The following is a 72089-nucleotide window of genomic DNA, read 5'->3' as shown; positions in this document are numbered from 1 at the left end:
TCTACCAGTCTCATGTATCAAGTTTAATAGAGTCTTTGAAAAACTAACACAAAGCTAAAATTTTATGAGCCTATAAGAAAACAATAAAAGGAGGGTATTTTCTCTTTCCTTTTAAGTGGGGAGGGAGATTTTTAGAAGTTAAGAGAATAAAAGAAAAAATTCTTAACAACCCAATCAATAAGTGAGCTGAAGACCTAAATGGACATTTCTCCAAAGAAGGCATATAGAATGCCAAGAAACATATGAAAAGATGCTCTGCATCAATAATTATTAGAGAAATACAAATCAAAACTGCAGTGGTGTATTACCTCACACTAGTCTGAATGGCCATCATTAAAAAAGTGTGCAAACAATAAATGCTGGAGAGGATGTGGAGAAAAGGGAACCCTCCTACACTGTTGGTGTGAATGCAAATTGGTACAGCCTCTATGGAAAATAGTATGGAGGTTCCTTAAAAGCTAAAAATAGAGCTACCCTATGACCCAGCAATCCCACTCCTGGGCCTTTATCAGGAGAAATACATATTTCACCAAGATATATGCACTCCAATGTTCACTGCAGCTCTATGTCCCGCATAAAGCAACTTAAATGTCCAGGAACAAAGGAATGGATAAAGAAGATGTTGTACATATATACAATGAAATTTTAGTCAGCCATAAAATGGAATGAAATAGTGCCATTTGCAGAGACTTGAGTAGACCTCTTAGAGATTGTCATACAGAATGAAATGAGTCAGAAAGAGAAAAACAAATATTGTGTATTAATGCACAGATGTGGAATCTAGAAAAGTGGTATAGATGATCTTATTTGCAAAGCAAAAATAGAGACACAGACATAGCGAACAAACATGAATACCAATAGGGAAAGGAGGGTGGAATGCATTGGCAGGTTGGGATTGACATATATATGCTATGTGCACGTATGCTCAGTCATGTCCAATGGCAGCCCACTAGGCTCCTCTCTCCATGGGATCTTCTCAGCGAAGATTATTGGAGTGGGTTGCCATGCCCTCCTCCAGGGGATCTTCCCGACATAGGGATGGAAACTGCATCTCCTGCATCTCTGCATTGCAGGTGGATTCTTTACCACTGAGCCACCGGGGAAGCCTTATATATGCTATAAAATAGTATAAAATAGATAATTAATTAAAATCTACTGTATAGCACAGGGAACTCTATTCAGTGCTTTGTGGTGACCTAATGAGAATGAAATCCCCCAAACTGGGGATGTATGTATACATACATACATACATTTTCCAGTGGTCATGTATGGATGTGAGAGTTGGACTGTGAAGAAAGTTGAGCGCTGAAGAATTGATGCTTTTGAACTGTGGTGTTGGAGAAGACTCTTGAGAGTCCCTTGGACTGCAAGGAGGTCCAACCAGTCCATCCTGAAGGATATCAGTCCTGGGTGTTCATTGGAAGGACTGATGCTGAGGCTGAAACTCCAGTACTTTGGCCACCTCATGTGAAGAGTTGACTCATTGGAAAAGACCCTGATGCTGGGAGGGATTGGGGGCGAGAGGAGAAGGGTACGACAGAGGATGAGATGGCTGGATGGCATCACCAACTCGATGCACACGAGTTTGGGTGAACTCCGGGAGTTGGTGGTGAACAGGGAGGCCTGGCGTGCTGTGATTCATGGGGTTGCAAAGAGTCAGACACGACTGAGCAACTGAACTGAACTGAACTGATGTATACATATAACTGATTCACTTTGCTGAACAATAGACCCTAACACAACATTGTAAAGAAACTATACCAACTCAGTGGACATGAGTTTGAGCAAAATCCATGCAAAGCCTGGCTTCCTGTCGCACATGACTTAGCAACTGAACAATTACAACAAAAACTCCAATCAAAACTAATAAATTCTTTTTGTATATTTCCCATGATTACAGAAAAGTAAAGTATTATACACTTATCAATATTACTATTTCTCCTCATAACAAGTATAGGTTTTATTAGTGAACATTGTGATATTACACTGTAATTCTTGCAGAGATTGGGACTTGGCCTGGCTTCAAGGAGGATGAATGCACCAGACCAACAAGTGAAGTAGGGTTCTTGCAGGAAAATCTCAATTCCATTGTAGGTGGTAGAGGTGATGAATAGACTGTGATATTTGCTGTCAACAGATGTTGTTTATAAAGCCTTTTTGATGCACATTTTAATAATTCACAGTTGTAAATATAAAGCTGTGTGCTCTGCTGATCATGCCTAGGGGACAGTAAAAAAACTTTGTTTTGCTACTCTGGTGTCTCCATTTAGAAAGGCCTCCAAAATTTGCAAAATGAGTGAAAGAATGATTGACACATTAGCTTATCTGGTGGTGCTCTGGTACCACATGAGTTGTAGGGGGTAGAATTTCTTCCCATTTGGATGTAATATTCTGTTTGCCTATAGAATTATGATTCTCTTTTCATTCTCATTCTCTTCTCAGATCTAGATAACTCTTTGGTAACCAAACTTTGACTTGGAACATGGACTTGAGTACCATTTTGCTACATATCAAAATCTCAGACATAATGTCTGCTAGTAAACATGCCTTGCAATTTATGGTTCATTGCTGAACTTTTAATTGAAATTACATACAAAAGGGAAACTTTATGTTCATTTTTCATTATTTTCATTATTAGTAACATTAATTTGTTTTACAATAACTACTATGAGTTTGTTAGTAGTCTTATTTGTTAGTCTATATTGTATTGAATCTTCCTAGATTTGAATTTATTTTAGAGCTTTATCTTTCACCTGATTCTTATGGAGAGATTTCTTGTCTGTACTTGGATTTAGTTGGAGATATTTTGACTGAAGGGATATCTAAACACTAGCATGTAGCATTTATTCTGAGTTTTTAGATGTTGGTATAAAAACTGAGCAGTGCCATTTCAACTAGTGACAATCAGGACGCTCTCCCGTTAGTAAATTGCCATTTTTCTAGAATTTTGGTTTTTCAGTGCTCTTATCTAAAGCTATTGTTTTCTTTATGGCATACATTTCCAAATATTGCTTCTATATTATTCTTGGAGGAACATCTGTCATAAGTGCTACTGTCCTGGCAGAATTAGACTCTTACAGAGGAAAACAAAGAGGAGTCATGGGAGGTTTTGTAAATGCTGAGTAAGAGCTCATGTGAATGTCACTTACGTTAATGAGTGTTAGTTGAATGTTTACTATGTGCAGGAAACTGGAATGAAAAAGGCACAGACGGAGCTCTTAAGGAATTCACAAAATAGTAAATATTGTGTAATATTTAGAAATGGGAAATATTTAGAAAAAGAAATTCCAAGCCATGGAACCTATACAAGCGATCCTGAATCCTTTGATTGGTACACTGTAGGCACAAATAAAAACCTATTTCCATATTCTTTAGAGTCAATCCACTGACCTTCCAGAGACACAAAGTACAAAGTCATTCCTCATTTATTATTACTGAATTATTTACTTTTCCTAAATATTATCTCTTTTGTCCAGAATTGTAGGATTATTATTACTGCCAAATATGATGGGAGATTCATAAACTTTCCTCCAGTGGGTAATATAAACACTTTTTTTTTTTCTAAATCTGGAAAAGAGATAAAGATTTATTTACTTTAAAAAAAAAGCTGTAGCATTTACACAATTTATAAATAGAGATTTGGGAAGATTTTCTACTCTACACAGCTTCTTAAGGCTTTTTTTTTTTTTTCCTCTTCTGTACCTCAAGTACCCAAAGCAGTTAAAGTTAATACTTAATGCAACCCAGTTGAAGAGATAGGCATTTCTTGCAGTCAGGTCTCAATTAAGAGATAAAAGACAAAAAGTGCAAAGCGCTTGATAAAGCTAAGAATACAAGGCCAGCCATGGATGTGCTTGAAGCTGTCCATAGCGATAACTGGATAGTCAGCTGGAATCTTCTTGAATTGAAGTGGGTGCTCTAACTTATCAAATTCCACATATGGGGAAATTATTGGTGCCCACAGTGGTGATTAACACTAACCCACTGGGTCAGAAACAAGCTGGGATAAAGGTGAAAACTGTATCTGACTATCAACACCAAATACATCCATTTAGAGAAAGATAGCAGAGGGTTTTTTTCTTTTTTTATATCTTCAGTTGTGCAGGTTGTCAGGCTGGTCACACAGTTAACGCTGCATATAGAGTGCTCTCTATAATGTGCAAATTGCAATGCACATTAAAATGTAATCTACTTTAATAAGTCACATGAAGATTACATTTTAAGATAATTATTTGCGTGTTTATGCTACACACCAAAAATATTTTCCTGCTTTGTTTACAGTATTTTCCGTTTGCCTTTAAACATAATGATTACAACTATTAGCACTAAATGACTCCCTCTCTTAAATGGTTGGGGACAAAGTTATGGAAATTCAAATTTTGGATTCCTGGACCCATGGCTCATAATATGATGTTCAAACTACTTGATCTTATTGAATTTCCCAAAGTTAAACTTGTTATGATGTTATTATCATCAAATCTTCACAGGGCACCAATAATTAGAACACTTGACTTGAATTATGCAGACAGTTTTATAAAGTTGTCCATTTTCCAATCCTGTGTAGACAAAAATATTTGAGAGATGACAATTTTTGAATTATTTATAATGAACATTATAACCTGGGCTTTCTGACAAATCTATTCACTTGGAATATGGTCAATTATCAATGATTTATTAGAATAGGTGAAAGGAAATTAGAAGAAAATGGAAATGACAAATAATCTCCAAATTTCACATTGTTCATTCATTTATAAAACTGCATTTCGACTCAGCCACCAGTAAAATCATTTACAAGTGATGACATTTAACTGAAAAGATTTTCATCTCTTTTTTTCCCCTTCTTATCCATCTTGTAAAGGAAGTACCAATGAATACTAAAATAACCGGTTAGGGTCAAGAGGCAAAATAAGTCCTTATTAGTCTATGTACATATTGTACACCCAGCAAGAAGCAAAATGACTGGCCTAGAGTTGATTCTCAACAAATATTTCTAAGAATGAATAAACAAAGAATTGAAAATATAACTGAATTATGAACTGACTCAACTATGCATTTTTAAAATCTGGAAATTATTATAATTTTCAAAACTTGCTGCAATACATTGGTTTGCTTTATAGAGAGACTATCTTTGAAGAACAAGCATCTGGTTTAATCATATATGACCATTTATTTAATTGTATTAATGTCACTAATATACATCATTTTACCCAGAAACATTGTAGGTAATAGTCTTCCTCTGGAGCCATGAGATACTTGAAGTACTTGTTTTCTCAACAATCTTTTTAGATTAACAGGTAAAATTTCTGATCTAACTTTCTGTTAAAATAATTTAGTAATCTTTGTTTTTATCTGCTTGACTATTATGACAAGAGATTCTGACATCCTGGAAAAGTAACGGGAAATATATTGAGAGAAGTATTCCAGTTCCATGTGATATAAAACTCAACTGGAATAGACTGCAGAAAAACATAATAGTTTATATACACTAATATAACTGAAAATTTGGTAGGAGATCTTCAGACATAGCTAGATACAGGAGCTCAAAATAACTGCATCAGAATTCAGATTTGATCTTTGGCTATGATTTCCTCTGTGTTGGTTTCCTACTCAAGTAGCTCTTCCCACAGGAAGATTAAATGGCCCTCACAACTCAAAGCTTCCTTATTACTAAACTCAATCTAATGGAAAGAGAATCTTCATTCCAATACTCACCCAAAGTTCTGGAGTTGAAGTTTCCTTGACTTGCTTGGGTCTTGTGCCTATTCATGACCCAAACACTTTGACCAGAAAAATGGAATATATATTTGTAATGTCCAGATCACATGCCTTTTGTTAATTCATGTTGCCAGTGGGATGTGAAGTCTTGGGTCCTATGTCTAATGCTTGGAGTCAGGAGTAGGATTAATATAAACTGAATCACAAGAATTGAGTGGAAAAAAAGATGGCTCTCTAGGAAACTAAATTATATTGCTAGAAGAAAAAAATGGCTCTTGGGGTGACAGGAATAATAGATGACATTGTAAGAAGTGCAGACAAAAACAGAAGAATAAAGAGAATTACAAAGAATGAAAACCTAGGAAAGCTCTGAAATCATATCTATTAAATAACTGAAGTTTTTCTCAAAGGCTATATCCAGTTATTGTACCATAAACTGTAGAGTGTTACTAAAGATCTAGGTGTACCAAAATATTTTAGAATATATTTCATCCTGTAGTTGAGAAATGTGGTTAATACTTTATTTTTGATGCTGGTCAGACTAGGAGAGGAACCAGCATATACAGGCTTTCATATTTTTAATTACATCTGGACTTTGGTTTTGAAGGAACAGAGAGTCAAAGCTGGGGATGAGCGGGAGCAGCACATTTTCTCTACAGAAGAGATGTTTTAGCTGGGGGCATATGCTTATTGCTCACACCACATTGAGTCCCTCTACCCCCAGAGGACATTATTTTTAACATGAGGAATAAGATTACATTATTGAGTGAAAATGGAAAATGGAGAAAACTGATTACATAGACGAGGTTCAGTAGGCTAGCTAAAATAATAGTCAAGTATAAGATCTCATCAGTAACATCAAGCAGTATTTATTTTAGACTCTTAACATGACTTAATGAATATAAAAGATAACTTCTGAAAAATTTGACATCTAGAATAAATTCATTTACATTTAACATAATTTGTGAATAAAATCTTTTGTTTTATACTTTTGTTTAGAAATTTTGCTTAAATTTTGTTTAAATTTGCTTTGTCTTTTGGAACCTACTACTGAAAGAAGAAATTATTCTTTATATTTATATTCTGGGCTTCCCTTGTGGCTCAGCTGGTAAAAAATTTATATTCCATTGTTTTTAACAAAAATAAGATAGTCTTCCATTACAATTTTAAGCACTATTTTACCAGAATTTCAAAATTCTAGATTTTGGGACAACAGTTAAGTCCCTGTGATCTTGGTATGATTGAATATACTCAGAATTATAAATCTGGGTTTTAAATGATTCTCCTTAATTCCTTCTTGATCTACTATTACAAATATATAGCATTTCTCTTTAGCAAGTCATTGGGTTTTTCTAAATTGTGCCAAATCTGGTACTGTACTGCATTTTTAAATTTTCTAAATTATCTCAGGTCAAAATTTATTTGCATTTGGAATATCTTATACATGGAATTAAGATGATATTATAAGATTAGTGTTGAGTTTTAGATAAGGTATTATATTTCAGCTTATTGTGAATTGTTTTCACATTTCCCAGGCAGTTTAATCTCGACTGACTTTATGAGCAGATGTCTGTGCGCCATAGTTGAGGGGCAGCCAAAAGGCCCTCTGGACCTACTAAAACTTCCTTTATCACAGAGTCTCCTGAAACAAGTACCATAATTCCCATCAAGTGAGCCACCTTATCATTAACTCATTATTCCTAGAAGGCCCTGTGAGGATAACATATATGGTCATTAACAGAGGCATTAACATTTGAAGTCAGCAAAGGTATGGGGGCTGGGGAGAAAATTGGTGAAGGACAGGGTCTTAAGCCCTGTGGTATGCAGAGGAAGAACCTGTTTAATTGCTGAAAAAAGAAATAACTTCACAGTTTTGCCTTCTTAATCATTTTGTGGAGATTAGACACAAGGTGAGATATTATTAATAAGTTGGCTTGAGATTTAAAGATTTTACACAATACTTAATACATAGAATTTTGCAAGATATGGTTCTTTGCTTCAAAGAATTTGTTTGCTCATATGTTTATTCTTTCATTTAACAAAAGCTGTTTTTTACGTTTATTGTATGCCAGATATTGTCCTAATTATGTTACATGTATTAATATTATCTCACTTAAGTCTTCTAAACTACCCTTGGAGACAAGTACTATTTTTATTCACATTTTACAGAATAAAGAGACTAGCATAGACATTAAATCAGCAAGGTCATATAGCTAGTAAATGATGTGGGTAGAAGTTGAGGAGGGTTGAAGCACAGTTAAGAAGTACATGAAAAACTGGTACATGTTTAAAAAATCAACATAGGTGATGTGACTGAGCGGTGGGTTTTGGCTACAGGAGGGTAGAGATTATAATGTGTCAATCAGGTTGTTAGGGAAGGATTTGGGAGGAGGTGACATTTAAGAGAAGACCTGTAGGATGAGTATCAATGAGCTATGCAAACACTAGTGCAAACTTCCTAAAGCAGAAATAAGCTTAGTATGTTTGATGAAAATAAAAGGGAACTCCTGTTAGCCACGTCTCAAGAGCTGTCCTTCAGCTGCAAAAGTCTAGTCTAGTTAGAGATCTAGCAAGATCAGAGGAAGAACAAATAGTTGGTTTTTAAGTTCTATTCTTGTTGTTCATTCTCTCTGGAATCAGCATGTCTTGGGTACCAGAGTGTTTTTTCTTTCTTGGATTTCACATGGAATTTCTCTTTCTTGCTCAAGGTTCCTATGCAAATGCACACTGGTATACACACACACATTTGACTGAGAAGCAACTTCTTTCTATATTCAGTCTTTATTAAGATTGGAATCTGAACTTGATTAAGAAAAGACATGGTTCTTTAATTCACTCAAACACTAATTGAGGGCTTACTATATATAATTAGGATAATACCAAAATTAACTTGTCATGGACAGTATCCTTAAGAAGTTTAAAGTCCAATATAAAAATATTTTTAAAATATACATTATTTTTTTAAATATACCTTATTTATTTTATTATATCCCATCAATCATTTTGGACTGTGATTCCACCATTCCCAGAGCCCATGGACCACTCAGAAAAAATAAAGAAGCTATTCAGGCTTAAGTTTCAAAAGTGACTTTAAGTTAAAGAGACAAGAATATTAAAAACCAAGCTTTTTGAGAAAGAAAATGACATCCAAAGATCCAAAAGTTTGCCTTAATAGAGAGCTTGATTTTTCATTTATTATGGTTATACTAGTAATATTAAAAGTTGATATTATAAAAAATAGCTTTGTAATACACTCTGTCCTCATTTTTTAGGAAGAAAGCACATAACCACACCATTTCTGAGGTCCTGGGCCATGTACAACTAGGTTAGAGTTATTTTACTTATTTGTTCTGTATTTCATTTGGGGAGGAAGATGAAAGAGAAAGATATTTTCACAGCATACTAAGAGGAGTTAGGCAATGAGGAAAATCAGCAGGAAAGGAACTTATTTGTTTCATAAATTATTTTCATGGAGGCTGAACTGGGAAGGACAATATTCCTTTATCTTCCACAGAATCTGGACATCAGCTCCTTTCACCTCAACTTGCTAGAGGAAAGATTACATGGGCCAAAAGCACAGTGTAGGAAGATTCAGAAACTTGTCAGACCTCAGAGGGAATAAAGTGCAAGGAAATTTTGGAGTATTGGACAGGAGAGCTCAGAGAGAAATTGTCTCTTAATGTTCATAGGAAACAGACTCAAGATGACTGATAGGCAACTGCTGGCACAATTAAATATTTTCCATCAGTTCTTGGACACTTTGCTTGCTTCTCCAATAGTAATGCTTTTGTATACTGGACTGCGTTTTTATTCTTTCTAATATTAAGGGTGTAACTTAATATTTTGTGGGCATTTCATTTTCCTAAGGTGAAAAGTTTGAGAACTTGTTATAATTTTATTTTCCTACCAGCACCTAATGTAGTATCTGACACATTCTCAGTAAATGAACAAATTAGAGTAGGTAAAATTCCAAAATTACATATTTGTCTTTTATGATTCTGAACATCAGATTTTCATTTGGTTATTGGCCAGTTGATTCCTCTAGGGGATTTTAAGATTCAGGGTGTTCAAGATGATCAAAATGTAATTGTAATTTGATGTGTATCTTTTTTAATAGCAATCTCCAAATACTGCATGAGGTTTTCAAATTACAAAGGAAAAGAAACTTTAAAAAACTACAAGTGACTTAGTTCATTACAGAACAAAAATCAAATGAACTATTGTGTTTACAGTAGGTTTTTGAAGGGCTGGTAAAATTTTTTGAACTTTTTCTCATCAGAGATAACCTTTTAAATAGTAATATATAGGGCTTCCAGGTGTTGCTAGTGGTAAAGAACCTGCCTGCCAATGCAGGAAACATGAGACACGGTTTTGATCCCTGGATCAGGAAGATCCCCTGAGGGAGGTTATGGCAACCCACTCCAGTTCTCTTGCCTGGAAAATCCCCTGGACAGGAGAGGGGCCTGACGGGCTACAGTCCACAGGTTTGCAAAGAGTTGGACATGACTGAAGCAACTTAGCACACATGCACATATTGATGTAAGATCATTTTAGCTTCCTTTCCTTTGGAATACTTTTGGCCAATTAATTTATTAATTTCACAAATAATGTACCTCTACTATGTGAAAGTCACTATTAGCTATGCTAGATGTTGAGTAGTGAACAAAATGCTTTCCCACCCTGGTGACTCTTACATTCTAGTGGGAAGCACGGACAATAAACAGAATAAATAAGTAAATTACAAAATAGAGTATGTTATATCTACCCCAAACTATGTACAAGCATTAACTCAAAATGGATCAAAGAACTAAAATGTGAGAGTTGAAATTGTAAAACTTAGAAGAAATCACAACATTAAGTTTCAGAATCTTGGTGTAGGCAAGCTGCTGCTGCAAAGTCGCTTCAGTCGTGTCCGACTCTGTGCGACCCCATAGACGGAAGCCCACCAGGCTCCCCCATCCCTGGGATTCTCCAGTCAAGAACACTGGAGTGGGTTGCCATTTCCTTCTCCATATATGACACCAAAAGCACAAGTGATAAAAGAAAATTAGATACATTGGATTTCATAAAAATTAAAACTTTTCACACATCAAAGGACACTGTCAGGAAAGTGAAAAGACAGTCAAAAGAATGGGAGAAATATTTGTAAATCATGTATCTGATAAAGGTCGAGTATGCAAAGTATAATAAAAAATTGTAATTTAACAACAAAAACATCAACATCTCAGTCAAAAAATGGCAAAGCACTTCAGTAAACATTTTTTCAGAGAAGATACACAGATGACCAAGAAGCATATGAAAAGATGCTAAACATAATTAGTCATTCATTTCAGTTCAGTTCAGTTGCTCAGTCGTGTCCTACTCTTTGTGACCCCATGAATCGCAGGACACCCAGCCTCCCTGTCCATCACCAACTCCCGGAGTTCACTCACACTCATGTGCATCGAGTCGGTGACGCCATCCAGCCATCTCATCCTCTGTCGTCCCTTTCTCCTCCTGCCAGTGAGTCAACTCTTCACATGAGGTGGCCAAAGTATTGGAGTTTCAGCTTTAGCATCAGTCCTTCCAATGAACACCCAGGATTGGTCTCCTTTAGGATGGATGGTTTGATCTCCTTGCAGTCCAAGGGACTCTCAAGAGTCTTCTCCAGCACCACAGTTCAAAAGCATCAATTCTTCAGCGCTCAGCTTTCTTCACAGTCCAATTCTCACATCCATGCAAATAAAACCCATAAGGAGATATCACTTCATACCCACTCAGTTCAGTTCAGTTCAGTCGCTCAGTCATGTCTGACTCTTTGTGACCCCATGAAGTGCAGCACCCCAGGCCTCCCTGTCCATCACCAACTCCTAGACTTCACTCAAACTCACGTCCATCAAGTCGGTGATGCCATCCAGCCATCTCATCCTCTACTAGGGATGGTTAAAAGATAAAACAAAACCCCCCAAATAACAAACTTTGGCCAGGACGTGAATAAACTGATACTCTTGTGTGTATTGCTGATGTGCTAAGTCACTTCAGTCGTGTCCAACTCTTTGTAATCCCACAGGCTATAGCCCATTAGGCTCCTCTGTCCATGGGATTCTCCAGGCAAGAATACTGGAGTGGTTTGCCATTCCCTTCTCCAGGGTATCTTGCAGACCCAGGGACTGACCCTGTGTCTCTAATGTCTCCTGCATTGCAGGTGGGTTCTCTACCACTAGTGCCACCCATGAATGTAAAATTGTGAAGCCACTGTGGAGAACTGGCAGTTCCTTAAAACATTAAATATAGAATTACTGTATGATCCAGCAACTCTCTTCCTAGGTATATATGCAAAAGAATTGAAAACAGGTATTCAAACTATGCTTGTCCATGGATGTTCATTGCATGACTACTTACAATAGCCAAAAGGTTGAAGTAAAACAAATGTCCCTTAATGGGTAAATGGATAAAGAAAATGTGGTGTATCTAAATGGAATGAAATAGCAATACATGCTAATATGGAAAAACTATGAAAACTATTATACTAAATAAAAGAAACAGCACAAAAGACCATATATTGTATATTTCAATTTATAGCAACATCCAGAATAGGCTATAGCATAGGCAATAGACCTGATGATGGGTTATGTATTCTATCTTAAGAAAGAAGAGTGAGGAATGATTCAAAATTTTTGGTCTGAAAAACTGGAAAAATGAAGCTGGTATTTGCTGAGATAAGGTTTGTAAGAGGAGGAGTTAGTTTTGTCACTTGAGAAGCTATGTCTTCTAGTAACAACAGCTTGAATTTCTCTTGGGGGAGCATTTATCCCATATTCTTCTCCAGATGATCTGGGTGGTATTGAGGGCATTCATCTTGTTAACAGAGATGGTTACAGATTCCAGGCCTCCGAAACAGCCCCTTAAATGCTTCAGGGATGAACAGGCAACACAAACTTGGCAGGTGAATCACTTTGTATCACTTGCCTCACTTTACTTTTCATTACAGCCGTTAGCATAATAATTTTACATGTTTTTATCTGTATGTCTAATGTATATTTTCCCCTACTCAAATATGAGCTGCATGAGGACAGAAGCTTCGTCTATTTTGTTCATTAGTCAAGCCCTTAAACCTGAAATACTGCCTAATATTTAGTATGCACTTAATATTCATTAAATGACTGAATAAATCAGTGACACTGGCCTATAAAAACTTACAGGGAAAATTGCCTAGCTCTCGGTTTGATAATCTGGTAGAATACAAACTGAAACTATTAGTGGTTATTTTACTAACACATCAGAGAGCCTGCCTGAGTCAATCCTGAATCAAGGGGAGCTAAGAATTAGCCAGAGACAGATTTCTATCAGCATGGTTTGAATATCTGGATCCAGCTGGGTCTGGACTTACTAATGTTTGCAAAATTTGCAGTTTGTGAAGCAATATAGTCTTCCTTTCCCAAAGCCATTTGCCCCTCTTAGGCCAGTTTTTATCATTTGCAATGGTGAGTATCAGTGTTGAGAGTGTATTGTATCATTTACAATACATGGCTTTTATCATATTTTAATCTGTACAGTACATCATAGATTTGGAAAATTTTAATCTGTTGTACTGTATGCTAACTGAGGATAGCGACTGTACATTATACTCATGTTTACATTTCACATGGTATTAATCCACTGATTTCCTGTAGTCCATTAGTAAAACATTTGATAAACAGTTGCTGAATTAAAATGAAACTGCATGTTCTATTTGAAAGTCAGAAATAGAATTTCTTACATGATATTTTGAAGAAAGATATGATATACCTGAACAAAATGTTTTCAGTTAAGTCCACTTTTTAGTGTTCTTTAAAAGGACAAAGTTCAACTATTTCAAAACATATTTTGACTAACATTTTATACTATAATCTATTAATAATATATTAATTACACTAGAATTTTGAATAAGAGTCTGTTAAGGAGTATGGTAAAATTTGACTCCTTTGCATAAGGCTGGGAAAGATTATTGAAATATCTCTACTTGAATTTATAACTTTGAGTTTTTCTTTGGTGTATATTAATGAAAAAATAGAGGGTGGTTCTATTACTTGAACTGAAATGCTGTATTTTTAGATTTGTAGATTAATGTAATTCTAATGATTTTCTATCAGTATCCTTATATTTTGGCTTGTATTTCTGCCTGGGAAATTCAGCCTAAATGAAAGATTTTGGCTGTGCCTAAGCTCATTCCTTCTCTCTCACTCAGTCTTGCTGGTATCAGGAGTACCTACAGGTCTGCTGGCCAGAGTTAGAAAACAAGTGACCTTGCTGGGCAAGAAATCATCAGTTTTGATCACCAAAGCTCAGGGTTTTAAATTAATTGAAATGAGCAGCCAAAAATATAAGGTAGTCTATTCCGATTCATTGGTATTTCAGGGGGAAGAAAACAAACCCACCAATTTCCCTCTGTATTTTTTGACAGAAACATAAATTGTAACATGCCGACAGGCCAGAGCCTTGCAGGTAATTCTCTGCATACTTTTCATTTGACCATCAAGGCACAAATTCCTGAAATTATATTCCAGCCAAGATGTCAGAAAAATGTTTGACCCAGAAGTAGTTTAGAAATCACTGGGTGCAGAGCACAGAGCTGGGTGCAGGAAACATCCTAGCTCTAGGAAGAAGCCTGAGGAATGGGACAGCGCCTTCCTTATATGCTCACACAAACAGTGTCTGACACGTAGCAGAGGCTCAACAATTGCTATTTTGATTGATAAATGAAGAAACAGAGTCCAGCCACCATCCTTGGGGCAGAATTACAAGCTATGAAACTCAGAAAATTGATTTTCGGTTTTGTTCTTTGAGACATCCTAAGCAGATTTAGTACCATTCACTGATTAACAACCCTTAGAGTCAAGATTTTTGGAATTGCATTTCAGCTGATACATCTAATGTTACCTGTCAAGATTATTTTTTCTTTAGGCCAGTGCTCTATAGAGTCAGAGAACAGCTGCTCAACACCTTCTTCATAATTTCATTAATGTAAAAACCTTTCAGACTTTTTTTCCCCTCTAGGTTAAGTAGCCTTAACTTCTCAGAAAACTCCCAGCATTAATTTTTTTTTCTCTCTAATTACCTTTCTCTGGATAATCTCCAGTTCCTCCAAGGGCCTCTTTTAAGGGTGTAAAAATTCATTACTGCAGGCTTTCATGAACAATAACAATTCTGTTCCCAACTCTTTGGTTGATGGTAACATAAACAATGTTATGGAAATATGAGGACTGAGGAAATTGAAAGTTGTTTTTTTTCACCCTTATTCAGTTTGAATATTATCCACATTTCCAAGTTTACTATGTTGTGGTCTCACATCAACTAAGAAAATTCTTACATGGAAGCAAAAGTTTTTTAACATTGTCATTGTAATATGAGAGGCAATTTCCCAATTTTTGCAAATACATCTGTAGGCTGGTGCTTCAACATCAAGTGCCACAGGTCAAATTCATTTAAACCTGTGAAGCTGGTCAACTCCCAAGCACCTGTTCTAAGCATTCCATATGGTTTTCCTCATAGAAGGAATGGTCAATCTGAAGTAGTTATCAGTCAGTCAGTCAGTTCAGTAGCTCAGTCATGTTCGACTCTTTGTGACCCCATGAATCACAGCATGCCAGGCCTCCCTGTCCATCACCAGCACCCAGAGTTCACTCAAACTCACGTCCATCGAGTCAGTGATGCCATGCAGCCCTCTCATCCTCTGTCGTCCCTTTCTCCACCTGCCTCCAATCCCTCCTAGCATCAGAGTCTTTTCCAATGAGTCAATGCTTCACATGAGGTGGCCAAAGGACTGGAGTTTCAGCTTCAGCATCATTCCTTCCAAAGAACACCCAGGACTGATCTCCTTTAGAATGGACTGGTTGGATCTCCTTGCAGTCCAAGGGACTCTCAAGAGTCTTCTCCATCACCACAGTTGAAAAGCATCAATTCTTTGGTGCTCAGCTTTCTTCACAGTCCAACTCTCACATCCATACATGACCATTGGAAAAACCGTAGCCTTGACTAGATGGAACTTTATTGGCAAAGTAATGTCTCTGCTTTTGAATATGCTATCTAGGTTGGTCATAACTTTCCTTCCAAGGAGTAAGTGTCTTTTAATTTCATGGCTGCAGTCACCATCTGCAGTGATTTTGGAGCCCAAAAAAATAAAGTCTGACACTGTTTCCCCATCTATTTCCCATGAAGTGATGGGACCGTATGCCATGATCTTCATTTTCTGAATGTTGAGCTTTAAGCCAACTTTTTCACTCTCCTCTTTCACTTTCATCAAGAGGCTTTTTAGTTCCTCTTCACTTTCTGCCATAAGGGTAGTGTCATCTGCATATCTGAAGTTATTGATATTTCTCCCGGCAATCTTGATTCCAGCTTGTGCTTCTTCCAGTCCAGCATTTCTCATGATGTACTCTGCATATAAGTTAAATAAGCAGGGTGACAGTATACAGCCTTGACGTACTCCTTTTGCTATTTGGAACCAGTCTGTTGTTCCATGTCCAGTTCTAACTGTTGCTTCCCGACCTGCATATAGGTTTCCCAAGAGGCAGGTCAGGCGGTCTGGTATTCCCATCTCTTTCAGAACTTTCCACAGTTTATTGTGATCCACACAGTCAAAGGCTTTGGCATAGTCAATAAAGCAAAAATAGATGTTTTTCTGGAACTCTCTTGCATTTCGATGATCCAGCGGATGTTGGCAATTTGATCTCTGGTTCCTCTGCCTTTTCTAAAACCAGCTTGAACATTATTAGAGAAATGCAAATAGAAATTAATATAATGAGGTATCACCTCACACCCATCAAAAAATCCACAAAAAATATACACTGGAGAGGGTGTAGAGAGAAGGGGACACTCCTACATTGTTGGTGGGAATGTAAACTGGTACAGCCACTGTGAAGAACAGTATGGAGGTTCCTTGAAGACTAAAAATAGTGGTACCATATGATTCAGCAATCCCACTCCTGGGCATATATCCTGAGAAAAACATGGTCTGAAAGTGTCCAAGTACCTCAGTGTTAATTGTAGCACTACTTATAGTAGCTAAGATGTGGAAGCAGCCTAAATGTCCATTGACAGAAGAATGGATAAAGAATATGTGGTACATATATACAATAGAATATTACTCAGCCATTAAAAAGAATGAACTAATGTCATTTGCAGCAACATCATGGACCTAGAGATTGTTATTCTGAGTGAAATAAGTGAGACACAGAAGGAGAAATATCATATGATATTCCTTATATGCAGATTATAAAAAGAAATGATACAAATCAACTTATCTACAAAAGAGAAACAGACTCACCCACTTCAAAAACAAGTTTATGGTTGTCAAGGGAGAAGAATGTGGAGAAAGGATAGTTAGGGAGTTTGGAATCAACATGTACACACTGCTATATTTAAAACAGATAACCAACGAGGTTGTAATGTATAGCACAGGAACTGTTCAATGTTATGTGGCAGCCCAGATGGGAGAAGGGTTTAGGGGAGAATGGATTCGTGTATATGTATGACTGAGTCCCTTTGTTGTCAGTCTGAAACTATTACAACATTGTTAATTGACTATACTGCAATATAAAATATAAAAATATTGTAATAATAGAATAGAAATATAATAATATGTAATAATAGATGTATATTATAATAAATATAATAATAGAAAATATAAAAAATTGTAATAATCACTGCTGCTGTTGCTAAGTCGCCTCAGTCATGTCCGACTCTGTGCAACCCAATGGACGGCAGCCCACCAGGCTCCCCCGTCCCTGGGATTCTCCAGGCAAGAACACTGGAGTGGGTTGCCATTTTCTTCTCCAATGCATGAAAGTGAAAAGCGAAAGTGAAGTCGCTCAGTTGTGTCCGACTCTCAGCGACCCCATGGACTACAGCCTTCCAGGGTCCCCCGTCCATGGGATTTTCCAGGCAAGAGTACTTGAAACAATGTGTGGTAGATAATTGAAAACTCTTCTTATTCCTGTATGCATATTCATCTGAAATGTGACTTTGCTGGTCATCTTAAGCAGTGAACTTTATTTCTTCACCCATTGTATCTGGGCTTGCCCATGTAACTTGCTTTGGTCAATGATGCTGCTGCGCTGCTAAGTCGCTTCAGTCCTGTCCGACTCTGTGCGACCCCACAGACGACAGCCCACCAAACTCCGCCATCCCTGGGATTCTCCAGGCAAGAACACTGGAGTGGGTTGCCATTTCCTTCTCCAGTGCATGAAAGTGAAAAGTGGAAGTGAAGTCGCTTAGTTGTGTCTGACTCTTCGTGACCCATGGACTGTAGCCTACCAGGCTCCTCCATTCAAGGGATTTTCCAGGCAAGAGTACTGGAGTGGGTTGCCATTGCCTTCTCCATTGGTCAATGGAACATTAGCAAACAATTCAAGCAGAGGCTTGAAAAGTCTTTGTACACTGGTGCCAGTGATGGTTAATTTTATGTGTAATTTGAGAAGACCCTGATGCTGGGAAAGATTGAGGGCAGGAGGAGAAGGGGACGACAGAGGAGGAGATGGTTGGATGGCATCACTGACTCAATGGACATTGGTTTTGGTGGACTCCAGGAGTTGGTGATGGACAGGAAGGCCTGGCGTGCTGCGGTTCATGGGGTTGCAAAGAGTCAGACACGACAGAAACTGAACTGAACTTACTGGGCTAAGGGATGCCCAGTGTGCAATGTGCTCAGTTGTGTCTGACTCTGTGACCCCATGAACTGTAGCCTGCCAGGCCTCTCTGTCCATGGAATTTTCCAGACAAGAATACTGGAGTGGGTTGATCAGATAGCTAGAAAAACATTATTTCTGGGTGTGTCCACAAGGGATTAGCATTTGAATTGGTGAGAGGAAACTGATGCCACCCCAATGTGGGTTGGCATCACCAATACCTTAAAGGACCAAATAGAAGAAAAAGGGGGAATAAGGGCAAATTTCCCGTCTTTTTCTCTGCTTGGGTTGAGACACCCATCTTCTACTTCTGGCTTTCAGGCGAATTGGAAATTACATCAACTCTTTCTCCATCTCCCTTCTCGGGCCTTTTCACGCCAACTGACTTACAGTGTTAGCTGTCCTAATTTTACATCTTGCCGGGGGCAGATTGTGGGACTTCTCAGCCTCCATAACCTCATGTCAATTTCTATAATAAATTTTCTTTATGTAAATCTATGTATATATATCCTATTGGTTCTTTTTCTCTGGAGAATCCTGACTTAATATTGAGGCTTATTCTCTCTTTTTGCTAAGAACCCTTAGAGCATCAAGTGAAAAGCATAGGCTAGCTTCTAGGACAGAAACCAGAGGGAGAGGCTCAAATGTTCTATTCTCCCTACCAAAACAGTGTTTAGAGAGAAGCACAAACATTCCAGCCATCCATGCTCCAGTTCCAGCCACTGGGGTAAAGCCAAACTAGATCACCCAGTCCTCAGTGTAACCACCCCAGACCGGAAGTGCTAACCTCGCACAGAAAAGTGAGAAACAATAAATTGTTTTTGTTTTAAGTCACTAGCAAAGGCTGGTTGATATGCAATGAACTAATGTTTGCATAATTAAAATTCAACTATAAAATGTGATGTGTGACATAATGACTAGAGAAATTATACAAGGATGAGACCAGGATGGAAAAGCCTCAAAAGTCAATGAGGTTTGGTGATTTTTGAAGATTATTTTGCAAGGGTCTTTTTCTGTTTCATTTTAATCACAAAACTATCTGCAAATCCTGGTTACTTTAGATTCCTGCAAACATCATTTTCCATTATCTTCCATTTCATCTGTTATCCAAATAAGTAGGCTTAGAGTCAGTTGAATTATATATAAATACTTTGAGAAATGAAACTATACTCAGTATCAAGACTTTTTGATTGTTCAAATAAAGTATTTCACCTTGAAAGCTGAATATATAAGATGGTGGTTTTAGAATATGTTTATAAAATCTCTGACTCCCCCTCTTCCTTTAAAAGGTAGAAGCCATGTTCTAACTAACTAGTTCTAAATAATTAGTCTGTTTATTAGACCTCTATATGAAGTACTATATGCTTTCTGTTCAACTGAAAAATTCCAGACTTAATGATTTGTTTCTATGATTAGATGGTAGTGGAAGGGATGACAAGTGACTTCTGAAGCTAGACCATTGAAAGTATAGAATTTCTACTTGGTTCTCTCTCTCTTGGATCATTCATTCTGAAGATCAACAAACATGAGGACAATTAAGCAGTCCTATGGATAACAACAGTTAGAACTGGACATGGAACAACAGACTGGTTCCAAATAGGAAAAGGAGTATGTCAAGGCTGCATATTGTCACCCTGCTTATTTAACTTATATGCAGAGTACATCATGAGAAACACTGGGCTGAAAGAAGCACAAACTGGAATCAAGATTGCTGGGAGAAATATCAATAACCTCAGATATGCAGATGACACCGCCCTTATGGCAGAAAGTGAAGAGGAATTAGAAAGTGCAAGTGGAGAGTGAAAAAGTTGGCTTAAAGCTCAACATTCAGAAAACGAAGATCATGGCATCCGGTCCCACCACTTCATGGGAAAAAGATGGGGAAACAGTGGAAACAGTGTCAGACTTTATTTTTCTGGGCTCCAAAATCACTGCAGATGGTGACTGCAGCCATGAAATTACAAGACGCTTACTCCTTGGAAGAAAAGTTATGACCGACTTAGATAGCATATTGAAAAGCAGAGACATTACTTTGCAAACAAAGGTCCCTTTAGTCAAGGCTATGGTTTTTCCAGTGGTCATGTACGGATGTGAGAGTTGGACTGTGAAGAAAGCTGAGCGCCAAAGAATTGATGCTTTTGAACTGTAGTGTTGGAGAAGGCTCTTGAGAGTCCCTTGGACTGCAAGGAGATCCAACCAGTCCATTCTGAAGGAGATCAGCCCTGGGATTTCTTTGGAAGGAATGATGCTAAAGCTGAAACTCTAGTACTTTGGCCACCTCATGCGAAGAGTTGACTCATTGGAAAAGACTGATACTGGGAGGGATTGGGGGCAGGAGGAGAAGGGGACGACAGAGGATGAGATGGCTGGATGGCATCACAGACTCGATGGACGTGAGTCTCAGTGAACTCCGGGAGCTGGTGATGGACAGGGAGGCCTGGCGTGCTGCGATTCATGGAGTCGCAAAGAGTTGGACACGACTGAGCGACTGAACTGAACTGACTAATGGATAGGCCCACCTGCCCAGTAACTGTTTCACACCATCAACCAGCACCAAATTATCAGCCACATGAGTGAGTTACTTCGGAAGAGGATTCTCCAGCCCAAGTCCAAGGCCACATCCGAAGTCAACATCTTGACTGCAATAATGAGGTTCCCAGCTCAGCTGCTTTTGAATTTTTAACCTTGAGAAAATTCAAGATTTAAAAATAAATGACCCAATCAAAAAATGGGCCAAAGAACTAAACAGACATTTCTCCAAAGAAGACATACAGATGACTAACAAACACATGAAAAGATGCTCAACATCACTCATTATCAGAGAAATGCAAATCAGAACCACAATGAGGTACCATTTCATGCCAGTCAGAATGGCTGCAATCCGTAAGTCTACAAGCAATAAATGCTGGAGAGGGTGTTGGTGGGAATGCAAAATAGTGCAGCCACTATGAAGAACAGTGTGGAGATTCCTTAAAAAACTGGAAATAGAACTGCCTTATGACCCAGCAATCCCACTACTGGGCATACACACTGAGGAAACCAAAACTGAAAGAGACACGTGTACCCCAATGTTCATCGCAGCACTGTTTATAATAGCCAGGACATGGAAGCAATCTAGATGTCCATCAGCAGATGAATGGATAAGAAAGCTGTGGTACATATGCACAATGGAGTATTACTCAGCCATTAAAAAGAATACATTTGAATCAGTTCTAATGCGGTGGATGAAACTGGAGCCTATTAAACATTGTGAAGTAAGCCAGAAAGAAAAACACCAATACAGTATACTAATGCATATATATGGAATTTAGAAAGATGGTAACGATAACCCTGTGTACGAGACAGCAAAAGAGACACAGATGTATAGAACAGTCTTTTGGACTCTGTGGGAGAGGGAGAGGGTGGGATGATTTGGGAAAATGGCATTGAAACATGTATAATATCATATATGAAACGAATCACCAGTCCAGGTTCAATGCAGGATACAGGATGCTTGGGGCTGGTGCACTGGGATGACCCAGAGGGATCGTACGGGGAGGGAGGTAGAGGAGGTTCAGGATGGGGATCACGTGTATACCCGTGGTGGATTCATGTTGATCTACGGCAAAACCAATATAATATTGTAAAGTAATTAGCCTACAATTAAAATAAATAAATTTATATTAAAAATAAAATAAGAATTAAGCCTTAAAAAATAAAATATTTCTTGTCTTAAGCTACTTATTTTGGAATAATTTTTTTCACAGCTGTAGATAACTATTACACATAATTTAAAAAAAGGTAAAATTTACATTTGTTGTTGTTGTTTACTCACTTAGTCATGTCCAACTCTTTTGTGACACTATGGACTACAGCCCACCAGGCTCCTCTGTTCGTGGGATTTCCCAGGCACAAATAATGGAGGGGGTTGCCATTTGCTTCTCCAGGAGATCTTCCTGACCCAGGGATCAAACCCTTGTCTCCTGGATTGACAGGTGGGTGCTTTACCACTGAAGCACCAGAGAAGCCCAAAATTTACATAATATTTCTTAAAATAAAACTTATAAATAAATCCATCAAATTTTGGTACAGCAGATGCTCAAAGGAAGTTAGTTCCAACTTCTTACTTAGGAGTACAAATGTAGACCCACACATTTAAAATATTTCACATGACATAATACTATCATCTAATCAGTAGACCTTATTAAAATTATGGCAAATGTTGTGATATCTCCTTTAAAGAAGGACATTGATTCCACACTAGCTAAGTATCATATCTCTTTAATAACCTTTAATTTTCAACATTTATGAAAACTTTCTACAAAATCTTTTCAAGATTTACAAAATCTATTTGAAATTAAAAAATACTTTAATGTTCAACTATTTAAAACATTCTTAATATGCAAAAATTATACCTCTTTCAGTTCAGTTCAGTTCAGTTGCTCAGTCGTGTCCGACTCTTTGCGACCCCATGAATTGCAGCACGCCAGGCCTCCCTGTCCATCACCAACTCCTGGAGTTCACTCAAACTCACGTCCATCGAGTTGGTGATGCCATCCAGCCATCTCATCCTCTGTCGTCCCCTTCTCCTCCTGCCCACAATCCCTCCCAGCATCAGAGTCTTTTCCAGTGAGTCAACTCTTCGCATGAGGTGGCCAAAGTACTGGAGTTTCAGCTTCAGCATCATTCCTTCTGAAGAACACTCAGGGCTTGGACTGGTTGGATCTTCTTGTAGTCCAAGGGACTCTCAAGAGTCTTCTCCAACACCACAGTTCAAAAGCATCAATTCTTTGGCGCTCAGCTTTCTTCACAATCCAACTCTCACATCCGTACATGACCACTGGAAAAACCATAGCCTTGACCAGATGGAACTTTATTGGCAAAGTAATGTCTCTGCTTTTCAGTATGCTATCTAAGTCGGTCATAACTTTCCTTCCAAGGAGTAAGTGTCTTTTAATTTCATGGCTGCAGTCACCATCTGCAGTGATTTTGGAGCCCAAAAAAATAAAGTCTGACACTGTTTCCACTGTTTCCCCATCCATCTTCCATGAAGTGATGGGACCAGATGCCATGATCTTCGTTTTCTGAATGTTGAGCTTAAAAGCCAACTTTTTCACTCTCCACCTTCACTTTCATCAAGAGGCTTTTGAGTTCCTCTTCACTTTCTGCCATAAGGGTGGTGTCATCTGCATATCTGAGGTTATTGATATTTCTCCCGGCAATCTTGATTCCAGCTTGTGCTTTTTCCAGCCCAGCATTTCTCATGACGTACTCTGCATATAAGTTAAATAAGCAGGGTGACAATATACAGCCTTGATGTACTCCTTTTCCTATTTGGAAACAGTTTGTTGTTCCATGTCCAGTTCTAACTATTGCTTCCTGACCTGCATATAGGTTTCTCAAGAGGCAGGTCAGGTGGTCTGGTATTCCCATCTCTTTCAGAATTTTTCACAGTTTATTGTCTCTTAATATATATATATAAATATATATTAATATATTTATTTTGAGTTTGGACCTAAGCATACACCAATACCATCATCACAAATAAAATAATAAAAACATCTTGAACCTCCAAAATATATCTTGGGTCTTCTTGCTTTTTAAAATTTTTAGTGGTAAGAACACTTATTGTGAGATCTACCTGCTTAAACAGATTTTAAAGTGTATTGTATTGCTGTTAACTATAGGTACTATGTTGTACAGAGTTTCTTTTTGAGATGATGAAAATGTTCTACCGTTGATTGTGCTTATGGCTGTGTATCTGTGTGAATATACCCCAAACCCTTAAATCATATAGTTTAAATGGATGAATTGTATATGTCTTAGAATACAGATATTGATGTTGTTACATAAAATGTGTTAATGCCAACATGTCAGTCCTACCTAGTACCAAACCACCTCAACCCCAGAATACTTTTCTGGATAGTTTCTCCACATTTTATTGTTTATGTTTTCTTTTTGTTTACCTTCTTCAATTCAATCCTTAGATAAATACCTAGATTTATCACTTAGGATAACTAGTTTTAAAAAATGTATTAAAGGATGTATTTTTTTCAGTTCATAAACATGTGGAATACTTTCCTGCTGAGAGACAGCTTCTCTTGGGGCATTGCTGCCAAAGTCCAATAGGCTTATCATCCAGGACATAGCACTATACCTGTTATTACTTAGCTCAGCCATAAAAAGGAATGAAATTGGGTCATCCTTAGAGATATGGATGGACTTAGAGTCTATCACACAGAGTGAAATAAGTCAGAAAGAGAAAAACATATATTGTATATTAATACATAGGGCTTCTCTGGTGGCTCAAACGGTAAAGAATCTGCTTGCAATGCAGGAGACCCAGGTTTGATTCCTGGGTGGGGAAGGACCCCTGGAGAAGGAAATGGAAATCCAGTATTCTTTCCTGGAGAAGTCTATGGACAGAGAAGTCTGGTGGGCTATAGTCCACGGGGTCATAAAGAGTCAGACACAACTGAGCAACTAACACTTTCACTTTCATATTAATACATATATGCAGAATCTTGAAAAATGATATGAACCTATTTGCAGGACAGGAGTAGAGATGCAGATATAGAGAATGGACATGAGACTCCTCAGGAATGCTCTTAAGGACCACAGTGACCAAGTACCTGAAAAGAGACAGCCTGGAAGCAATTCTCTATTCAAATCATATCTCTACAACTTACCGGCTATATGAAGTGAAAGTGAAAGTTGCTCAGTCATGTCTAACTCTTTATCCCATGGACTGTACAGTCCACAGGATTCTCCAGGCCAGAATACTGGAGTGGGTAGCTGTTCCTTTCTCCAAGGGATCTTCACTACCCAGGGATTGAACCCAGGTCTGGGCAGATTCTTTTATCAACTGACCCATCAGGGAAGCCCAAGAATACTGGAGTGGGTAGCCTATCCCTTCTCTAGTGGATCTTCCTGACCAAGAAATTGACCCAGGAATCTCCTGCATTGCAGCAGATTCTTTACCAGCTGAGCTACCAGGGTAGCCCATACCAGCTGTATGAGATGGGGCATTTCAGTCTGCTCCTCTGAAACCAATTTGCTTTAATTGTAATAGGTGATAATAGTAATATCTACCTTATATGGTTATTGTGAGAATAACAATAATTCTCACAATTAATAATATTAAATATTAAATGAGAATAGTGTCTGATACATAATTAGCAGTATATGATATGATAGCTATTTTCGTTATTGTGTTCAGACATCACACATCTGGGGCACTGAGACCCCAAAACTCATTTTCCATATTCAGCCACACAACAGATGTTAAAAACTTTTGGTCTTCTTAACGTCAGGAGTATACAGCCATCTGGAATATTCGGTGGAAATGTTTTGAAAGACTTGATAAAAGCTAACCATAGTATTTTTTCAAATGAAATGATAGCTGTGAATGAATAAGAAACCATTTTCTACTACTTTTTGGGCAGTTCCAAGGTATTTAACATTTTCAGAAGAACAAATGCTTGAGATCACTTTACTTAGTTTCTTTATTTACTGAGCAAGGCCACACAATTTGACTAGGAATTAATTCTCAGCATTTTACTTTTCAGAGAAGGAAGAAAAATTTTTAAACTTTTCTCCTATATACCCACAGGCATTTGGTATTTCTTAGCACTGATTAAAAGTGAACCTAAAAGAGTGAATAATCTTATTGACATAGCATTTCAGGTGCACCAAATTAGGTGACATGGTGGTTCAGTTCAGTTCAGTTCAGTCACTTAGTCACGTCCGACTCTTTGCGACCCCATGAATCGCAGCACGCCAGGCCTCCCTGTTCATCACCAACTCCTGGAGTTTACTCAGACTCATATGCATCGAGTCGGTGATGCCATCCAGCCATCTCATCCTCTGTCGTCCCCTTCTCCTCCTGCCCCAATCCCTCCCAGCATCAGAGTCTTTTCCAATGAGTCAACTCTTCACATGAGGTAGCCAAAGTACTGGAGTTCCAGCTTTAGCATCATTCCTTCCAAAGAAATTCCAGGGCTGATCTCCTTCAGAATGGACTGGTTGGATCTCCTTGCAGTCCAAGGGACTCTCAAGAGTCTTCTCCAACATCACAGTTCAAAAGCATCAATTCTTCATCGCTCAATTTTCTTCACAGTCCAACTCTCACATCCATACATGACTACTGGAAAAACCATAGCCTTGACTAGATGGACCTTTGTTGGCAAGGTAATATCTCTGCTTTTCAATATGCTATCTAGGTTTGTCATAACTTTCCTTCCAAGGAGTAAGCGTCTTTTAATTTCATGGCTTCAATCATCATCTGCAGCGATTTTGGAGCCCAGAAAAATAAAGTCTGATACTGTTTCCACTGTTTCCCCACCTATCTGCCGGGCCCAGATGCTATGATCTTTGTTTTCTGAATGTTGAGCTTTAAGCCAACATCTTCACTCTCCTCTTTCACTTTCATCAAGAGGCGTTTTAGTTCCTCTTCACTTTCTGCCATAAGGGTGGTGTTATCTGCATATCTGAGGTCATGGATATTTCTCCTGGCAATCTTGATTCCAGCTAGTGCTTCTTCTAGCCCAGCGTTTCTCATGATGTACTCTGCGTATAAGTTAAATAACCAGGGTGACAGTATACAGCCTTGACGTACTCCTTTTGCTATTTGGAAACAGTTTGTTGTTCCATGTCCAGTTCTAACTTTTGCTTCCTGACTTGCATATAGGTTTCTCAAGAGGCAGGTCAGGTGGTCTGGTATTCCCATCTCTTTCAGAATTTTCCACAGTTTATTGTGATCCATACAGTCAAATTCTTTATGATTATATAGTGGAAGTGAGAAATAGATTTAAGGGACTAGATCTGATAGATAGAGTGGCTGATGAACTATGGTCGGAGGTTCGTGACATTGTACAGGAGACAGGAATCAAGACCATCCCCATGGAAAAGAAATGCAAAAAAGCAAAATGGCTGTCTGGAGAGGCATTTAGTTACAAATAGCTGTGAAAAGAAGAGAGGCAAAAAAGAGGGAAAGGAGAAAAGGAAAGATATAATCATCTGAATGCAGAGTCCAAAGTACACCCGTGGCAGATTCATGTTGATGTATGGCAAAACCAGTACAATATTGTAAAGTAATTAGCCTCCAATTAAAATAAATAAATAAAAGAAAATACAAAGAATAGCAGGGAGAGATAAGAAAGCTTTACTCAGCGATCAATGCAAAGAAATAGAGGAAAACAATAGAATGGGAAAGACTAGAGATGTCTTCAAGAAAATTAGAGGTACCAAGGGAACATTTCATGCAAAGATGGGCTCAATAAAGGACAGAAATGGTATGGACCTAACAGAAGCAGAAGATATGAAGAAGAGGTGGCAAGAATAAACAGAAGAACTGTACAAAAAAGATTTCACGACCCAGATAATCACGATGGTGTGATCACTGACCTAGAGCCAGATATCCTGGAATGTGAAGTCAAGTGGGCCTTAGGATGTATCACTAAGAATAAAACTAGTGGAGGTGATGGAATTCCAGTTGAGCTATTTCAAATCCTGGAAGATGATGCTCTTAAAGTTCTGCACTCGATATGCCAGCAAATTTGGAAAACTCAGCAGTGGCCACAGGACTGGTAAAGGTCAGTTTTCATTCCAATCCCAAAGAAAGGCAATGCCAAAGAATGCTCAAACTCCCGCACAATTGCACTCATCTCACACGCTAGTAAAGTAATGCTCAAAATTCTCCAAGCCAGGCTTCAGCAATACGTGAACTGTGAACTTCCAGATGTTCAAGCTGGTTTTAGAAAAGGCAGAGGAACCAGAGATCAAATTGCCAACATCCAGTGGATCATGGAAAAAGGAAGAGAGTTACAGAAAAACATCTATTTCTGCTTTATTGACTATGCCAAAGTCTTTGATTGTGTGGACATGGTGGTTAATAGTCACTAATTAGCAACTGGTCATAAATAATTCTATTCTTTTCACTGAGGAACTTATTTTGTGATATGCATTATTTGAATTTGTATTTTGTATACTGACAAATGTTACTGGTTTTAACTTATGTCAATGATTTAAAGCTAAAAAGAAAACCCTTATATTTTTAAGTGACTTAATAAAAGAAGGAAATATAGGAATGTTGTATGATGCTAGGGCTTTCCTGGTGACTCAGAGGTAAAGAATCCAGCTTCAATGCAGGAGACACAGGATATGCGGGTTCGATCTCAGGGTTGGGAAGATCCCATGAGGAGGGCGTGGCAACCCACTCCAGTATTCTTGCTTGGAGAATTGCATGGACAGAGGAAACTGTGGGGCTGTAGTCTCTAGGGTTGCAAAGAATCGGACACAACGGAAGCAACTGAGCACACACAGTATGTTGCTATGGCATGACAGAAGCCAGCTATATATTTGTATCCTCAGCGTATATTATGTGCTTAATAAGTGTTCTGTGAGTGAATATGACTAGAATTCTGCCTTACTTTCCAGCGCATCCCTGCCATGTTCCCCAGTTTCAAAAAATGCACTTTCATGGAATCTGCCAGTTTGTGTGCACATGTGGGTCAGCTGGTAAAGAATCTGCCTGCAATGCGGGAGACCTGGGTTTGATCCCTGGGTTGGGAAGATCTCCTGGAGAACGGAAAGGCTAACCACTCCAGTATTCTAGCCTGGAGAATTCCATGGACAGTCCATGGGGTTCCAAAGAGTTGGACACGACTGAGCAACTTTCACTTTCACTTACATATGTCTTGTAGTCACACTTGCCTTTGAGTATTTATTTCTTTTTATTTTAACCATTTTTGAGTAATTTGAGGTATAGGACAGTTCTGTATTGTTTTTTTCTTTGCTCTTTACCCTTTTCTTTCTCCACCCCTTGAAAGGTTCAATTTCCAATTTCAGGGAATTTTTCTGCTATATATTTTTTGTATTGTCCAGGACATAGCACAATACCTGACATTTTGGTACTAGATACAGGTTTAAAGCTGATCATAGAATTATCTTAGTGGTTCTGTGCCTTTGCAATCTGGTAAAACTATATGCATCGCTTGCATATTTTTAGCTTGGTCACTTAGTCCTCATTTTTCTCCATCTTCTTATCACTTGTTATTCCTTTTTTGTAAGAGTTGTACCTTAAACAACCCAGGGGTTAGGACTGCCAACCATCACAGAGTGGAAAATCTGCGTATAATTTTTGATTCCCCCCAACTTAATTGCTAAAAGTCTATTGTTGACTGGAAGCTTTATCAATAACATAAGCAGTCGACTAGCACATATTCTATACAAGTATTATATACTATATTCTTCCAATAAAGTAAGCTGGAGGAAAGGAAATGTTATTAAGACAATCATAATGAAGGAAATACATTTATAGTACTGTATTTATTGATATCAAAAAATTACATTGTTTATAAGATGAATTGTCTTTGTCAATATTTACATAGATATTATTGATACTGTTTTCTATGGTACAAAACTAGATATTATACATAGACGTGAAAGGTGAAAAAAATTCATACTTATTTACAGATATAATAGTTCATGCATTGATAATAAAGAATCCATATTATGATTGCTTTAAGGGAGCCTAGTGCAATCAATCGGAGAAGGCAATGGCACCTCACTTTAGTACTCTTGCCTGGAAAATCCCATGGACAGAGGAGCCTGGTAGGCTGCAGTCCATGGGGTCGCTAAGAGTCGGACACGACTGAGCAACTTCACTTTCACTTTTCACTTTCATGCATTGGAAGGAAATGGCAACCCACTCTAGTGTTCTTGCCTGGAGAATCCCAGGGACGGGGGAGCCTGGTGGGCTGCTGTCTATGGGGTTGCTCAGTGTCGGACATGACTGAAGCAACTTAGCAGCAGCAGCAGCAGTGCAATCAATACTCTTATTCCATGGTAGCCTAGACTATACACTAATAAATGAATCATTATAAATTTTTTAGCATACAATATATCAGTCATATTTATAATACAGTATTGGAAAAATTGTTACTTAAAAAAACCACTTAGCTGTAATAATAGGCTGGTGCAATAATGTAATTTTTCGAAAGTAAAATGATAAAACAGTAAATAAACTAACAGTATTAATTTTATCTTAAATATCACTCATTTTTTGCCTATGTAAAGATATATTAGTATCTGCATATAGTTTATTTATTCATGACATATTTAAGTTTTTCTTAATTTTTTCGATATTTCTAGGCTATGCAGTTCAACAATCATATGAATATGCCATGGCTTATTTTTCCATTTGTCTGCTAATAAATATTTGAGTTCTTTTCCATTTTTGGTACTGATAAATAAAGCTGCTCTGAATATTCATGTGCAAGTCTTTTCGTGGATATAGTCTTCCATTTTCCAAAATGTTTGCACCACTTTACTTACCCACCAGCAGCATATGAGTGCTCCAGTTCCTTCACACTCTTAGTAACACCTGGAATGGCCAGTCATTTTAGTCATTCTAACATGTCTGTGGTGGTATATCAGTGTGATTTTAATTTACATCTTTTCATATGCTTATTTGTCACCTCTATATCTTCTTTGATGAATTATCTTTAAAATCTTTCCCATTTTCTTATTGGGTTATTCTATTATTGTCGAGTTGTGAGAATTTTTTAAAAAACATATTTTAGATACAATATTTTTATCAGATATATTATTTGCAAATATTTTCTCCTGATTTGTGGCTTGTATTTTCATGGTACCTTTTGGAAAACGGAAGTATTAAATTTTGATGAAATCCAATCTAGCACTTTCTTTCAGATTTTATTTTTGGTGTTGTATCTAAGAAATCTTTGCTTAAATAAAATCATAAATATTTTCCCCGTATTTTTCTTTCAGATATCTTGTAGTTCTAGGGCTTACACTTGGGTCTATGATCCTTTTTGAGTTAACTTTTATGCATGACAAGAGGTATGAATTGATGTTGATTTTTTTGAATAATTGAATAATATGAATATTCAATTATTCCAGCTCCATTTATTGAGAATGCTATTATTTTTTCCACCAAACTGCTTTCTCCTCTCTGTCAAAAATCAGTTGCCTCTCTATGTGTGGATCTATCTTTCGAATTCCTATTCTCTTCCACTGATCTGTTTGTCTGTCTTGACACTATATCCAAGCTCTCTTGTTTATGCATCATATTCAAATAGAAGATATTATGCAATTTCCCCATTCATTTTGTTTTTGTTTCTTTCCCTTAACCCCTAAAACGCAAGCTCCATAAAGGATGACATTTTTGTCATTTTTGTTCTCTGCAGTTTCCTAGAATACACTGCTGTGTTCCAGAATGCTGCTTATTACACTATGGTCACTCGATACATGTTGTTAAATAAATGAATGAATGGACAGAAATGTGAGGGAAAAGGTAATTGGCTTCTGCCAAATTGAAGTGACAAGACCGCCTCCAAGGAGAATTGCTTTTTGAAAATATGAGACTGTAGCGAAGTCAGATAAGATATTGAGATTTGGGGGACTTACCTGGAAGTCCAGTGATTAAGACTCCAGGCTTCCACTGCTGGTGGTGAGGATTCAATTCTTGGTCGGGGAACTGTCCTGTATGCTGCATGGTGTGACCAAAAAAGAAAGAAAAAGATATAGAAACTTGGGAACTATTTGTATAGACAGAATTATTGGGATCTTTTCATTGTTTCAGATGACTTAACAACAGTGAGGATATCCAGATTCTGTGTGTTGAAGCTCTGGGAAAGCTGGTCCCTGGTTTCAGCCTGGCATGAAGGTAGAGCAGGTAGGATTTTCCTCTTTAAGGTGCTTGGTATATGAAACTATGTGTGTTTCTGGACCCTGCCACCTGTCCCAGTTTAAAACCCACTCTGCTAGCTTGACATCTGGCTGAGGCATGATGCCTTTCTTTTCATTTCACTCAGCCTTGATCTTCCAATTGGCCTTTGACAGCTGATTTCTGTTTCTACTTGGTTCCAGACTGTCTGCTTGGCTGACCCTGTGCTTAATGCTTGACCTCTCTGTGACTCTTAGGAACTAAAGCCTGAATCCTAGACTGACTGCTGTCCACAGTTCAGTCAGAAGATGGAAGCCTTTAGAATAAATGAATTATCGAAGAGAGGAGAATATACTAATATAAGTATAGGTCTCTGAGTCACACCTTGTGAAATGCTCAAAGTAGAGGAAAGGAAGAGAATAAAACAAGGAATACGAGACACAAGAAGGGTGGAAGAATGTAAAGGGGAATAAATATTTTCATGAAGAAGAGACAGTCAACTGAATGAAATTCTACATAAACACCATAGAGAACAGCAGTGAGTCAAGTTCTTTGGATTGTGCAAACAGAAAGCCATTGACAGCCTTTGAGTCCTGGAATTTACTCGCTGGATAATTTTGGTACTGATTTGAATGTCCTTCTTCGCCATTAAAAAATGAATGTATGTTTCCGTATGTGTAAATGTAAACTTTTCTAAGAGATGAGTTAATTCTTATTGAAGATAAGAAGTGGTTTGTATGTATGTGTGTGTGTGCACTTGTGGTATAGTGTATGTGTATTATTGATGGGTAGGGAGGAGAAGCTTTCAAGATTTTTAACTTTTTTCTTTGTTTTTATTTCCCCGTTTCCATCTCTTATAACAAATCCAAATGGTATAGCAGTAGGAGGCAGATAAAGAATTCGCCTACAGTGTAGGAGACCCAGGAGACATGGGTTCCATCCTTGGGTTGGGAAAATCCCCTAGAGGAGGAAATGGCAACCTACTCCAGTAGTCTTGCCTGGAGAATCCTATGGACAGAAGAGCCTGGTGGGTTATAGTCTGCTGCTGCTGCTGCTAAGTCACTTCAGTCATATCTGACTCTGTGCAACCCCATAGGCGGCAGCCCACCAGGCTCCTCCGTCCATGGGATTTTCCAGGCAAGAGTACTGGAGTGGGGTGCCATTGCTTTCTCCAGGGTTATAGTCTATGAGGTCTCAAAGAGTTGGGTACGACTGAGGGACACAGCACACAGAGGAGCACAGCACATGGTCTTGTTTGAGGGGTATGTGTTGGGTTAGGAAAGAATATCCTTGCTCTTAAAGAAAACAAACAAACAACCCCCTTGTTTTTTGTTTACCCATCTCTGACTCTGATTTATTGCTCTTAAAGGCTAGCAGCATTTGGAGATCTCTGTTCTACTTCATTCAATGATCTCAGCCTGTTCAGATGGTTTATATGACAGAATGGTCTCACCCAGTTTTTTAAAAGTTCAAATATGGACTTAAGAAACCGAAACTGGAAGCAAGATGTGACTAAACATATCAGAAGGACAAAGATAGTCTAGTGCTTCCACAGCAGCCAGCATTCCTTAAACATCTAAGGAAGCTTATTTCAGAAATAAATATATATATTAGTATACATTATACATTTAAATAGCTCTCATTTTGATGAAAATGTTACTGCTTAATAATGTAAGAAGATGACTTATTTAAAGTCAAAACTATTTGAAAAATTGCATCTTAGCTTTTGTAATTGAAAATGTTTTTAACCAAAAATTTAATGACCCAGTTTATAGGTTGCTTTGTAGTATGCACAAGCTCACACACATTTGAGATATAGGGTAGGAGAAGAGTACTAGTTTTGGAGACCCTGCTTGATTGCATGTCACAATTCAAGGTAAGCAGGTGGCCTAGTGAAACATAAAAGGATTGCTAAACAAAGAATTTTATTTCCTGGTTGGTGCCTGCAGGGGAGGAATTATGAAGGGAAAGCAGAAATCTGACAGCTAAAGAGGGTCCAGAGTTTTGAAATGAAGTGTTTTTATTGATTTTAAAAGGTATGCAAATTAATTACAATTTACAAACAAACCTAAGCTTTTGAAAATGATAGATTATTTTAAAATAATAATAACAGGTGAAAAAATAGTTCATTATACTTTATAAGAAATCATAGCTCTAGCTCAATAGAAGCGTGTAACTCTATTTTATCATAGATGACAGATTTCATAAAAGCTAACTGACTATACAATTTGAAAGAAAGAGTGGTATATTGCTTAGTTACATATTCTTTTGCATAAGCTTTTAATGGATAGATCAAACAGAAAAAAAAATCCTTAATTTATACTATGCCATATTCTGAAACATTTTATGTTACAATTCTAGTCTCAAATTATTTCTAAACTGGAAACACCATCTACCTCAAGCTAAATAAAATCTTAATTTTAGTGGACATTCTAAATAAATATTACCTGTTCCTTGCATTTCTGAAATTAATAGCTACTTGGAGCCATAAATGCCCACATTTGTTTTCTTATTTTCATAGATGATTTCACTAAGCAGAAGCCCTTGTTAATCCTACGTTCACATAGATAGAAGGTCAAAGTTGGTCAGTGAGCCAAGAAATACCATATCAGAGTTTCTTTCCTCTTCAATTGAAAAAGGTATAAATTGTGGAATTAGTGTATTGATTGAAGGCTACAACTTCAAGCAATCAGTTTTTCTGGCTTGACAAGATTATTTTATCCTACTTTTCTTTTATTATTATGTGTAGTATTTGAGTCATCCTTCAGGCAGATGAAGTGACAGCTTGATTTAACTCAATAAAATCCACCAGTTAGGTAACCTACTGAGCCGAACAAAAGATGAAAACGACTGCAAGGGGCAGGTGTGCCGTTAGTTTAAGCGAGCAGAGGAGTCTGAAGAAGAAGAAAATATTAACAGAAATTATGCTGTAATCAATGCATTTCTATGGAAACTTGAGAGAAAATTTGTAAAACCTTCTTGCTGGGCAATTGAGCAAGATAATGCCTTTGCTTTAAAAACAAAACAAAATAAACAAATCTTTAAAAATAGTCTATATGCATGAAAAGCAATGCCTCCATAATGGCTGTGCTTTTGTTTAATTGCTGTGAGTCAAATAATCTTTAATTTCTTGGTATATTTGAGATGAAAATGCTGCACGATGAATTTGTGGTGGTTTGGAAATTAAAACTATAATTTGTGTATCTTTCATTGAACCTTTGCTTTTTCACATCACATCCAATGGATATCTTTCATATTTTCTTGAAATCAGAGTATTTTGTAAATTAACAAATAATATCAATCTGAATTTTCCTGAGAAACCTAAATACATAAACCATAGTGGACATTTTGTTTGTAGAACTGGAAGAGTCATATTATTTTAAATGTTGACTTAATGGATCCATTTGAGTCTTGATTTAATGTCTTTAGACCTAAGGATGCTCATTGCTGTTTGATTATATGTAAAGCTTCCATTACTGACAGTGGGAATGGCTCCATTGGCAATTGGGAGCAACTTCTTCCCTGGTGACTCAGATGATAAAGAATCTGTCCGCAATGTGGGAAACCCAGGTTCTATCCCTGGGTTGGGAAGGTTCCCTAGAGAGGAAATGGCTACCTACTCCCGTATTCTTTCCTGGAGAATTTCACAAATAGAGGCGCCTGTGCTATAGTCCATAGAGGCTCAAAAGAGTCAGACAAGACTTAGTGACTAACATTTTCTAGCAGCTGAAGTTTGCTTTAAAATGAACTGTTTCATTAATACTCACTTTTTGGAACTTTGGAGACCACATTGTATTCCACATTATTTTAGTGTGTTGACTTGAAGAATACTGGGTTAGAGATCCTGGGGTGAGGTTTGTGGTTTGATTGTGGGGTGAAAGGTGGAGAGTGGTTTCATTATTATTAATATAACAAAATCTGATAAATCCTTTCATGACACTCAGGTTTCAAATTTAAAATTGATGTCATTTGGGTTTTGCAGAAAGTGTATTTTTTTTTTAACCCAGATACTTGAGGACCAATTTTTTAAATGCCCTCTATAGTTTTTCCCCCAAATAGATTTCATATTTATTTGTTATATTAATTTTTCCTATAACTTATCTTTGCTCTTCTTTAAATTTTCTCTTCTACATGATTGTCTTACCAGAAATTTACATAGTTCAGGGAGATTTCTGATGGGCAAGAGGAGTGATATTGAGGAAGCCTGATTACTAGGGGTTCCAGGTCTGCATTGACTTCACTGGCACAGCAATGGTGTTGGCAAGTTAAAACCACTGGGGGCAAACAGGGTACTGGTACTATGGAGCAGGTGTCCATTCACTGAAAGCACTGACATTACAAAGATTTATTATTTCCAAATAATTTTCATTTCCTTTGTGAACCAAGGAATTAAAAGTACCTGGAGAAACTGTGGTAACATAAAGGAAATTAAAATCTCATGCCTAAGGATGTAAACTTTTTATACCCTTAAATTTAGGAGGGGAAAAAAGGAAATATTTTGTTTAGAATCCAGACAGAATTGCCCTTTTAAAGCCAATAAAGTGAGAGATGTTTATCTTTATCAGAGACATAATTTAGAAGGTACTATCAGATGTCCAAAATACAATTCAGCTCTTATTAGTGCAAGATGTTGAAACTAATCAAGGGTAATTTTATTTTAGTAAGCCACATTTGAGAATGAATGACTTTGCAGGGAATTCATGTCTAAGGCTGACCTTTTGATCCCCCTTCCCCCACAGGTGCTGCATTTTATGTTTGTGGCCATTGTGGGAATGAAGCAATTATGGTACCCCAGTTTAATTTCAAAATTTATGTGTTATTTTATTTTATACTGAATTATACTTCACATGTTCAGTTTGATGGATTTTCAGTATTATATACACCCATATCACCATAACCCAAGCAAGATATAGAACATATCTATCAATGCTGAAAGTTTCCTCAATCTTCTTTTAATTAATTAACTCCAGACTCCTCCCTAATGTCCATAGGCAATCAATGTTTTGATTTCCAATATCAATATGTGTATATATGTAATAGAGTATGGTTGAAAAAGAAAAAAAATATATATATACATACATATGTGTGTGTATTTGTCTTTGGACTTCTTATAAATGGAATAATATAGCATGTAAATGTTCTACTTTGTATTTAGCTCCTCTTACTGAAAATAATATTTTTAAGATTCATTTACTTCAGAGTAGTACTTCATTATGTAAAAGCACCACAACTTGTTTATTCATTCTATTATAGTGTATTTGGGCTGTTTCCAATTTCTGGTTACTATGAATAAGGCAATTAAATGCAAGCCTTTTGTGGACACATGTTTTCATTTATCTTGGTAAATACTTATGAGTGAAATTGTTGGGTCATAGGTTAGACATATAATTTGTTTTCAAAATTATTTGAAAGTTTATATACATATATTAACTTTTTGCTTTTCTGTGTACAGTTCTATGAATGTCCACATGTATATAGATTTGTGTGATCACCACAGCATTCAGGATAAAGAATAGTTCCTTTGCTCCAAAAACTTCTTTGCAATGCCTACATTTTGTCAAGCACTTCCCTCTTTTCTAACCTCTGGCAACCACTGATATTCTCCATTCTTGTGGTTTTACCTTTTACAGATGTCATACAAATGTAATTATTTAGTTTATAACCTTTTGAGACTTCCCTGGTAGCTCAGATGGTAAAGCATCTGCCTACCTATATGCAGGTCAGGAAGCAACAGTTAGAACGGGACATGGAACAACAGACTGGTTCCAAATAGGAAAAGGAGTACGTCAAGGCTGTATACTGTCAGCCTGCTTATTTAACTTATATGCAGAGTACATCATGAGAAACGCTGGGCTGGAAGAAGCACAAGCTGGAATCAAGATTGCCGGGAGAAATATCCATAACCTCAGATATGCAGAAAGTGAAGAGAAACTAAAAAGCCTCTTGATGAAAGTGAAAGAGGAGAGTGAAAAAGTTGGCTTAAAGCTCAACATTCAGAAAACGAAGATCATGGCATCCAGTCCCATCACTTCATGGCAAATAGATGGGGAAATAGTGTCTGATTTTATTTTTTGGGGACTCCAAAATCACTGCAGATGTTGATTGCAGCCATGAAATTAAAAGATGCTTACTCGTTGGAAGGAAAGTAATGACCAACCTAGATAGCATATTCAAAAGCAGAGACATTACTTTGCCAACAAAGGTCCGTCTAGTCAAGGCTATAGTTTTTCCAGTGGTCATGTATGGATGTGAGAGTTGGACTGTGAAGAAAGCTGAGCGCCGAAGAATTGATGCTTTTGAACTGTGGTGTTGGAGAAGACTCTTGAGAGTCCCATGGACTGCAAAGAGGTCCAATCAGTCCATTCTAAAGGAGATCAGTCCTGGGTATTCATTGCAAGGACTGATGCTAAAGCTGAAACTCCAATACTTTGGCCACCTCATGTGAAGAGTTGACTCATTGGAAAAGACTGATGCTGGGAGGGATTGGGGGCAGGAGGAGAAGGGGATGCCAGAGGATGAGATGACTCAATGGACATGAGTTTGAGTGAACTCCAGGAGTTGGTGATGGACAGGGAGGCCTGGTATGCTGCAAATCATGTGGTCGCAGAGTCGGACACGACTGAGCGACTGAACTGAACTGAACAGAACAATGCAGGAGACCTGAGTTCAATCACTGGGTTGGGAAGATCTGGAGAAGGAAATGGCAACCTGCTGCAGTATTCTTGCCTGGAAAATCCCATAGATGGAGGAGCCTAGTAGGTTACAGTCCACGGGGTCTCAAAGAGTTGGACACGACTTCACTTTCACTTTCATAACCTTTTGAGACTGGCTTCTTTCACTCAGCATACTGCTTTTGAGATTTATCCATGTTGTGTGCAACTATAAATATTCCTCTTTATTGCTTAATAGTACTTCAGTCTACAGCTGTAACATCATTGTATGGCTGTACCAGTTAGTTTTTCACTCATACTTTGAAAGACATTTTAACTGTCTTAGGATAATATTAACAGAGTTGCTATAAATATTCAGGTACAGGTTTTTGTGTGAGCGCAAGTTTTCATTTTTTTAATGTTAGTCTTTTATCCTCCTATGAACTTGCTAAACTTACTTAGTAGTTATAGGAATTTATTTTTCATTTCTTGGAGTTTTTGCATAGATAATCATGTTATCAACCAATAGGAGTAGTTTTATTTCTTTTTTTTTCTGAACTATATTCATTTTATCTTACTGCACCGGCTAGAATTTCTAATAAAAAGTTGGACAGGAGTGATGAGAATGATATTCTTACCCTATGCCTGATTTTAAGGTTAAAGCAATTATTCTTAACCATTACAAATAATTTTTGTGATGTCTTGTTTTATTTTTGTTTTAAAATTTCTTTCATAAGGCTAAAGAAATATAATTCTATTCCTCATTTGTTGAGAGTTTTTTAGAAATCATGAATAGATGTTAAATTTTGTCAGATTTTTCTCTGCACTGGTTTATATAATTGCATAGTTTATTTTCTTTAATCTGTTAATATAATGGCTTATAAAAATTGATATTCAGTATTGAACTAACCTTGCATTCTTGTGATAAAAGCCACTTGGTCATGATGAAGTATTTTTTAAATTTATTGCTGGATTTGATATGTTTATATTTTGTTGGTAACTTTTGTAGATAAATATCCATAAGGATTATTGGCTAGTATTTAAGTTTCCTTTTCTATTCTGGTCTATTTTGTTGGTAATGTTGGCTACATATAATGAGTTGGGATGCAATCTATCCTCTTCTATTTTGCTGGCAAAATTGTTTAGAATTTTTTCTTTAGATGTTTGGTAGAAATCAACGGTGAAAACCATTTGCTTTGGAAACAATTCTTTTGCAAGTTTGTTCTTACAGCATGGTTTTCATAGCTGATCTAAAATTTTGCTTTGTTAATTCCAAAATTGATGTCATCTTAAGTTTGGCATGTATTGATTATCTTAAATGTGAGAAGTTAAAAATTTTCAGTTTTATCTTTCAGGTTATTTTGGATTGTATCTTTGTATCTTTATATTTTAATATTATGTTATATGACTCTGTTTTTGTTCAGTCATCCAGTCATGTCCGACTCTTTTGCGATCCCATGGGATGCAGCATACCAGGCCTCCCTGCCTATAGGACTCTAGGTCTTACTTACTCCTATGGAGAATGTCACTTGTTTTTGTTTGTTTTAGGCCAGTCAGATCTATGCTTGCTCAGCTTGGTGGTGAACCAGGAGTTCATACACAACTTTATGGAATCACTTTCTTGAACTTCCAACTCTGTGATTTCTCTAACACATTTCTCTTCTTCAGCTGGAAATCTTAGGTTTTAGTTTCCCTGTTTTCACACGCATCTGGTGTGATTATGTCTGTTTCTGGGGCTAAGCAGTAAGGAGACAGAGAAGAGAAAATGGTACAGGAGTGGAGAAGTTGGAGGGAGAGAAAGAAGCATAACAGGATTCCCCCCATACCCTTGAAAGAACACTTTCTCTGGTCAGTGAGAAAGATTCTCCCCCTTAGACTTTAGACACCTGCCCAACTATTGCTGTCATCAACACCACTACAGCTACAGGATTTCCTGGCGACTAGAGGAAGGGAGAATTGCAAAAACAAATGAAAAACCCCATGATATTCCCCACGCTGTCTCTGACCCATTGAAGCCTCCTTTCCTACAGTGTGTGCCAGAATATGTATTGTCTCTTGGCACATTTTCTGTTCATATTTAGCACACAGGTTCAGATTTGATGATGTTTCTAAGTCCAGAATATGGGATACTGGTGGAAAAATCTATGTTAAATTCACTACCAGTTCAATGGCATTCAGGTTCTATTAATAGTTTCCTTCCCTTATTCCCTCAACTGTTTACTGTTTAGAGTCCTCAGGTGACTGCTCCATGTATTCTATCTGCTGTTTTTAGTTATAGTCAGTGGGCGAGAAACAGTGGAGGTGTTTACTCCTCCTTGACTGGAACTGGAACTTGCTAACAAGTTCATAGAAGTAGTTTCAGTAAAATACTGTAAAAACTGGAAATTGCTCTAAAACTCTTCAGTTTGTAAAACAAAGTGAGGGAGGGGCTGAGGCAGAGCAGGGTCATTTTCCTAGTGGTTATCCATGAGTGGGCAGGGTACCTGGGAAGGTATACCAGGGGATAGTTTCACTGAAATATTGTGAGATTGGCCTAGGTTTAACATGACTAAAAACCCACCAAACACTTCTGCAATGTAACTGAAAACATCTTATACATGGACCAGTTTTATATGGGTGGTCTAGTTTATATGAGTTGTCCAACATTTGATATTGTCATCTGTTTTGATTTTAGCCTTCCTGGTGGAAGTGTCTCCTCAACAAAATTTTAATTTCATTGATACTGGCGAGCAGAGGCTGCGTGGCACTGGCATGGAGAGTGGCTGAGACGAGACACACCACATCCAAGGTCAGGAGCAGCGGCCGAAAGGAGATACCCCACATCAAAAGTAAGGATCAGTGGCTGCGCTTTGCTGGAGCAACCATGAAGAGATACCCCACGTCCAAGGTAAGAGAAACCCCAGTAAGACAGTAGGCGCTGAGAGAGGGCATCAAGGGCAGATGGACTGAAACCACAATCACAGAAAACTAGCCAATCTGATCACAGGGACCACAGCCTTGTCTAACGGGATGAAACTAAGCATGCTGTGTAGGGCCGTACAAGATGGATGGGTCATGGTGGAGAGGTCTGACACGATGTGGTCCACTGGAGAAGGGAATGGCAAACCACTCCAGTATTCTTGCCTTGAGAACCCCATGAACAATATAAAAAGGCAAAAACTTAGGACACTGAAAGAGGAACTCCCCAGGTCAGTAGGGGCCCAATATGCTACTGGAGATCAGTGGAGAAATAACTCCAGAAAGAATGAAGGGATGGAGCCAAAGCAAAAACAACATTCAGTTGTGGATGTGACTGGTGATAGAAGCAAGGTCCAATGTTGTAAAGAGCAATATTGCGTAGGAACCTGGAATGCTAGGTCCAGGAATCAAGGCCAATTGGAAGTGGTCAAACAGGAGATGGCAAAGGTGAATGTCGACATTCTAGGAATCAGCGAAGTAAAATGGACTGGAATGGGTGAATTTAACTCAGATGACCATTATATCTACTACTGTGGGCAGGAATCCCTTAGAAGAAATAGCGTAGCCATCATAGTCAACAAAAGAGTCCAAAATGCAGAACTTGGATGCAATCTCAAAAACTACAGAATGATCTCTGTTCATTTCCAAGGCAAACTATTCAATATCATGGTAATCCAAGTCTATGCCCCAACCAGTAACACTGAAGAAGCTGAAGTTGAACGGGTCTATGAAAACCTACAAGACCTTTTAGAACTAACACCCAAAAAAGATATCCTTTTCATTATAGGGGACTGGAATGCAAAAGTAGGAAGTCAAGAAACACCTGGAGTAACAGGCAAATTTGGCCGAGGAGTACAGAATGAAGCAGGGCAAAGACTAATAGAGTTTTGCCAAGAAAATGCACTGGTCATAGCAAACACCCTCTTCCAACAACACAAGAGAAGACTCTACACATGGACATCACCAGATGGTCAACACTGAAATCAGATTGATTATATTCTTTGCAGCCAAAGATGGAGAAGCTCCATACAGTCAGCAAAAACAAGACCAGGAGCTGACTGTGGCTCAGATCATGAACTCCTTATTGCCAAATTCAGACTTAAATTGAAGAAAGTTGGGAAAACCACTAGATCATTCAGGTATGACCTAAATCACATCCCTTATGATTATACAATGGAAGTGAGAAACAGATTTAAGGGACTAGATCTGATAGACAGAGTGCCTGATGAATTATGAATGGAGGTTGGTGACATTGTACAAGAGATAGGGATCAAGACCATCCCCAAGAAAAAGAAATGCAAAAAAGCAAAATGACTGTGTGAGGAGGCCTTACAAATAGCTGTGAAAAGAAGAGAAGCAAAAAGCGAAGTAGAAAAAGAAAGATATACCCATTTGAATGCAGAGTTCTAAAGAATAGAAAGGAGAAGTAAGAAAGCCTTCCTCAGCGATCAGTGCAAAGAAATGGAGGAAAATAATAGAATGGGAAAGACTAGAGATCTCTTCAAGAAAATTAGAGATACCAAGGGAACATTTCATGCAAAGATGGGCTCAATAAAGGACAGAAATGGTATGGACCTAACAGAAGCAGAAGGTACTAAGAAGAGGTGGCAAAAATACATAGAAGAATTGTACAAAAAAGATCTTCATGACCCAGATAATCATGATGGTGTGATCACTGACCTAGAGCCAGACATCCTGGAATGTGAAGTCAAGTGTGCCTTAGGAAGCATCACTATGAACAAAGCTAGTGGAGGTGGTGGAATTCCAGTGGAGCTATTTCCAGCTAAATCCTGGAAGATGATGCTGGAAAATGCTGCACTCAATATGCCAGCAAATTTGGAAAACTCAGCAGTGGCCACAGGAACCGAAAATGTCAGTATTCATTCCAATCCCAAAGAAAGGCAATGCCAAAGAATGCTCAAACTACCACACAATTGCACTTGTCTCACACGCTAGTAAATTAATGCTTAAAATTCTCCAAGCCAGGCTTCAGTAATATATGAACTGTGAACTTCCAGATGTTCAAGCTGGTTTTAGAAAAGACAGAGGAACCAGAGATCAAGTTGCCAACATCTGCTGGATCATAGAAGAAACAAAAGAGTTCCAGGAAAAAAACATCTATTTCTGCTTTATTGACTATGCCAAAGCCTTTGACTGTGTTGATCACAATAAACTGGAAAATTCTGAAAGAGGTGGGAATACCAGACCACCTGACCTGCTCTTGAGAAATCTGTATGCAGGTCAGAAAGCAACAGTTAGAACTGAACATGGAACAACAGACTGGTTCCAAACAGAAAAGGAGTACGTCAAGCCTGTATATTGTTACCGTGCTTATTTAACTTATATGCAGAGTACATCATGAGAAATGCTGGGCTGGATGAAGCACAAGCTGGAATCAAGATTGCCGGGAGAAATATCAATAACCTCAGATATGCAGATGACACCACCCTTATGGCAGAAAGTGAAAAAGAACTAAAAAGCCTCTTGATGAAAGTGAAAGAAGAGAGTGAAAAAGTTGGCTTAAACTCAACATTCAGAAAACTAAGATCATGGCATCTGGTCCCATCACTTCATGAGAAATAGATGGGGAAACAGTGGAAACAGTGGCGGATTTTATCTTTTGGGGCTCCAAAATCACTGCAGATGGTGATTGCAGCCATGAAATTAAAAGATGCTTACTCCTTCAAAGGAAAGTTTTGACCAACCTAGACAGCATATTAAAAAGCAGAGATATTACTTTGTCAACAAAGGTCTGTCTAGTCAAAGGTGTGGTTTTTCCAATAGTCATGTATGGATGTGAGAGTTGGACTATAAAGAAAGCTGAGCACCGAAGAATTGATGCTTTTGAACTGTGGTGTTGGAGAAGACTCTTGAGAGTCCCTTGGACTGCAAGGAGATCCAACCAGTCCATTCTAAAGGAGATCAGTCCTGGGTATTCCCTGGAAGGACTGATGTTGAAGCTGAAACTCCAGTACTTTGGCCATCTCTTTCAAAAAGCTAACTCATTTGACCCTGATGAAAAGACCCTGGTGCTGGGAAAGATTGAGGGCAGGAGGAGAAGGGGACTACAGATGATAAGATGGTTGGATGGCATCACCGACTCAAGGGCATTAGTTTGGGTAAACTCCGGGAATTGGTGATGCACAGGGAGGACTGGTGTGCTGCAGTCCATGGACTGCAGAGTCGGACATGACTGAGCAACTGAACCGAACTGAACTGAATGATTTTGAACACTTTTTCAAGTGCTTATTGGCTATCCATATGTCTACTTTTGTGATGTTTTTATTTGGGAGGTGTTGATAAAGTTTATAAATTTTATTAAATTTGCTGCAGATGATGTAATCATGGAAGATCTTGATAAAACCAGAATGTGTGTTGCGTGTGTTGTGTCCAACTCTTTGTGACCCCATGGACTATAGCCTGCCAGTCTCCTCTACCTATGGGATTCTCCAGACAAGAATACTGCAGTGGGTTGCCACGCCTTTCTCAAGGGGACCTTTCTGACTCAGGGATTGAATCTGTGTCTCTTATCTCTTGCATTGGCAAGCGGGTTCTTTACCCCTAGCATCACCGGGGAAACCCTAAAGACAGAATCAGATCAGATCAGTCGCTCAGTCATGTCCGACTCTTTGTGACCCCATGAATCACAACACGCCAGGCTTCCCTGTCCATCACCAACTTCTGGAGTTCACTCAGACTCACGTCCATCGAGTTAGTGATGCCATCCAGCCATCTCATCCTCTGTCGTCCCCTTCTCCTCCTGCCCACAATCCCTCCCAGCATCAGGGTCTTTTCCAATGAGTCAACTCTTCACATGAGGTGGCCAAAGTACTAGAGTTTCAGCTTTAGCATCATTCCTTCCGAAGAAATCCCAGGGCTGATCTCCTTTAGAATGGATGGTTGGATCTCCTTGCAGTCCAAGGGACTCTCAAGAGTCTTCTCCAACACCACAGCTCAAAAGCATCAATTCTTCGGCACTCAGTCTTCTTCACAGTCCAACTCTCACATCCAACATGACCACAGGAAAAACCATAGCCTTGACTAGACGGACCTTTGTTGGCAAAGTAATGTCTCTGCTTTTGAATATGCTATTTAGATTGGTCATAACTTTCCTTCCAAGGAGTAAGCGTCTTTTAATTTCATGGCTGCAGTCACCATCTGCAGAGATTTTGGAGCCCAGAAAAATAAAGTCTGACACTGTTTCCACTGTTTCCCCATCTATTTGCCATGAAGTGATGGGACCGGATGCTATGATCTTCGTTTTCTGAATGTTGAACTTTAAGCCAACTTTTTCACTCTCCACTTTCACCTTCATCAAGAGGCTTTTTAGTTCCTCTTCACTTTCTGCCATAAGGGTGGTGTCATCTTCATATCTGAGGTTATTGATATTTCTCCCAGCAATCTTGATTCCAGCTTGTTTTTCTTCCAGCCCAGCGTTTCTCATGATGTACTCTGCATATAAGTTAAATAACCAGGGTGACAATATACAGCTTTGACGTACTCCTTTTCCTATTTGGAACCAGTCTGTTGTTCCATGTCCAGTTCGAACTGTTGCTTCCTGACTTGCATACCAATTTCTCAAGAGGCAGGTCAGGTGGTCTGGTATTCCCATCTCTTTCAGAATTTTCCACAGCTTATTGTAATCCACACAGTCAAAGGCTTTGGCATAGTCAATAAAGCAGAAATAGATGTTTTTCTGGAATTCTCTTGCTTTTTCCATGATCCAGCGGATGTTGGCAATTTGATCTCTAATTCCTCTGCCTTTTCTAAAACCAGCTTGAACATCAGGAAGTTCATGGTTCACATATTGCTGAAGCCTGGCTTGGAGAATTTTGAGCATTACTTTACTAGCGTGTGAGATGAGTGCAATTGTGCGGGAGTTTGAGCATTCTTTGGCATTGCATTTTCTTTGGGATTGGAATGATAACTGACCTTTTCCAGTCCTGTGGCCACTGCTGAGCTTTCCAAATTTGCTGGCATATTGCGTGCAGCACTTTCGCAGCATCATCTTTCAGGATTTGGAATAGCTCCACTGGAATTCTATCACCTCCACTAGCTTTGTTCGTAGTGATGCTTTCTAAGGCCCACTTGACTTCACATTCCAGGATTCTGGCTCTAGGTCAGTGATCACACCATCATGATTATCTTGGTCATGAAGATCTTTTTTGTACAGTTCTTATGTGTATTCTTGCCACCTCTTCTTAATATCTTCTGCTTCTGTTTGGTCCATACCATTTCTGTCCTTTATCGAGCCCATCTTTGCATGAAATGTTCCTTTGGTATCTCTAATTTTCTTGGAGAGATCTCTAGTCTTTCCCATTCTGTTATTTTCCTCTATTTCTTTGCATTGATCGCTGAAGAAGGCTTTATTATTTCTTCTTGCTATTCTTTGGAACTCTGTATTTAGATGCTTATATCTTTCCTTTTCACCTTTGCTTTTCGCTTCTCTTCTTTTCACAGCTATTTGTAAGGCCAGATGGTCAAAACGAAATCAGATTGATTATATTCTTTGCAGCCAAAGATGGAGAAGCTCTATACAGTCAGCAAAAACAAGACCACGAGCTGACTGTGGCTTAAACCATGAACTCCTTATTGCCAAATTCAGACTTAAATTGAAGAAAGTAGGGAAAACCACTAGACCATTCAGGTATGACCTAAATCAAATCCCTTATGATTATACAGTGGAAGTGAGAAATAGATTTAAGGGCCTAGATCTGATAGATAGAGTGCCTGATGAGCTATGGAATGAGGTTCGTGACATTATACAGGAGACAGGGATCAAGACCATCCCCATGGAAAAGAAATGCAAAGACAGAATAGATGTGCTTTAGTAAAAGAGCAAGAATAGACATTAGAAAGAGGCTATGAGAGAGCCTTTATGGCAGTGGTTAAGCCATGTGGTCTTTGGAAAGTTACTTAAACATTTTGTGCCTTAGTTCCCTCTTTGTAAAATGAGAACAACAATAGTACCAATTTCATGGAGCTGTTTTATAAGAATTTAAAAATACAGTATTATGAAAGTGTTTGGTCCATTTTGAATGTGTTGTAAGTATTGCAAAGTAAATAATATATATAGAGAAGTAGGATTAATTTTTAAATTTTCTCCTTCCAATGATTATGAACTATTCTTTGTGTTCATTCATAACTTGTATGACTACTGAGTGATTGCAGAAATAGAGTTTTTCTCATATTCTCTCTCTCTCTATATATATATGAGAATTAGCAGCAGATTCTCCATTAACACATAGTTTCCTGCTAGAAGATATTCCTTTTCTTTTCTTTTTTTTTAAATGAAGATACTCTTTTAAGAGTCATCATAAAGTGCATCTTATTGCTCTGTTGAATCTGTTTTTTTTCAGTGAGACTCTGTCTTTCATCCTCCAGATATACTAAGCATACTTGAAAGCCAGCAAATGGTTAACTAAATTTACATCCATTTTTTACTGATGATAGAGATTTGTCCAAGAAATACTTTGATAGATTTTGAACCAAGTTGCTTAAACACTACTTTTTAAAAAGAAAAATCTGTATATCTTAAGGTATTTACTTTGAAAATTGTGTTAATGTTTCACTTTATTTCCAGTTTACAAAATCGAGCAGACTTATGGTAAAGAACCCACCTGCCAATGCAGGAGATTTAGATTCATTCTCTGGGTCAGGAAGATCCCCTGGAGAAGGGTATGGCAACCCACTACAGTATTCCTGCCTGTAGAACCCCATGACAGAGGAGCCTGGTAGTCTGCAGTCCATAAGTCACATAGAATTGGACATTACTGAAGTGATTTAGCACACAAGTAAGCATAAAATAAGGAAGGGCAGCCCTTTCATAGACCGTCATAGTTAGGCATTAGTTTAACAGAAAAAAAAAAGAATGAAATTAAGCAAAGTACTATAAAGGAAGACATTGGTGTGGATAAGAGAGCATGGTAATAGAAAAAGAAAGATGTGAATGTGTTCCTTTAGTTTTTAATATGTGAAATCAGTGTTTTTAATATGAAACATCAAAATAAGTGAAGCAGGCCAATACACATCTGAGATTTAACATAGGCATTAAATGGCCTGCAGAAGTTAACAAGATAGAAAACACATTCTGGTATGTGTCTGGGGGGTTGGAACATACAAAGAGTAGATATCAGAGTGCATGTGGAAGAGATGATAAGTGCCAAACTAAAACATTCCCATGTTTGTAGTCATGAACAAGATATCACATGTGTGAAACACAAAGAAAAAAGAATTGGACAATTTAAAGAAAGAAGGAATTATTATTTAATTTTGTCGTATTGCCCTCTGTTATTTTAACTCTAGCCAACATTGTTTGCAAAGTAGTGTAAGTGACGAAAAAAATCCAAGGAATAGAAATTACATGTTCATCACATACCAAAGCATGATATTCACAATAATCAGAAATTGCAAAATTTATGAAGCAGTAATGAACAGAAGATTAAAGCCCTAGGAACTTTATTTAAAACATTTCTACTTACATAATTACAGGTGATAAAGCTTGTCATCTGCTTATATTTTTCTTCCCAATTTATAAATTATAAAAAATTATAAATTCGATGAAAAATTCATAAAATGTTTGCAAACATTCACATCTTGTATTTTGGTTAGATCCGTTCTTTTCATAAAAGAGAACTTCCACTAAAAAAATATTATATAAAAAAAAATGAAGAGGTTCAAACAGGATTGTACTTTTCCCTTTCATCTGGTTTTCTTTTGTTATTGTTGTTCAGTTGCTCAGTCATGTCCATGGACTACAGCATGCCAGGCTTCCCTGTCCTTCACCATCTCTTGGAGTTTGCTCAAGAGTTGTCCATTGAATTGGTGATGCCATCCAACCATCTCATCCTCCGTTGTCCCCTTCCCCTCCTACTTTCAGCATTTCCCAGCATCAGGATCTTTTCCAATGAGTTGGCTCTTTGCATCAGGTGGCCAAAGTATTACAGCTTCAGCATCAGTCGTTCCAGTGAATATTCAGGGTCGATTTCCTTTAGGATTGACTGGTTTGATCTTCTTGCAGTACAAGTTGTAATGGGGTAATCTGAGTAAGTACTATAGCAAAATGTTAATTGTTAAATTTTAATTGTTCTTCCTTAATTCCTTTATACATTTTCCTCTATTGAGTACCAATCTTGTGACATGTACTATTTGCATCTGATAGAAAACCATTCGCGAGTTGAAGTCATATGACTTGTGAGAGGAGTCACATGATCTACTGTTTTAAAAAGATCACTTTAGCTGCTGTATTGGTCATAGACTGTGTGTTTGCATATGTGTGTGGAGAGGGAGTGGTAAGGGCGAAAAGACGGAGCCACGATACAAGTCTACTGTAATTCATTTGTTGACAAAATATCAGTTCAGTTCAGTTGCTCGGTCATGTCCAATTCTTTGTGACACCATGGACTGTAGCATGCAAGGCCTCCATGTCCATCACCAACTCCTGGAGTTTACTCAAACTCATGTCCATTGAGTCAGTGATACCATCCAACCATCTCATCCTCTGTTGTCCTCTTCTGCCTACACCTTCAATCTTTCCCAGCATCAGGGTCTTTTCAAATGAGTTATATGAAAAATATGGGACATATGATATACGACAAAATATGGGACCAGGTTATTAACAAAGGAGGTGGTAAGAAGTAATTGGATTCTCAATATATATCATATGCTGATTATATGGAATTTACTGATGGATTGTATATGAATTTGAGAGAGAGAGAAAGGACTTAAACTTGTTTTCTATGGGTTTGAGGAATTTGGAAAAAGGGAATTCCATTAAGATAAGGAAGACTACAAGGAGATTAGGTCTTAGGCATAATATGTTTGAGATGCTTCTTGGACAAGTAAACGGTGATGTCAACTAGATAGTTTGATTTATAAGTTTGAATTTCAAGGAAAAAAAATCTAGCTTAAAGTTATCTATTTTGGAAATAACATATACTGGATAAGATTATTTTGGGAGTGTGTGTAGCTAACAAGGAGAATATTTAGTGGTTAAGGATGAGGAAAAGAGGTAGGGAAGACTGAAAAGTAAGCCCAGAAAGATAAGAGAAAAACCGAGTCTATGCTATTTCTAAAGCCAACTGAAGAAGTATTGGAAGAAGGAATATGTGCTTTAATAGAAGCTGTTGCTGCCCCATTCACATCATTTGGACCTTCCTATTCTAAATGTTCCTGCCAACTTGTAGCTATTGGTAACAACATCTCCATATCTAAGAATTATTTCCAAAACAAAGGAAAATTAACTCTGTGCAAGCAGGAGCCAGAAATGATGGGTAATTAATACAATCCTCTTACTCAGATGCCCTTAATCAATGACTAGAGGGAGCCAGTGTATAAATATTCCAGCTCTAAATTGATAAGTGGAAATAATGTTTATGTGAATGTTTGTAATGTTTCTATGAGTTTCCTCAATAAAATAAATTTCATTGGTAGCTGTTTAAATAATTACCCTTCATTGACTGGATTTCCTTTCCTGTACCACTTTCCACTAACCTATTAGTGTTCCTTGAAATTTCTAAATAAATACTTTCATTTGAACCCTTGTCTCAGGGTCTGCATCAGGAAAAATCCAAACTATTGTTGCTGAAAAGTTAAGGAAGATAACAGTATTTGATCCTTGGAGTTAGAATTATTGGCCTTGAGAATAGGTCCAAAGTTTTAGGTTCAAAGTTTTAGTAGATTACCTTCAACAAAGAAAGGAAGGAAATGAAGTGGGAATATCAATTATACTCTACTATTTAAGGGAGTTTTATAGTGAAGGGAAACAGAAAGGTAGTTGGAAAGGAATATAGAATCAAGAGAGTTTCTTGTTTTATTTTAACCTGATAAGAATTATAGCATGTTTGTGTTGATGGGACTGATCCAGTAGGCAGTGTAAAATAATGATGTATGAAAAAGAAGAGGTAATTTCTGCAATAATACACAACTAATCTAGAAGGGCAGAGAATGAGGAGACAAGTTGGCAGGAACATGGACAGTTATCTATGGAAACCAAAGTAAAAATAGCACAAGGACTTGTTTGGGTAAGTGAGTAGATGTGGTAGGAGTTTGTGAAATTCCTTTTCTGATTACTGTTTTGCTGAAAGTTTTACATTTGTTTTAGGGTCAAAGGATTCATTAACAAAAGAAACCCCTTGTTACACACAAATAAATAATTTCAATTTTTATATAAGATTATTTGACTTCATTTCAATATACAGTCATTAAAGTGAAAGTGAAAAAAGTGAAGTCACTCAGTCGTGTCTGACTCTTTGTGACTCCGTAGACTGTAGCCTACCAGGATAATCTGCCCATAGGATTTTCCAGGCAAGAGTACTGGTGTGGGTTGTCATTAACAACAGACAGAAGTAACAGTGTATACATCACTGCATTGAATTGACAACCTACATCCAGATTTGAATAGCTGTGGAAAGTCCTATGTTAACTGCAATCTTGAATCCTAGCTGGGAAAGGGTCCCAGGTGATGCTTCTACCCTACGGGAGAGATTTGAACTGTAGTTTTGTGAGCTCCTGTCCATCTAGTCAAGGCTATGGTTTTTCCAGTAGTCATGTATAGATGTGAGAGTTGGACTGTGAAGAAGGCTGAGCGCCGAAGAATTGATGCTTTTGAACTGTGGTGTTGGAGAAGACTCTTGAGAGTCCCTTGGACTGCAAGGAGATCCAACCAGTCCATTCTAAAGGAGATCAGTCCTGGGTGTTCTTTGGAAGGAATGATGCTAAAGCTGAAACTCCAGTACTTTGGCCACCTCATGAGAAGCATTGACTCATTGGAAAAGACTCTGATGCTGGGAGGGATTGGGGTCAGGAGGAGAAGGGGACGACAGAGGATGAGATGTCTGGATGGCATCATTGATTTGATGGACATGACTTTGAGTGAACTCTGGGAGTTGGTGATGAACAGGGAGGCCTGGCATGCTGCAATTCATGGGGTCACAAAGAGTCGGATATGACCGAGCGACTGAACTGAAGTTAACTGAATTGAGCTCCTGTTTATAATCCTGGGCCATAAACTGATATTATCATTGGTTTGCACACAAAAATGCAGATCTGGTTTTGCTTTAACTTTTGCAATGCTGTTTGTTTCACCTTGTGAGTCACAAGACTTCTTAAACCCTAAGGGGCTGGCCAGGCCCTCAAGGGCTTATGAGATTCCAAGACCCACTCCCTTTCTTATCTGAAGTGCCACTTGACTTGCTGATAACAATTGATGTGCTTTCAGGTAGGCATATAGTCCAGGCAGGGTCCAGGCAAGGTCAGAATTTGATCAGAGGCTTTCTCCCCTACCTCTGAAGCCTGAGCAGGACTATCTCCATTTTGATTTCCCTAACAGTTACTTCTGTTTTCATTTACTAATTGTGAGATAGGAGAGGAGGTGTAATAGTTAGAGGAAGATGGAGAAAGTAGAAAATAGATAGCAAGAAAAATGAATTGATTAAGGTAATAAAATAGCTCTTTTATTTTTAAACTTGAAGTCTGTTTAAGTTTTGTGCTTATGAAGTGAAAGAGAAACCAATGTATATGGTTCTGTGTGCTTTTTTTTTTTTCACTTTCTGTCACTTATATTCAACTGCAAAGTAATAGGCACAAAGCAGATGGAGAATTACATTTATCTAGGCTTGACATGCCAAAGCCTTTGACTGTGTGGACCACAATAAACTGCGGAAAATTCTGAAAGAGATGGGAATACCAGACCACCTGACCTGCCTCTTGAGAAATCTGTATTCAGGTCAGGAAGCAACAGTTCGAACTGGACATGGAACAACAGACTGGTTCCAAATAGGAAAAGGAGTACCTCAAAGCTGTATACTGTCACCCTGCTTATTTAACTTATATGCAGAGTACATCATGAGAAACGTTGGGCTGGAAGAAGCAAAAGCTGGAATCAAGATTTCAGGGAGAAATATCAATAACTTCAGATATGCAGATGACACCACCTTTATGGCAGAAAGTGAAGAGGAACTCAAAAGCCTCTTGATGAAAGTGAAAGAGGAGAGTGAAAAAGTTGCCTTAAAGCACAACATTCAGAAAACAAAGATCATGGCATCTGGTCCCATCACTTCATGGGAAATTGATGGGGAAACAGTGGAAACAGTGTCAGACTTTATTTTTTTGGGCTCCAAAATCACTGCAGATGGTGACTGCAGCCATGAAATTAAAAGACGCTTACTCCTTGGAAGGAAAGTTATGACCAATCTAGATAGCATACTGAAAAGCAGAGACATTACTTTGCCAACAAAGGTCCGTCTAGTCAAGGCTATGGTTTTTCCAGTGGTCATGTACAGATGTGAGAGTTGGACTGTGAAGGAAGCTGAGCACCGAAGAATTGATGCTTTTGAACTGTGGTGTTGGAGAAGACTCTTGAGGGTCCCTTGGACTGTTAGGAGATCCAACCAGTCCATCCTAAAGGAGTTCAGTCCTGGGTATTCATTGGAAGGACTGAAATTCCAATACTTTGGCCACCTCATACGAAGAGTGGACTCACTGGAAAAGACACTGATGCTGGGAGGGATTGGGGTCAGGAGGAGAAGAGGACGACAGAGGATGAGATGGCTGGATGGCGTCACCAACTAGATGGACATGAGTTTGAGTGAACTCTGGGAGTTGGTGATGGACAGGGAGGGCTGGCATGCTGCAATTCATGGGGTTGCAAAAAGTCAGACATGACTGAGCAACTGAACTGAACTAAACTGAGGCTTGATAGTTTGATATTGTTTTCAATAAATATGTTCAAAAGAAAGAGAAGTATGAAAAAGGATGATTAAAATGCTGGAACATAGAATATAAGATAGGTAAGGAAAGAAAGAAAAAAAATGTTATATCAATAGATTGAAAGTTCCCAAAAGTCATGTAATTGTTGGAGTCAGAAGTCTAGAGGAAGTAAACTGAAAATACAGGAGACAGAGGTCAAGACAGTGAGATGCCTACATTGAGATTATGCTCAAAGAGTACAATTATTGTTAGCAATATAAATATTTCAGGCTTCAGGCCATAAACTCTGTGTCACATTTACTCATCTCTGCTGTTGTGGCTGAAGAACAGTCACAGACAATATATAAATTAGTGGGCATGGTTGTGTTCCAGTAAAACTTATTTATTAAAAAAGTAGAATATATAGGATTGCAAAATTCAAGATTAATATGCAATAGTCAATTGCTTTCCTATATACCAGCAAAGAACAAGTAGAATGCTAACAAGTATGAAAGCAGAAATTAACAATAACACAATAATAGTGGGAGACTTTAATACCCCACTCACACATATAGATAGATCAACTAAAAAGAAAATTAACAAGAAAACACAAACTTTAAATGATACCAATATACCAGTTAGATCTAATTGACATCTATAGGACATTTCACCCCAAAACAATGAATTTCACCTTTTTCTCAAGTGCACATTGGATCTTCTCCATGATAGATCACATCCTGGGCCATAAATCTAGCCTTGGTAAATTCAAAAAAATTGAAATCATTCCAAGCATCTTCTCTGATCACAATGAAGTAAGATTAGATGTTGATTACAGGAGAAAAACTATTAAAAATTCCAACATATGGAGGCTGAACAACGCACTGCTGAACAAACCAACAAATCACAGAAGAAATAAAAATATGCATAGAAATGAACTAAAATGAAAACACAACAACCCAAAACCTATGAGACACTGTAAAAGCCATGCTAAAGGGAAGGTTCATAGCAATACAGGCTTACCTCAAGAAACAAGAAAAAAGTCAAATAAATAACCTAACTCTACACCTAAAGCAATTAGAAAAGGAGGAAATGAAGAACCTCAGGGTTAGTAGAAGGAAAGAAATCTTAAAAATTAGGGCAGAAATAAACGCAAAAGAAACAAAAGCAACCATAGCAAAAATCAAAAAAGCTAAAAGCTAGTTCTTTAAAAAGATAAATAAAATTGACAAATCGTTAGCCAGACTCATCAAGAAACAAAGGGAGAAGAATCAAATCAACAAAATTAGAAATGAAAATGGAGAAATCACAACAGACAACACAGAAATACAAAGGATCATAAGAGACTACTATCAGCAACTATATGCCAATAAAATGGACGACTTGGAAGAAATGGACAAATTCTTAGAAAAGTAGAACTTTCTAAAACTGAACGAGGAAGAAACAGAAAATCTTAACAGACCCATCACAAGCACGGAAATTGAAACTGTAATCAGAAATCTTCCAGCAAACAAAAGCCCATGACCAGATGGCTTCACAGCTGAATTCTACCAAAAATTTAAAGAGTTAACACCTATCCTACTCAAACTCTTCCAGAAAATTGAAGAGGAAGGTAAACTTCCAAACTCATTCTATGAGGCCACCATCACCCTAATACCAAAACCAGACAAAAATGCCACAAAAAAAGAAAACTACAGGCCAATATCACTGATGAACATAGATTCAAAAATCCTTAACAAAATTCTAGCACGAGAATCCAACAACATATTAAAAAGATCATACATCATGACCAAGTGGGCTTTATCCCAGGGATGCAAGGATTCTTCAGTACCTGCAAATCAATGTAATACACCACGTTAACAAATTGAAAGATAAAAATCATATGATTATTTCAATAGATGCAGAGAAAGCCTTTGACAAAATTCAACATCCATTTATGACAAAAACCCTCCAGAAAGCAGGAATAGAAGGAACATACCTCAATATAATAAAAGCTATATATGACAAACCCACAGCAAACATTATCCTCAATGGTGAAAAATTGAAAGCATTTCCCCTAAAGTCAGGAACAAGACAAGGGTGCCCACTCTCACCACTACTATTCAACATAGTTTTTGAAGTTTTGGCCACAGCAATCAGAGCAGAAAAAGAAATAAAAGGAATCCAGATTGGAAAAGAAGAAGTAAAACTCTCACTGTTTGTAGATGACACGATCCTCTACATAGAAAACCCTAAAGACTCCACCAGAAAATTACTAGAGCTAATCAGTGAATATAGTAAAGTTGCAGGATATAAAATTCACACATTTTAAAATGTGTGAAAAATCCCTTGCATTCCTATACACTAACAATGTGTGAAAAATCCCTTGCATTCCTATACACTAACAATGACAAAACAGAAAGAGAAATTAAGGAAACAATTCCGTTCACCATTGCAATGAAAAGAATAAAATACTTAGGAATATATCTACCTAAAAAAACAAAAAGCCTATATGTAGAAAACTATAAAACACTGATGAAAGAAATCGAAGAGGACACAAATAGATGGAGAAATATACCATGTTCATGGATTGGAAGAATCATTATAGTGAAAATGAGTATACTACCCAAAGCAATCTATAAATTCAATGCAATTCCTATCAAGCTACCAACGGTATTTTTCAGAGAACCAGAACAAATAATTTCACAATTTGTATGGAAATACAAAAAACCTCAATAGCCAAAGCTATCTTGAGAAAGAAGAATGGAACTGGAGGAATCAACCTGCCTGACTTTAGACTATACTACAAAGCTACAGTCATCAAGATAGTATGGTACTGGCATAAAGACAGAAATATAGATCAATGGAACAAAATAGAAAGCCCAGAAATAAATCCACGCACCTACGGACACCTTATCTTTGACAAAGCAGGCAAGAATATACAATGGAGAAAAGACAATCTCTTTAACAAGTGGTGCTGGGAAAACTGGTCAACCACTTGTAAAAGAATGAAACTAGAACACTTTCTAACACCATACACAAAAATAAACTCAAAATGGATTAAAGATCTAAACGTAAGACCAGAAACTATAAAACTCCTAGAGGAAAACATAGTCAAAACATTCTCTGATGTAAATCATAGCAGGATCCTCTATGACCCACCTTCAAGAGTAATGGAAATAAAAGCAAAAATAAATAAATGGGACCTAATTAAACTTAAAAGCTTTGCACAATGAAGGAAACTATAAGCAAGGTGAAAAGACAGCCTTCAGAATGGGAGAAAATAATACCAAATGAAGCAATTGACAAAGAATGAATCTCAAAAATATACAAGCAGCTCCTGCACCTCAATTCCAGAAAATTAAATGACCCAATCAAAAAATGGGCCAAAGAACTAAATAGACATTTCTCCAAAGAAGACATACAGATGGTTAACAAACACATGAAAAGATGCTCAACATCACTCATTATCAGAGAAATGCAAATCAAAACTACAATGAGGTACCATTTCATGCCAGTCAGAATGGCTGCTATCCAAAAGTCTACAAACAAGAAATGCTGGAGAGGATGTGGAAAAAAGGGAATCCTCTTATACTGTTAGTGGGAATGTAAACTAGTACAGCCACTATGGAGAACAGTGTGGAGATTCCTTAAGAAACTGGAAATAAAACTGCCATATGACCCAGTAATCCCACTGCTGGGCATACGCACTGAGGAAACCAGAACTAAAAGAGACACGTGTACCCCAGTGTTAATCGCAGCACTGCTTTTAATAGCCAGGACATGGAAGCAACCTAGATGTCCATCAGCAGATGAATGGATAAGAAAGCTGTGGTACATATACACAATGGAGTATTGCTGCTAAGTCACTTCAGTCATGTCTGACTCTGTGTGACCCCATAGACGGCAGCCCACCAGGCTCCCTTGTCCCTGGGATTCTCCAGGCAAAAACACTGGAGTGGGTTGCCATTTCCTTCTCCAATGCATGAAAGTGAAAAGTGAAAGTGAAGTCGCTCAGTCGTGTCAGACTCTTAGCGACCCCATGGACTGCAGCCTACCAGGCTCCTCTGTCCATGGGATTTTCCAGGCAAGAGTACTGGAGTGGGGTGCCATTGCCTTCTCCAATGGAGTATTACTTAGCCATTAAAAAGAATACATTTGAATCAGTTCTAATGAGGTGGATGAAACTGGAGCCTATTATACAGAGTGAAGTAAGCCAAAAAGAAAACCACCCATACAGTATACTAATGCATATATATTTAGAAATTTAGAATTTAGAAAGATGGTAACAATAACCCTGTATGCAAGACAGCAAAAGAGACACAGATGTATAGAACAGTCTTTTGGACTCTGTGGGAGAGGGTGAGGGTGGAATGATTTGGGAGAATTGCATTGAAACATGTACATTATCATATGTGAAACAGATTGCCAGTCCCCATTCGATGCATGAGACAGGATGCTCAGGGCTGGTGCACTGGGATGTCCCAGAGGGATGGGATGGGGAGGGAGGTGGGAGGTGGGTTCAGGATAGGGAACACATGTACACCATGGCTGATTCATGTCAATGTATGGCAAAACCACTACAATATTGTAAAGTAATTAGCCTCCAATTAAAATGAATAAATTTATTAACAAAATTAAAATTTATCAGTAAAAAAAGAAAAAAGAAATAAAAAACAAATACAATTTACATTGGCAACCCCCAAAATGTAATACTAAGTATAAGTCTAATGAAGTATGTACAAGATATGTATGAGGAAAAATTAAAAACTCCAATGAAAGAAGGGCAGAATTAAATAAAAGAGATATTTCATGTTCATGGATAAGAAGATAATATCATCAAGATTTAAGTTCTTTTCTACCTTACCTACAGATTCAATGCAACCCCAATGAAAATCTCAGCAACTTATTTTGTGGATATCAACAAAGTGACTCTAAAGTTTATATAAGGATGCAAAAGACCCAGAATTGCCAACACGATATTGAAGATGAAGAACAAAGTTGGAGGACTGACAATACCCAGTCTCAAGACTTACTATAAACCTGTAGTAGTTAAGATAATGTAATATTGGCAAAGGAAAGGAAAAATAGATCCATGGAAGAGAATAAAGGACCAAGTCAATATAAACCTAGTCAACTATCTTTGACAAAGGAACAAAGGCAAATAAAATGGAACAAAGATGGTCTTTCAACAAATGGTACTAGAGCAACTGGACATTCACATGTAACAAGATGAATCTAGACACACGCCTTACACCCTTTATAAGAATTAGCTCAAAATAGTTCATAGATCTAAATATAAAACACTAGAGGTTAACATAGAAGAAAACCTAGATGACCTTAAATTTGGCAGAGACTAACTTCTACTCCAAAGCATGATCCATGAAATAAATAATAGATTATCTCAAATTCATTAAAAAGAAAAACTTCTCTGTGAAAGATTATGTCAAGGGTATAAGAAGACAAGCCACATACAGGGAGAAAATATTTGCAAAATACATGTGTAATGAAAGACTGTTATCCAAGATATACAAAGAATGCTTAAAACTCAATAATAAGAAAGCAAGCATCTCAATTACAAAACAGACCAAAAACCTGAACAGATACCTCACCACAGAAGATACACAGGGCAAATAAGCATATGTAAAGATGTTCGGCATCATATGTCATCAGGGAATTGCAGGTTTAAACAATGAGATATCAATGTGTATCTTTTGGAATGACCAAAATTCAGAAGACTGACAACACCAAATTCTGGCAAGAATGTGAAGCAACCAGAACTCCCATTTATGTCTGGTACAATACAAAATGGTACCACTTTAGAAGGCAGTTTGGCAATTTTTTACAAAATTAATCATACTCTTACCATATGATTTGATTCAATAATTACACTCATTGATATTTATTCAAATGAGTTGATACTATGTCTACAGGAAAAAAAAAAAGCTGCACATAGATGGTTAGAGCAGTTTTATTCATAATTGCCAAAATTTAGAAGCAGCACAGATATCCTTCAATTTTGTTGTTGTTGTTTAGTCATTAAGTTGTGTCCAATTCTGTGTGACCCCACGGACTGTAGCCTGCCAGGCTCCTCTGTCCATGGGAGGTAAGCATACTGGAGTGAGTTGCTAATTTCCTTCTCTAGGAGATTTTCCCACCTGGGGGTTGAACCCACATCTGCTGCACTGCAGATGGATTCTTTATCACTGAGACCCCTGGGAGGCCCTTATCCTTCAATAGATGAATGAATAAATAAACTGTGGTACATCCAAACAATGCAATGGTATTTAGTATTAAAAAATGAGGTATCCAGTAATGAAAAGACAGAGGGAATTTAAATGTGTATTACTAAGTGAAAGAAACAAATCTGTATGGGCTATGCATTGTAATCAATATATATGATATAGTAATCAATAGTAAACTATATGATTCTAACTATATGACATTTTGGAAAAGGCAAAATTATGAAGAGTGTAAAAAGAATGGTGGTTTCCAGGGATTAGCAGGGAGGGAGGGATGAATAGGCAAAGCACACAAGTCTTCCAGCAGTGAAGGAATTCTGCACAATACTACAATGGTGGATGCATGTCACTAGGCATTTGTCAAAACTCATAATGCAAAACACCTAAACTCTAATGTCAATGTAGGTTCATTGACTGTAAAAAATGTACCACTCTGATGTGTAAAGTTGCTAGTAGGAGTTTCTGTATATGTGGAGACAGGATGTGTACATATGGAAAATTTCTATATTTTTATTCTTCTGTGAACCTGAAATTACTTTTTTAAAATAAAACCTATTAAAAAAAAAACAAGTGACTGGCCTGGCCCAAGTCCATAATTTGCCATCTTCTGGTCTGTAGTATGCCCATGAGCCTGAGTCACTGAAGTAGGATGGAATACAAGACTATTGAAGGAGAGGAAATCAAGGAATGGAGAGCCTGAGTGTTGAAAGAGCCATCAGTGGGGATACTAACTTAACTCAGACCCATAAAAGTAATGTTGGGGAAAGTGACAATGGACCTTGTGTTCTAGAGCTTAAAGAGTGAAGGAAGTGAATCTGGTCTTAGTAAATGGCTTCATAAATGTGTGATAGAACAATCTTTTTTTCTTTACAACAACAAGAGAGTTCCAAGTATCCTAAATACCTGAATCTTGAGTATTATTAAGATGACATTCAAAGGCAAAGAATCTTTCCTCAAATTTTAAAGAAATGAAGAACTATAACCAAGCAATCAATCTTAAAGCAAAATGCTGAAAAGTTATAAATTATATGTCCTGTACCAGATCAGACTTCTTCTATCTATGACATCAATATCTATGACCACTGTTTAATCTTGGTAAACTCTGATGTCAGAGTTGTTTGGGAACAAACTGGTTTGGGTGCATTTAGTTTTAATTCTTAATAACTTACTTAACATTGTGATTTTTCCTTTTTGTATTTCACATTCATTTTACTTTTATTTATTTTGATTTAAAGATATGCTCCCCTGCTGGCTCAATTGTAAAACATCCACCTGTTGATGCAGGAGATGTAGATTCGACCCCTGGGTTGGGAAGATCCCCTGGAGAAGGAAGTGGCAACCCACTCCAGTATGCTTGCCTGGGAAATTCCAGGGATAGAGGAGCCTGGTGGGTTACAATCCATGGGGTCACAAAAGAGTCAGACACAACTTAGTGACTAACCAACAAAGATCTGCCAAATTCAATTATTTGAAACCATAATTAAACTAACTTTAGTCTCTGTTAGGTAATAATGCTGTCTTCTTAATACTCCATCAAAATCTAGTTGATTGGCTGATAACGTATATCTCTTTTTACAGCCTCAGATTTGTAGAAATGTGACTTAATCCTACACTGATGTCAGCCATAGCTGGTTAGCTGTCATGAAGGCAGAAAAACAGATAAGAGACACTTAGAGGAGGTTTTGTTTCCAAATGATTACTCATAACCATAGATTGTAACATTAAGATGTATGGGCTTGTGGATTAATCTTTTTATCAATTTATATTCTTTTATCCACCCTCACCTTTTTACCACTTAAAATTCTTGATTTTTTTTGGTCAGAATTGCATTATAATTTCTCAAATTATAGCTTAGTAAAAGTACTTGTGTAGAATTTAAGTGAATGTATTTATAAATAAATACAGTTTTCTTGTATTCCTCACTAGATGTCATTTACTTTGACTAAATTTACTTAAATCATTTTAACTTACAGAAAAAGTCCAGGCATTTATATTTCTTTGCTCAGCTGACATTCTGATGTACTAAAAGGACATCGACATTTTTCCAAAGTGCATCTGTTTAAAATCAGGAGAAAAGAAAGGCTTTCATTTTCTTTTTTCTTTTTTTTTAAAGTATTTTTCACCTTAAGGAGTTTGGGAAATTGTTATAGGTGACTCATAATGTTCTTAAATTCCATAAGCTGTAGCCATAAGGTACAAAATACTGTCAACTGTAGTAATATATAGGGTCATTAAGTATCAGAAGTCACTGCTTTTTCTTAGTGCACATTCAAGCCTATGTGGTTGGGTGTCTCCCACTGATGATGTAATGCACTGTCCTGTGTATTAGAGGAAGATGCTCTTGCCACAGTGGAGAAGGGGCATTCTTTTGGAGGAGGGTTTTCTAAGACCTTTCCTGTGAGAGTCACATGTACTTTTTTAAGTCCTCATGTGACCAGTATATTGGCCACCTGGCTGGCTAAGGTTTCAAAAAGTTTCAAGAACTCTTTTTCTTCTTAGAAGGCAAGATTTTGGGTAGATGTTTTTAATTTAAAAATTATTTTACCTGTTCAAAGAATCTGTTTCTAGTTACATAGTAAAAGATATTTTTACTATTCATTTTAGAATGAACATGACATAATAGGTGGAAGGATGATGGCTCTTATCATGTACAATGGGAAACTTTCGCTGTTGTTTTATACAAAGAAAAAGATTTCCTATATGTTTGTTGCAATCTTCATACCGGAGAAAGGATATTCAGAAAGAAAACCCTACTTTTGTAGTATGTATGTGTACAAGGGCTTAACACCCCTTACAGATATATATATATATAAATTCATTAGTTGCAATGACAAGCACCTATGTGTGTTCTTGAAGAACAGAATTACTGGCATGCAGAAGCCTCCAAATGATTGGTTCTAAGATTTTTAATGATATCTATAGTTATTCAGTTATTTGAGACAAAACTACTTAATGGACTAAAAATGTATGGTAATAGGAATTTCAGGTCACTTGTTGTAAGTGTGTTGTAAAAATAGTTTAGTACCTAGCCTGTTTCGTATTCTGTCTTTAGTCTATATTTTTAAAAAGTAGATAAAACATTGGCTTTGACTTAGCATATGCTGGGTTAAATTCTTACTCATTTTACCTTGCAGAGTGGATGACAGAGAACAAGCATTTTAATTGCTTCAATTACCTATTATTCAGAAGAGGGACATGTTAGAGCAATCACAATATATTAATATATGGTAGACCTTGACGTTAAGAGCACATTTCTAAAAGGTACATCATAATGCTAAGAATGTTTGTGTGTATGTATACATGTATACATATATATATGCATACATTAGTATTTAGTATTCATGGACTAACTACTGAAAATGATTTCATATATTACACAATCTAGAGTCTGTAAAGAAAAAGAAAGTGGAATGACTAGAGCACACTTTATGTCTAAAGATAGAGGATGCTATCTTTTCCTGATATTAAGGTAAAGCCATGCATCTTTTAGCCTTCATGAAATGTAACTTATCTGAGGAATTAGGCAGATGAATTTACTTACTTTTTAAATTTTCTACTCAAAGCATTGTGCTAGGTGTTAGGATGACAAAAGATACAAGGAAGAATGAAAAAAATTTTTAGTGTGGATTGGGTCTCAAAATCGCATTGGGAAACTAAGCATATTGTATTACATTCTTGCAGATTTATGATGAAAGTTAGCATATTAAAGGTTGTGACAAGCTCTGATGGGAATGTATTTGTTTAACTTGAAGATAGCAATTCCCAAGGACTCTTCTTTGGTAAAAACAAAACCAAAAAAAAACCAACTGTTAATTTCTCCAGCAACCTCTATTTGACGAACAGACTTTGGGAAATCCTGGGCTACAATAACATTAGTTCAAACCACCTCTCCCCAACCCCTGCACCTCCCATCTCCTATGTCCAGGCCTAGTTAAACAGATACCTCAAGACAGGATCTCCTTGACTTGAATGTCAACAGCCAAAGCTAACAATTGGAGTTTTGTTTACTTACCTCCTTATAACCAAAGTGGATGCATTGCTTTTCCTCATATTTCTCATTTAGAAGATTCTGACTATACAGTTTGAAATACTATCAAGTAAGCAGATGGAATTTACATTATTAACAAGTTTCTATCTTCCCTCCCAGGTACTGAGCATATTCATAGTGATTTTGTAGGGTCACCAAGTGACCATAACAAACCATTAGAGACCTGGAGGAAGAAGAGGCATTTCAGAACCACAATACCAAGATTCATGATTAGTTTACAACATAGCCTAAATCATCAACTTACCCTGCTTTGAGGACCATGACTGCAGAACTTTTAATTAGCAGTATTTTATCACATAGACATAAAATAGGACAAACATTTTTCTTTCAGCAAAATTACTTAAATTGCTTTCAAGTTGGATGGTAAGAGTATCTATTATCTGTCATTAAAATGACTACAAACTTCTCATAACTGTTTTCCATGTATCCACCCATATTCCCATCTCTGAAGGGCTTTCACAGCTAAAGGGACTCTTGTAAAATAGGTTACTTGCTCTTCTAGTCACAACCCTTATGCTGCTGCTGCTGCTAAGTTGCTTCAGTCATATCTGACTTTGTGCGACCCCATAGACAGCAGCCCACCAGGCTCTTGTGTCCCTGGGATTCTCCAGGCAAGAACACTGGAGTGGGTTGCCAGTTCCTTCTCCAATGCACGCATGCATGCTAAGTTGCTTCAGCCGTGTCCAACTCGGTGCGACCCCATGGACAGCAGCCCACCAGTCTCCCCTGTCCACGGGATTCTCTAGGCAAGAATACTGGAGTGGGTTGCCATTTCCTTCTCCCACAACCCTTATATGCTTCCCCATTTCAGAGAAAAAGACCAAAATTCTCACATGTTTAACCAGACCCTACACAGCCTGGTACCTTTGTTACTGATTCCAAGCTTATTCTGCTCACCACACAACAGGCCAGTAAATCCAAAGACAGAGTGTTGGGGCAAGGAATAATGGCTTTATTGGGAGAGCCAGGAGTCTGAGATGGTGGTGGACTACCAGCATCTGTCCTAGAGAATCATTTTACTGGGGTGTGGATGCTAGTTTCTTTTATAGAACAAAGTGGGGGGTGGGGGTTGGGGAGTGATGGGAGGTGAGGAGGTAAAGTAAAAAGGACATCAGATCAGATCAGTCGCTCAGTCGTGTCCGACTCTTTGCAACCCCATGAATCGCAGCACGCCAGGCCTCCCTGTCCATCACCAACTCCCGGAGGTTGTTGCAAATATTTCCCGGTTTTGGCCAGGCTCCTGAAGGTGATGTCTTAATTTCTTCTTTCCTGCACTCATCACAGGTGGGCTGGGTCAGGATGCTTACTGTGAGCTAAACAGAGGTAGTTTAGTCTTACATTCAGGCATGGGAGGGGGTGATGCAGGATTCTCTGAGATAGGCCATTGTGTATACTTTAAGCCATAGGCAACGTCATTTAGCAAAAACAATAAAATACAAAGGTTAAAGTAAAAGAAGCAGGTCTATATAGAAATCAGATTTGTTATTCCTTATTACATCTTCACCAGAATTATCCCTGGTGGCTTAGATGGTAAAGAATCCACCTGCAATGTGGGAGACCTGGGTTCAGTCCCTGGGTTGGGAAGATCCCCTGGAAAAGGGCATGGCAATTCACTCCAGTATTCTTTCCTGGAGAATCCCCATGGACAGAGGAGCCTGGCGAGCTACACTCCACGGGGTCACAGAGTCAGACACGACTGAGTGACACCACACAGCACATTACATCTTCATTCCATCTCAGTTTGTACCACTCTCCCCTTTACTCTCCTTATCCAGTCACACTAACCTTGTTGTTTCAGAGTCTCTCGAAATGACACAGTCTTCCTCCAAAATAATGCATGGCTAACTTCCTCACTTCTTTAAAGTCATTGCTCAAGTATTAGTTTCACAGCATTACCTACCCTGACCAGCTATTTAAAGTTGCAGCTCCCCTGAGAACTTCCAGTCCTCCTTATCCTGCTTTATTTTTGTCCAGAGCATATATCATTTTCTAAAATACTACATAATTTACATATTTATTATGTTTCTTGTTTATAATCTGTCTCCTCTGCTAGAATTTAAATTCAGTGAGGTCCAGGATTTTTATATGTCTGTTTAGGGTTTGGCATTATTTGTTCATTGCTGTATTCTGAACACCTAGAACATTGCTGACACATAGCTGATGGTCAAGAAATATTTGTTGGCCAAATGAGTACATGAATGGATAAGACAGTCAAAGAAAAAGATTTCCCATTTGTTTGAAGACAAAATTCATGAACCTAGATCATTTTTAAAATAAACAAATAGAGTGATTTACAAGATAGAAAAATGTAGCTTTAACCCAGCTATTTATTTCATTAGTTTTTCTTTAAAGAGGCAAGTTATGAAATTCCTCACAGTTCAAGTCCTTGTGTAGTTAAACAATACTTGGGTATTTGTTGCTGGTTTTGAGTGGGACTCTTTAAGCTCATCTAGATAAATGCCGTAGGCTCTTGAAACCAATATTGTTCCTTCTCAATGGGCTGCAGATATTTTCTTCAATATTGCATTAGCCTATAAAAGTCATAATAGAGGCCAGGGTTTCAAAAGGCAGCAGGAGACATGGGTTTCATACAAAAGGAAACTAAATAAGTTTTGGTACTATTTATTTTCTCCATTTTCCCCCAAATGTTGTTTGAAAACAGCAAAGAGAAAATGCTCTTAACTGAATGTAATGGCAGGTTCCCCATGGGGGCCAGGGTGGGAGAGGCAGGGTTCAGGCTTAAAGCATGTGTTCTCAGAGGAGGATTAGAGGACTCTGAGCAACAACTGTGGGGTGAGGGAGGTTAGAGAGCTGGCAAATCTGGGGAAACACACACACACACACCCACACACTGTATGCCAGATGTACACAGCTGTGTCCACCACTGATAATCCTTCTGCATGAAGAAGCCAGTTGCTTCCTAGAGCACCCTGGAAGGGAGCTTAGTACATAGGAAACATTAAAAAGTCATAGTCTTATTTAGAAGTTCTCTGCACATTGCTTTACTTTTGTCCCTTTAATGATGCCTCTGCTTCTTTGGTTAATTGGGTGATGGCAGCTTTTGGTCTTCCACATATAAAGTAGTCAGCCAAATTCTAAGTGAAAAACAATTTTTGCATATTGACTCATTTCTTTGGCTTTTACATTAAAAAAAAAGCTCATAGTTTTTTAATAACCAAAAAGAAAGCTCAAGGGATGCCCCAGTCACCTCTTCCCTGGCAATCTGAAAATATAATTCTCTATGCATGCATACTAAGTTGCTTAAGGTGTGTCCAACACTTTGCGACCCTATGGGCTGTAGCCCTCTGTTCATGGGATTTGGGGCAAAAGCACTGAAGTGGGTTGCCATGCCCTCTTTCATGGGATCTTCATGACGCAGGGATCAAACTTGTATCTTTTATTTCTACTGCATTGGCAGGCAGGTTCTATACCACTGGCACCACTTGGGAAGCTCTGTAATTCTCTCTCAGCTCAGTTCAGTCATTCAATTGTGTCGGACTTTTTGCAACCCCATGGACTAGAGCACGCCACGGTTCCCTGTCCATCACCAACTCCTGGAGCTTGCTCAAACTCATGTCCATTGAGTCCGTGATGTCATCCAACGATCTCATCCTCTGTCATCCTCTTCTCCTCCTGCCTTCCATCTTTCCCAGCATCAGGGTCTTTTCCACTGAGTCAGTTCTTCACATCAGGTGGTCAAAGTATTGGAGTTACAGCTTCAGTATCAGTCCTTCCAATGAATATTCAGGACTGATTTCCTTTATGATGCACTGGTTTGATCTCCTTGCAGTCAAAGGGACTCTCAAGAGTCTTCTCCAACACCACAGTTCAAAAGCATCAATTATTCAGTGCTCAGCTTTCTTTATGGTCCAACTCTCACATCCATACACAACTACTGGAAAAACTATAGCCTTGACTAGATGGACCTTTGTCAGCAAAGTAATGTCTCTGCTTTATAATTTGCTGTCTAGGTTGGTCATAGCTTTTCTTCCAAGGAATAAGCGTCTTTTAATTTCATGGCTGCAGTCACCATCTTCAGTGATTTTGAAGCCCAAGAAAATAAAGTCTATCACTGTTTCCATTGTTTCCCCATCATTTGCCATGAAGTGGTGGGACTGGATGCCATGATCTTAGTTTTCTGAATGTTTTTTTCTCTTCTTTCACTTTCATCAAGAGGCTGTTTACTTCATGTTTGCTTTCTGCCATAAGGGTGTTGCCATTTGAGTATCTGAGATTATTGATATTTTCCCCAGTAATCTTGATTCCAGCTTGTGTTTCATCCAGCCTGGCATTTTGCATGATATACTCTGCATATAAGTTAAATAAGTAGTGACAATATACAGCCTTGACGTGCTCCTTTCCCAGTTTGGAACCAGTCTGTTGTTCCACGTCTGGTTTCTACTGTTGCTCCTTGACCTGCTTACAGATTTCTCAGGAGAAATATAAGGTGGTCTGGTATTCTAATCTCTTGAAGAATTTTCCGTAATTTGTTGTGATCCACACAGTCAAAGGCTTTGGCATAGTCAATAAAGGAGAGGTAGATGTTTTTCTGGAATTCTCTTACTTTTTCTATGCTGCAACAGATGTTGGCTATTTGATCTCTGGTTCCTCAAAACCAGCTTGAACATCTGGAAGTTCATGGTTCATGTACTGTTGAAGCCTGGCTTGGAAAATTTTGAGCTTACTTTGTTAGTATGTGAGATGAGTGCAATTGTGTGGTAGTTTGAACATTCTTTGACATTGCCTTTCCTTGGGATTGGCATGAAAACTGACTTTTTCCAGTCCTGTGGCCACTGCTGAGTTTTCCAAATTTGCTGGCATATTGAGTGCAGCACTTTCACAGCATCATCTTTTAGGATTTGACACAGCTCAACTGGAATTCCATCACCTCCACTAGCTTTGTTCATAGTGATGCTTCCTAAGGCTCACTTGATGTCGCATTCCAGGATGTCTGGCTCTAGTACAGTGATCACACCAGCATGGTTATCTGTGTCATGAAGATTTTTTTTTGTATAGTTCTTTGTGTATTCTTGCCACCTCTTCTTATTATCTTCTGCTTCTGTTAGGTCCATACCATTTCTTTCCTTTATTGTGTCCATCTTTGCATGAAATGTTCCTTGATATCTTTAATTTTCTTAAAGAGATCTCTAGTCTTTCCCATTCTATTGTTTTCCTTTATTTCTTTGCATTAATCCCTGAGGAAGGCTTTCTTATCTCTCCTTGCTCTTCTTTGGAACTCTGCATTCAAATGGGGTATAACTTTCCTTTTTTCCTTTGCCTTTTGCTTCTCTTCTTTTCAGAGCTATTTGTAAGGCCTCTTCATTTTGCTTTTTTGCATTTCTTTTTCTTGGGGATGGTCTTGATCACTGCCTCCTGTACAATGTCTCAAACCTCTGTCCATAGTTCTTCAGGGACTCTTGCCTATCAGATCTAATCCCTTGAATCTATTTGTCACTTCCACTGTAAAATTGTAATGGATTTGATTTAGGTCATACCTGAGTGGTCTAGTAGTTTTCCCTACTTTTTTCAATTAAATCTGAATTTTGCAATAAGGAGTTCATGATCTGAGCCACAGTCAGCTCCCAGTCTTGTTTTTGCTGACGGTATAGAGCTTCTTCATCTTTGGCTGCAAAGAATATAATCAATCTGATTTCCGTATTGACCATCTGGTGATATATATATGTGTAGAGCTGTCTCTTGTGTTGTTGGAATTCTCTCTACTTTAGTACAATCAACTGTATTATTAGTATCTTTATTTTTCAACATGTTCTTTTTAATCTTAACAAAAAGAACATTTATTCAACAATAAAAGTCTGAAATCTACAGTTAAATATTTTAATCTGATAGCTTAATTTTAAAATATTAATTAGAAGTTTACTCTTAAAAAATAAAACAGATCTTATTAAAGGTTTTAATTTTAATTTTCTTTTTGAGAAATATATAATTTGCAATATCTGCAGTGAGAGTTATTACATAATGAAAAATATACTTCATAAATTTTAATGATGATTTATGTATGATGATGATTATTACTATTTTTTTCTTATCTTAGGTTCTTCTCTAAAGTTGTGGACCACAAATTAATTTTGTATTGCTTCTTTTAGCTCCTCATAATATTTTCATCTCTTATACTGCTTTGTATTTTGAAATAGCAATATTATATCTCCTCATACTCTATTATATGAATTTTATAAAGGTAATTTTCATTATTGCCAAAATTTCAGAAAATTTATAAATGTAGAAAAGCACAAATGAAAAATGTAACTATAATACAGAAAATGAATATAACCTATAATTATCCAAACATGATCTTGTTATAGATACTAGGATTTTCTCTAAATATTTACTCTATAATTATGTATATACACATATCCTATACACACACTGTTTTGGAATACAAACAGGCATACTTTGTGCACTATTATTCAATTTATTCTTCTATTTAAGTTTATAGTATGCACATTTATTGAATGGATGTACCATAATTTACTTAATCTGTTATTAACAAGCATTTAGATTGTCTTCATTTTTCATTGCACTTTTTTTATTGGATATTTTTTATTTATACTTTTAATATTTGTATAAAAATTCTTAGTATTTGAAACTTTTAACAAAAATACAGTAAAAGAAATCTAGTAAACTTATAAACCTTCTTTAAATATTCTCCCATAAAAGTGAAATGTTTCAGGGTTTTCTTTTCAAGTTTATAATTTACTGTTTTTGTTTATTTGAATAGTGCTCCTGATGGGGGGAATTCAGGATTATTATTGAAACATCTGAATCAGTGTTAAGCACTAGGAAAAGTACTGCATTTTTCTAGTTTGTAATGATCTGAAACTGAAAACTAATTCAGGTATAGTTAAATTCCGTTACTGAGTGCCTTTCCGTTCTTTGATGAATCACTATTGGTTAATAGACTTTGTTCCTAGAACATATGTTGTTTTGTGCATCTTTCAGAAAGCTTATAATGTGGCTATTGTCCTCTCTGGAAATGGAAACTAGTTTCTGTCATTTTGCAGTAAAATGCAATTAAGAATGCAACACAGTACTATGAGGAAAACCAAAAGAAACTCATAGAATGTATTCCAACACTATCTATAACATACCCTCATGGAAAAATATATGAAGTAAGAGCTATTTAAATTTGACATCTGAAACAAATTAGCCATAAAGGAAGGTCTGGTTCACTTTGTCTAAAACTCAGTTTCCTTACACACTAAGTTGTTGTTTTTTCTTTTTTTGCAGGTATCCTTCTGAAAATAAAAGGTTTTTTTTTTTTTTTTAATTGAAGGATAAAAGCTTTACAGAATTGTGCTGATTTCTGCCAAACAGAACATGAATCTGCCATAGGTATACATATGATCCTTCCCTCTTGAACCTCCCTCCCCATCCCACCCCTTTAGAATGTTACAGAGGCCCGCTTTGAGTTCCTTGAGTCAGACAGCAAATTCCCATTGAGTATCTATTCTACATATAGTATCGTAAGTTTCCATGATACTC

Source organism: Bos mutus, chromosome 2, assembly GCF_027580195.1.
Source record: "Bos mutus isolate GX-2022 chromosome 2, NWIPB_WYAK_1.1, whole genome shotgun sequence".
Taxonomy (NCBI): domain Eukaryota; kingdom Metazoa; phylum Chordata; class Mammalia; order Artiodactyla; family Bovidae; genus Bos; species Bos mutus.
Note: the sequence above shows the minus strand (reverse complement) of the source record.